Genomic DNA, 71,060 nt, shown 5'->3' with positions numbered 1-71,060 from the left:
ACGTGCCATCGAGATCAGATCCTTACGCCTCTAGTCCCCACAGACGGCGCCAATTGACAAGGTATCAACTTGTCAATGCCTATGGATTGTAGGCTAGGGTTTAGTTGGAAGTAGAGGGCAAGTAGATCTCGAAGGTTTCAGCCGAAAAGTACTCGACGGTTATGAAAACTAGGGTTTGTAGACAATGATTCGATGATCTCTTCGTCCCTCGACTCCCCCTTTATATAGGAGGCGGAGCCGAGGGATTCGTGTTGTACAAGTTACAGAGTCCGGGACGGTTTCTAATTCATCCCGCCAGATTACAAATAACACTTCCTATTACAACTCTAACTTTCCTTAATATATCTTGGGCTCCCGAATCTTCTTATTATTCTTCGGGTAGTGGGCCTTCAATAAACCCCGGGTACTATCTTCGGCAGACCCATTTGGGATGCCTATGTCAATGCCGCCTAGGTATGACATCATTGTACTCATTGTGACTATGGTGTGATAAAAATAAGTTAATACAAAGTATAATAGTTTAGTATAAAATTGGGGATATTGTCATATATTTAATAACTTGTTGGATTGAAAACGATAATGTCCTAGTTGTTAATAGTGTGATTTTGTATCTGGTACAACAATACCCAGATTATGTGCAATGGAAACATGTAATAGGTCGTTTGCAACAGCTAACAAATTTTGAGTTGAGTTGGGAAGCGGCCAGGTATTTGGTGAGATGACTACTGGGTAGGAGGATCAAGAGGCTTGAAAGAGATTATCTGGGAAAGGGAGTGTCGTGTTATAGATAATTGTGTAACCACGTATGGTATGATGTACACCCGGCTGGAGGTAGAACTATTTACGGGTATGAATTGAATACCTAATATTTTGCAAATTTCTAGTATATATAAGCTCCTATATACATGTATATTCATATTAATGTTCTTCTATATGCATTAAACTCGTAAAAATTGAAAAATTGCCTTGTCTAGTGAAACCGGAGATAACTTCGACGCTAGCGCTGATGCAGGTATCTACTCCCTCTGTCCTAGTTCATAGGGCTTGCGCGTATTTGTAGGTCGTAAATTTGAACATGATAATAGACGTCTCACGTCCCATCATCTTCTCCAAAGCAAAAAACCCTCCTTCCTCTCCGCGCTCCCTCTCCTCTGCCGGCGATGGACAAGGAGAATGTGAATCCGTCCTCCGTCCTCGACGCCATCCCCGCTTCGGAGCCGTCCCCTCTACGGTCGTCGCCGCCACTGGTGCATTCGCGGCTGCCGCTGGTGCATCGCAGGCTGCCGCCGGTGGCGGTCAGATCCCGCCGGGATTGGACCACTACGAGGTGGTGTCGTACGACTATCCGCCGAACCCCTACGACACCTGCATGGAAGACCCTTGGAACGAGGTAACTACGGTTTTCTCCCTTGTTGTTCCCCTTCCCTTGCTTTTTCAACCCTATTTTTGCTGGTTCCATGATTACTTGCCGATCTGTCGGTAGGATGAGTATTGGGTTAATATTTGCACCGATTTTATTCCATTTTGTTTCGATCCCTTCTTGATTTACGCAAGTAATCATGGGATCTCGATCAGTTAAGATTTGAGGTTAAGATTTGGGGTTCGGCCGTTTGGTTAATTTATGTAAGTAATCATGTGATCTCAATCAGCTAAGACTTGGGGTTAAGATTTGGGGTTCGGCCGTTCGGTTAATTTATTCAGATCTGGAATTTGTTTCTTTGCTTATGATGAATCGTTGGGCACAAATTTGTACAGAGCGGGTTCAGCGAACCATTGATGTGTACAAATATGTTGTGCATGAGCTTTGGTTCGCTAACACCGTCCCTGTAGATATATAATTGTGTTCAATCTAACTGAGGTTGTCTCTGTTTTTTCTAACTTTGTTATGTTGCAACTCATTCACTCATACTTTCCGTTTAATATGGATCAGGTGTCTGGCAGCGACGTCGGCAGCGACGAGGAGGAACAGCACACCAAGGCTTGGTAGATGCTGCGGAGGCTACAAATCGGCCAGTTCGCCTCCTACTTCGCCAAAGGGGTCTACAAGTGCCCCTTCTGCACTAGGAGACTCGGCGACACCGACTTCAACTGCCTCCTCACGCATGCCGAGGACATCGGAAGGACCTTCCCCAAGGTCGGCTCGACGGTGAACGTCTACTTCTTCCGGGCCAAGCACAAGGCGCTCGGCATTCACCTCTGCAACTTCCAGCGGGTGGAGATCGCCGCCGGGCGCATGCCTCCGCTCAAGCCCAAGGTGCCCAAGATCAAGGGACATGGGAGCAAGAACTGGAGGAGGAGCCAGATGGAGTAGGCGGAGTCCAGGACGTGTACTGCTGCTGCAAAGCAGCTTTTTATTTTTGTTGTTGTTAGAGCATCTCCAACAGCCGCGCTAAATCTTGGCGCTGTAAAAGCGCTTTGCAGCGCGCTCTATCCATGTTTTGCGCGTAAGGACATATTCACCTCCAGCAGAAGCTCTATCTAGCGTTGTATCTTGGAGCTGTAAAAATTTGTAGTTGTTTCTGCGCGCGCGGTAGATATAGCGCACGATATAGCGCTTTTGCCCCAAGCTGTATTTTACAACGCCGGATAGAGCGCCTGTTGGAGCATTATTTTGCGCCCGCGCGCTAAACCAGCCACTTTTTTGGATACAGCGCTGGATAGAGCGCCTGTTGGAGATGCTCTTAATATATTGGTATTGTCAAGAACTTAAGAACCTTATTTTGGTTGTTGTATGTAGCTTATTATCTACCTATTATATATCCCTATTGTACTATACTCGATTGTTGGGCCCCCTTGATTGCTTAGATATTTTAGAGTGGACTGCATTCAAACTAAAAAGAGTGAACCTACACACTAAAACCTAGACTAGATACAAACTAAAATAGATGAATCAAAGAAAAAAATCAAAACATCGGAAATTCAATTCGGCTCCCGGGTGCGTATGCTCCCTCTACCAAAAAAACATATTTCGAAATGTCAAAAAATTTAGATAAAAAATTCTACATGTACATCTCCATAATGTATGTGCATTCGCTAAGTTTCACGAAAAACCAATATTTTCTGTGGTCTATGTAAAAAGGAGAAACTTTATCTTGTGAAAAGCATTATTTTTAGCACTGAATTTTGTCTTTTTTACACACGTCACATGATAAGTCGATTTTTTATGAAACGACTTTGTGAGTGCGTAGCACGGGAAGATGTGCGTACAAATTTTTTGTTTCAATTTTTTTGAAATTTAAAATGTACATAACATGCATTTCAAAATATAGGGAGCATATGCACACATGTTCCAAAACACCACTCCCACACTCAAAACATCTTATATACATGCACAGAGGGGGTACATATGAACCAATTTTGGTGAGGTCATCAATATGAACCAGAGGAAGTACTAGATTTGTTGCCATATTTAACAAAAAACGAGAGCCAAAAGGAACAAATAATTGAAAAAGACAGAAATAGAAGTTTCTCTAGATTTGATAATAGTTGGTGAAAAAAGACAGAGAAAAAGGGGAAAAAGGTGCTCTTAAAAGGGATATGTCAATTTAGACCGAGAGAGACAGAACCCAGCTCCTGCTCACGTACAACCAAATGCGGTCTCGTCCTGTCCCACGCGGTCCCTTTCTACCAGCCCCACGCGACGCGGTCCCACACGACGCGGCTCCACACGTCAGCACGAAACGGTCAACTAAACGGGAATCCTACCGTCCGACCTCCTTCTGCGGGTATTAGATAAAGGTCTAGAGAAAACTGAAAAAAACTAAATAAATGAGGAAAACTAAGTACAACTAAAAACCTGAAGGCACGAGAATAGAAATCCCTAGATTGTACCTCCATCCGTCTAGCCGTTCCACCTGTATGCCCGTCAATGCTATTAAAATGTCAGCATGGTGTGAAGCAGCGACTAGCTAGCTACTGACATCTAGCTCGACGATCGTCCGGTCGCCGTTGTGTTAGAAGGGTTCTTGTCGAACAGTCAGCATAGAGATAGGGTTATCGTCGCCTCAGTGTCTGCACTCTGCAGTAGTGTACCGCGCAACCCCAGGTATAATGACGCACACGCGCGGCCATCACCGGCGCCCACAGCCGCTCCATGCGCGCCGGCCACCATCGCCGATCAAGCTGCGCATCGCGCGCGCCATGCTCCGCGGAGATCTCAGATCGGTGGCCCATATCACCTCCAAACCTAATCGATGAACCAAGAAATTAATCCTCATCAAGCGGACCGAATGACACCGAGATATATCATTGCTCACGCCGTAGCTTGTGGACATGGTCACACGCATATGGACCGCTCGATCACAGCTCCACGCAGCGTATGATGCAGTTGCCCAATGCGCCGACATGTATGCGCAAAACTGCCGTAGAAAGTTGGCCCTATGAGATAGGAGTAGCATTAAGCTTGTTTTTGCGAGGGAAAATAGTGTTAGTTTCTCTTGTAATCATACACTAGGAAGTTAGGCGCAGCGGCACGCCGCACCTACGATGCCGGCAAAGCGACGGCATTTCCCACCACTGCATATCTAAGTGAGGATGGGTTATCTAAACTTTCAATGGCAGAAAGAAAGGTCTGACACTGCATCTCTTTTAGGAGTCACACACAGTGTGTAACTTTATTTGTATATGGGCCTTATATTTTACATAGTACTTTGAATGGACTTGGCAAATTAGTCATACTTATGTGATGTTTGCCTGAAAACAATTATACAAATGTAATATACATTAGCGTTTCATAGTTGCACTAAGGAATTGTGGCTCAATATGGTCTGCCCAAAGATGTATAGCATATAGCGATGCCAATCACTGGTGAAACAATTATATCAGACTTCTGTCTTCAAAGGAGATATAGGTCGGATGAATAGATGAAATGTGTACATCAGTCATAGAAGAATCTAGTCTGTCTCAAAGCTCCAGCTTCAGATTGTCCACCTGGCTGATGACACCAAGGGCCTCAACCTTTTCTGATGCAAATAAGGCCACAACTTTATAGTGAAATGAATAAAGTAGGTAAACATGTATATTTTTGGTTCACTGGCTTCAGATTTGCTATGCTATGATCAAGTCATCAAGGTGACAAAGGAGCAGACAACGGCCGTTTGTGTCATGGTAAAAGAAACATCGAGAACTTAATGTAAATGAAATCCGATGGACCCATAGCGAAATCTGTTAGAGATATAGTATCAATACTTCATGCCCCTATGTTTTTGTATCAAATGTGCGAGCCTCTTTTGATACATCGCCTGAAATCATTACTTTTCAATGAATGTATCAATTTTGTTTTTGTAAAAAGTAGCTTAATTTGTTGGTTTAACATAGTATAGCAAAATTAGAAATGTGATTTTAACTACTGAACTAACAAATGTCTTAACTTGCATTCTGCCATCTTATGGCATTGTTTCTGCACAAATATTGTGAAGCAATCTAAATGAATGACACCCTCAATTTACCATAAGAATTAATTGCAAAAGAGCTACACTTGCAATTCCATTAAGCAAATAAGTGCTGATCTGCTTGCATAGTTTTCAATTGAAATTCTAGGGCATTGCTGAAAATGGTTTGCCAAACCGAACCTAACTACCAGTGTAGCACTTCTTCAAACAGCATAACTTCCTTCGGAAATAAACAAATTACCAAAGAAGAAAAGAAACTTGAAAAATGTAAATGATTGCGAAAGAGAAATCACAGTATGAGTATTGTTTTCTTTCCATGGATATAAGAGATGCAGTGTAGCATACCTGAGGTAATTAATCAGAAATAGTCCGTTCAGAAATTGAGCCATCATCCACCTGAAAATCATAAGCCAGAACTGAAACTCGTACTTCCTTCTCACCGATGATCACTTGACAATATGTTGAGAGGAAATATTTTCCACGAATTCATATTAAAGAAAAGAGAGGTCAAGAACATTTGCTTATCTGAAAACTGGTACAAATCATAGTGTTGAAGAGGAAGTACATATGACTTACAACGAACAGCTTATAACAAAGAACTGCAGAAGAGGTAGGTTAGATTGATGGTTTAACAAATTACTGAAATAAGAATTTAGCAACTAAACTAATAAGTTCTTACTTGTCTTTCTGGAATATACCATTGGTTATGCATATATTTTGCAAACCAATTTAAAGAAACACTGTAGCTTCTTGCCCATAGAAAGGTACATATATAGCTAGTGGAAGTGTCTGCAGCATCTGCTGTTGCAAACCACAGTACTTATATCCTAATTACCCAACCGCAACAGGCCACTAATTTTCCTGAAACTCCCATCGGTACACCACGTCCTCCTCTGCTGCATCAACCATCGAGTGGTGGATTAATACACATGACCTAAAAGATAAATGTTGTTTGCAAGGTATTCAGAACTTGAAGCTAAAGGCATGGTTGGGAATTTTATCAAGCATATACCAGGCGTATACATCTGCAATATACTTATTTATCCAATAGCATGTGTGTAGCGCCGGCAATCCCATAATTGTTCGCAAAATAAGAGAGATTGTAGTAGTGTGAAGATTAAACTGATGATTCTTACATCCGGCCATAGCATGGAGGAACTGTATTGAGGACGAAATATTGACGGAGCGTGGACACCAAACTGCCGGCCAGTCGGCCGGTCGGCCATGCTATCTGTAGTCACATGGGACTCCATCTTGCCATTGCCCCAAACATTGTTGTGAGGCCCTTCCGCTCCTTTTATGAAAGTGATGGCAAATAGCGTGGAAGAAGGTTGCAAGAGCCGGGGCGCGGAGAAGAGGCCGGCCGGGGCATCCACCAGTGCGCCCACTGCCACGCCCACGAGACAGAGGCCTACCCCGCCCTCCACACGTAGCAGAAGGGCAACCTGAATGACCCGCTGAGGTAGCATATATCCTGCAACTGCAATTCATGATGCGGCACGGAGCAAGCGGATGCCACGAAGAAAGAAGCCTGTGGATCCAAGAACGCGTCAACGACTGTCGATATGCTCAACAGATAGAGCAAAGAGAAAGTGAGGCGGGGAAAAAGAGGACAGGTGGAGGAGGGAGCGGCGAGGCGACGCAACTGCGAACCGACGCGCGCAACCGCTCATCACCACCGGACCTGTGGTCGATTCGGGCATCTCCAACTCTATTGCTTCCTGCTCCCCGCCATGCCGCCGCCGCCAGCACCACCAAGCGGGCTGGACGCCCCCTGAGGCGAGAGTCCCACACGGTGAGCCAGACGACCCCACGTTCAGGATGTAAATGGCAGCGGCACTCCGCGTGCCCACATACGCCGCCCGCGATTTTTAGTCTAAATGGCATAAGTGGATTTTCACGAATTTTAAGTGGCATACGTGGACAGATCCATCAAGTCCACGATTTCCAGCGGCTGACCCTCGAAGGAAAAGAGAAAATTCCCCATCCCTGCGCTATCCCGAGTCTCGGCTCGTCGCCCTCCTCCTTTGCGCCGCCACTCGCCGCCTCCTCCTCCGCGCCGCCCCCGACCACCTCCTCCGCGTCTCCTCCGCGCCGCCCCCGACCACCTCCTCCGCGTCGACATGTCCTAGGTCCTCCTCCGCAGCAGCAGATGGATCTGGCGGAGACTACCTTCCCCGTCCCCTCCACTGCGACCGTGGCCGCTCCGGCACCAGCAGGGCCGCACAGCGGCGGGAGCAAGTCCGTGCTCGACGGTGAGGAATCTCTCCTCTTCACTCTCTGGTTCCCCTCCCTCCTCTTGGAAAGCTCTAGCCTAGTAAGAGCATGTCTAACAGGCCCCGTATTTTTTCGCCCCGTAAAACCCGAGTAGAGGGCCCTGTATCCGGTTTTCACCGGCCAAAAACTCGGACGAGCTAGCAGAACCCATATCCCCACCCCGTAAAACAGAACGGGGTGGGGATACGGGTTCTGCTAGCTCGTCCGAGTTTCCCGCCCCTCAAAACAGGGTTTTAGACAGCAATTTGCACAACGATTTCACATCAAACATAGCACATCCAAAATATGTGATGCATAATTCATAGTTTTAACATCACAACACGATCATACGCAATGTTCAAGCCACGGAAGTTCCCAAATGTGATCAACCATCAAGGGATCCATCGCCACCGGCGCCACCGCTCGCCGGAGACTCACCTTGAGCACGAGCTTGACGCGCAGCCTTCTTCCTCGCAATGATGTCCGCCTTGGTCTCGTTCCACCACGCCAGCTGATCCTCGTCCATGCCGTCGGTGCGCATCATCATGATTTCCCTCTCCTCGGCCAAGAGCTCCTTCATGGCCTTGGCTTCTTTGGCTGCGATCAACTTCATGTCAAGCTCGGCCTTCAACTTGGCATCTTCCCTCCTTGCTTGCACCTTGGCAAGCTTCACCTCACTCTTCTTGTCGGTGATGAGGAGCTTGGTCTCCAACGTCTTCATCGTCAATGCCTCCTTGGACTTCATGAGTTGATCCAACTTCTCCCGGAAGCTAGCTGCTTCAAGTTCTACCTTGACCCTCTCCTTGGCCTTCTTGTTGCCCTCGGGCTTGCCGGTGTTTCTCCCAGTCATGTCCTCTGCTTCATCATCCATGGTGAGAAGTGCCTCCTTCTTGCACTTTGGCTCGTTGTCCCGCAACTTCCATTTAGGAAGATGTTGAAGGATGGAAAAGCAATGTTGAAATTGAAATTCCTTGTTCTTTGAGCCGGCCATGTCCTTGTACCGTTGTTGAGCATACTTGGGCTGCACAACAATAGTATGAGGAGATGTTTCCACATCATCAACACATAATATGGATAGCTTGTGATGTTTCCACATCATCAACACAAGGAAAACTTACATAGTCCTCCGGCACGCATCCACTAGGAGGGTTGTCGGCCACTTGATCCATGGCAGCACTCCAACGAGAACAAGCCGGCTTGATGATGTTCCATCGGCCTTCAAGGGAGCGGTAGGATCTGTCCGCCATGCTCTTCGTGCGAGGCTTCAGCTGGTGGTACTGATCCTCAATGCGCTGCCAATAGCGCTTGCCGCCTTGGTCCACTCCGGTGCACGCATCCATCCCCACCTTGCTCCAAGCACGGACCAAGATGGCGTCTTCGATCTCGCTGTAGTTCGCCGTGCGTGGCTTCGGCGTCGACGAAGAACCGGCGGCAGCCGGATCAACCTCAACCACCTCCTCCTCGTCACCCTCATCCTCCTCCTCCTCATCAAAGTCTTCAACGTTGCACTCCCCTTCGAATGCACCGATACCGGCGTCCAAATTCACCGTGGAATCGTTGAGCATGTCCAAGTAGGATGTTGTGGACTCAACATCGAACACCTTGTCTACGTCGATGGTGGGTGGCGGCGGCGCGGGCTGCGCGGGCGGCGCAACGGCCGGAACGGACGGAGGAGGGGTCGTGACCTTGGAGGGCGGTGGAGGCGCGAGGCCGATGCGGCTGATTGCCTTTGTCCGCACCTTGGCCGGCGCGGCGCCCCTCGGCCCTGCCGCCTTGGTCTTCACCCGGCCCGTCTTCTTGGCAGCCGGCGGCGCTTCGCCCGGTGAATCGGCGGCCGCCGCAGGTGCTTCGAAAAATTGCTTCGGTATCCTCTTCCTCTTCGACGGGATGGTGGAGGCGATCATGGCCGACACGACGCCGGCGGCCGGAGGACCTCCGACGGGGACATCAACCACCGCGCCCGAAGGAGGTGTACCGCCGGCGGTAGGCGGCTCTTGCGGACGGTCCATGGCGGCCGGATCCGACCGGGAAGGGCGCGGGGGAGGAGATCGGGCGGCGGCGGCGGCGGTTGGCTTCAGCGAAATGCTTCCCGCGCAGTGGAGTGGGCGATAGTGGTTTCGCCCACTATCCCCGCTCCCACCCCGCACAAGTACGGGGCGAGGACCCGCCCCGTACTCGAAAACAGCAAAAAACGATTCGGGGGCCGTTTTTACGGGGCGTGCTAGACGGCCGGGTAGAGCCGAAACCCTCAAATCGGCGGTTATTATACGGGTTTGCCCCTTTTACGGGGTCTGTTAGACCTGCTCTAAGAAGGATTTTCGAGGTTTGATTGGGAATTGCATTTTTTCCATGTTCCATGTCGCAAATTGGATGCAGATTCACGAGCTGCTCGAATTTCTATGTTGTAGTAGTCAGTGTATGCGTATACAACGATTCTACACTGACCAAATATATTCTATGATGCATCTAATGAACCAGATTCAGTGCTGTAGATATTGATAGATTTTCTCTATAATTGGTCACTGATTGTTGGAAGAGTGCTAGCTCAGTACCCAGCTCGTCCCATCTCTTTTAATATACACCATGTTAACAACGATACTTTGCAAAATGGGTATGATGAATGTCCAACATGACGTTTCTTTATATGGACTGATAAGCTTTTGGAGCATGGTGTTTTAGACTACTCTAGTTGTGTAACCATTTCAGAATCATCTGGTAGAAAGGAACTTTTGGTGTTCTGCATTTAAGTGTTTTAGAGAAAAGGTATTATGCCTTGTTTTTACATCTAAGCAACTCTGCATTGAAGTCTTGAGTGACACTGTGACAGTAACTCGAACCAGTGCTCTCTGCGTGGATGAACATAATAGTACTAAATAGGTAGGCAACTTTCTTGATTTCCCTAATTAGTCTTCAGAACCTTTGCTTCGATCACTCGCATCAGCACAGCCACGTCCTGACACTATCTGAATTTAGCTGATAGTTGGTGCCAACCTTTGAAAGTGGGAATTAGGTTGTTCATGAATACAACAAATGCAGGGATCCAAATTTTGTTTAGCTTCAGACGAAGTTGGTGTAATCTTCACGAGCTGTGGTGGTTACTGGTTACAGGCAGTGTGATCATCCATGTCACCGTGCTTGGTGGATAGCCGTCTCCGTTCCTAACTTTTCCTTTTGCAAAGTATCATGTTGTGGATGATGATGATCTGTGAGGTGGTATGATCTACGAGGAGGTACGACGCTGGATTTTATTCACAAAAGCTCTGTACTGTAATGTCTTTCATAGTCTCTGTTTGCATACTAAAACTCCCGTGTTGTAGGTTTGCATGCTGTTTATAGTCTCTGTACTCTTTCATAGTCTCTGTACTGTAATATTCTTACTTTTTATGCAGCTGTTTTTGCCATGTTTTCATTTAGAGATGGAAGGTGTAGTTGATCTGTTCTCTGCTGCTCAGTTTATCTTTATTTGTGATGCTTCAAGTATATCATTATCTTATTGTGGTGTACTGGTGTGTAATATATAAATTAATTTTACATCCTGATGTTAAACATTTGATCGATGGTTAAGCTGTCTGCCTGAGCGTTTGGTTCAGTCAGGCAATATGTCGATGATAGCCAAACATGTATTACTTTTGGGCATTGCTCGAGTGACTAGCCTAGACATGTATTACTTTTGGGTTCCCTTTTATTCTTATATACTATACAGTCTATCTGATTTACACAAAGAGAAGATATATTTAGCATGACTTAAAATTTCAGGTGCATTTCCCTTTATTTTAATAAGATGTTTGGAAGGCTCCTGTGCTGATGCTGCTCCCTGTTGCACTTGAAGATGTAGATTCATGTCAAGTTGATCTCAGCTGCTAAAAGGGTGGTATATTCATGAACCGTGCTGACCTCTGTGTTTCCTATTTTAGCAAATGTCGGTGATTCCTTGCGGATGTGGATGAGCATGCATCTACTTGTCTATTTTGTTGTGTCATCTCGACCCCAGTGTCTTCATGCCAGATTGATGCATCTTTTGGGAATTATGGCACATCCTAATTTTCTGTTGCTGTTACTTCACACTTGAAGAACTCTGAAATGCTCACAGATTGTTGTTTCTAGAGGTTATCTCTACTGGATGCTCTTTTTTGTTTTGGCTGCAGCAATGCCATGTATCGATATGCCTGCCTCACAGATTGTGCTTAAGTTGTTGGACAAGATTATGTGTACTTGTTCTATTTTTTCTTTGTTAAAGAAGGGTCCGAAATAATCTATTGTATCTTTTATCAGTTCATACCGCTGATGTGTATGTCAGTTGAATGCGTTGGTCATGACCTTGTATCAGCTTCAATGCCATATGTATTTGGTAGACTGAGTTCGACAACAGACAGTGAAGTGGTACTCTTGTTCCTATTAATCTGGCCTCTTTACAGTTCATCTAGACAGTGAAGTGGTACTCTTGTTTCTATTAGTACAGACGTTGGAGTGATTCAGTGAATCCTTTTACCTTTTTTTTGTGTGAAGGAAATCCTCTTAACTTATTAGTATTATTATGCAGCTATTTTAACAACAGGTTGGCACACGCTGTACTTACTCCTGCTAAAGCTAAAGAAGATTAACGCAGTTCAAAAGCACTAGACGATGTGCAATCATCCCAAAATTATCGAATCGTTGGAAACAACTAACGTTGACAGTGCTGCTTAATTCCCTACGGTGGAACTGGACAGATTGCTCGGTCCCATGTGGCATCACATCAGAGAATGAGGCATCAAGCTGGCCGAAGCGGCGCCACTAAGCCGCAGGAAACCGCAAGCAATTATTAGCGGCTCCCACCAAAACAGCTAATCGCGTATGCGGCCGAAGCGGCATCTCCGTTTTGTCCAACGGATGAGCCATTTACATCCTGAGGCCCACGTTCAGAGGCAAAATCATGTGTGGGAGGCGTGCTGCACCAAAAAACGGTGGAGAGCCTCTCAAAATGAAAAAAAAAAGACGGTAGAGAGTTCGCGATGGTCTGGTTTGGTCGGTCAAACCGGGGCGGAGAGTTGCCGATTGCTCTGCCGCGCCTGCGCCTGCCGGTTCCAGAGGCGGAAGGAAAGCGGCGCTCCGGCGACCAGCACAGACGGCATGGCGGCGACATGGTCCCTCAACTCGCTAGACGCAAAGACAGCAATGAAGTCCTCTGGCGCAAAGACATGAACAGAAATCACTCCCTCCAGCACGCCGCGCCACCTTAGCGCCGCCTCCACGTGCGCGGCAGTCACCGCCGGCCTCTTGCCACCCACGGTGACCACCATGGCGAGCTGGAGCCTCCGCTCCAGGTCACACATGGCTGCCGAGCGAAAACCTCTTTTTACATTGAACGGTACCTACAGCAGTGACGTCAGCAATGACGTCAGCCATGTGCTGATCAATTTTGTCACAAAATTGTGAAACAAATTTGAAACATAATTGAAACATAACTGAAACACTAATATTTTTGTGAAACAAACCGTAGTGACGTCAGAAATAATCTCATCAGTTTCACTTTTTATCAGACTATTTCATAATATTTTCCATGTATCACTTTAGTTTCATAAAAATTTCACTTATGTTTCAATTATTAGTTTTATATTAGATAAATGTCAAAAGCCTCACCAATCTCAAAGCAGAGAGTGGATGGTAGATGTAACACCTACACCTACTGGCTTCTTTAAAATCGCTGCTCTCGGCTGCCGAGCGCCTGACCACCGTGGGGGCATTCTCGAGTTAGATGAATTGAAGTACACGTGCTTGTTCTGGCAACCGCACAAACGTATCAGCAGTATCGTGTTTGCTAATCTGAAACTTTGATGATTACCGTATCGATCCGTCCGGTCATTCCGGCGCCGTCGGGGCTGAAGAGACGCGCGCTCTGAACCGGCGGACGGGAGAAGAACCTATGCTCCTCCTCCGCGCACCGTAAGATCGATTGCCGGAGCCCAGGAGCGCGCCAGCGGCGCAGGGGAGCATTGGATCAGGCATTATATGGGCTGGGCTCTCATGCTCGAAATAACGCAGACCGGCAGTGTATGTTGTGGTTGGTAAAAGTGGATGGATTTTTTTTCTCTCAGAAATTAGAAACTACCTGGACGAGACTGGGGGCTCAGGCGGCAGATACTTGATCGATGAATTTTCTATATGGGCACATTCGTTGTGGCCGATTAAAAGGTGTATTTTTAAATACAAAATAAATGGACAAAATCATATATATTTTTCTTAAAAAATGTACTAATTGTCATTCACTACATGTGAATAAGTTTAATATAGAATGAATGTATTGTAAAGTACAAATGTTCGTATGCAACATACTAAATGCCCGCCCACATGTAAAAAGTGGTCAGATGTTACACAAAGGTGTTTCTATATAGGATAAAGATAAAAAATCATATAAACCCACAATGATGTGTTTACGGTAACATGAAAATAAAAGAAATAAAAATAAATAAATAAAATTTGAAACAAGAAATAAACAAAAACTTAAGAAAATCCAAAAAAGGGTCAAGATAAAATAGGAATGAAATAAAAGAAATAAAACGCCTTCATTACGCCCATGTTAGGAGTCAAGGCCTTCATAGGCATCTTCCTTATTTGCTGCTATGAACGACAAATAGGATTTGATGGGGAGCCCCTATGTCATGTTTCTGGTGGGCGCTGCTGGCGCTCCTAGGGCCGAAGCGAATCATGTATCCCGAGGTTCGGATAGTTGACGCTATCGTTAAAAACACATAGTTTGAAGTTCCTGGCCTTTCCAAATTATGATACATAAAGATAATGATATTGTTTGCATACTGTTGAATGGATGACCCATCCTCAAGTAGAGGTGGCACAGATCGAGAAATTTGACCATCCAATTCCGCACTTTCAGTAAATATAGCAATCATATCCACTTTTAATACTAAACCAAATCAGTGAAAGTGGATCGCTTTGACGTATAACTTCTCATTTAACTCTGTAGATACTCCGCATACGGATACATTCGAATACATAGTCATCAATCCACTTAAGCCATATAGGAGAGAATCCTTTCACCCGCAACATCTGTTGTAGAAACGGCCATTTCAGCTTAGTGTATGCTTTTTTCAAAATTAAATTTTAGAATCACGACATCTAGCTTTTAGCTATGCAATTCATGAATTGTTTCATGCAAAATGACTAGTCCATCTAGGATATTTCTTTCCTATGTGTAGGCCGATTGAGATGGGTGCATTGCATTATCAACCACACTATTCAACTGACTGTTTGTAGACTTTGTGAATTTTCTTGCAACTAACCTTCTATAGCCATATAGGGTTGTATTGTTGAATATGACATGCTTCTTTAACCTCCGATAACCGAGTATTATTCCCAATGTTCCATTAAAATAAATCAAGATCACCATTTCAGAAATCGTCATTTAAATAAGTCCTTGACTACATCCCAACGGTGTTGATAGAACACTGCTCAAAACCCCTCTAGGTCTGGTGATTTATTGTATGAAATATTGCCTCATTGACTTCGTCCTCCGTAAATGGAGTTGTAAGGATTGCATTCTCCTCATCTAAAACTTGGGGGATATCACCAATTTGGGATTAATCCAAGGAGAGTGTGCTTTCGTCCCGAGCTTCAAAAATGTTCTTATAATAATTTATGGTCTAATTTTTCAAGGGATTTACACCTTCGTTCGACATTTGTCTTAGTCAAGTGCAACGATACATTTCTTCCGATATCGCCCATTTGCCAGCATATAGAAATACTTCGTACTATTGTCATCATTCGAGTTTTTCTCGGTGTAGAAGTTTAGCTATTGATGTCTACGGGAGCTTCTATTCTTGTAGACAGTGTTGGGCCTCCAAGAGCAGAGGTTTGTAGAACAGCAGCAAGTTTCCCTTAAGTGGATCACCCAAGGTTTATCGATCTCAGGGAGGAAGAGGTCAAAGATATCCCTCTCATGCAACCCTGCAACAACAAAGCAAGAAGTCTCTTGTGTCCCCAACACACCTAATAGGTGCACTAGTTCGGCGAAGAGATTGTGAAATACAGGTGGTATGAATATATATAAGCAGTAGCAACGGCACCAGAAAAGTGCTTTGCCCAGGACAGTAAACAAGCAGTAGTAACGCAGCAGTAGTAACGCAAAGAAAAACGATAAACAAGCAGCGATAGCAGTATTTAGGAACAAGGCCTAGGGATCATACTTTCACTAGTGGACACTCTCAACATTGATCACATAACAGAATAGATAAATGCATACTCTACACTCTCTTGTTGGATGATGAACACCATTGCGTAGGATTACACGAATCCTCAATGCCGGAGTTAACAAGCTCCACAATTCAATGTTCATATTTAAATAACCTTAGAGTGCATGAAAGATCAACACGACTAAACCAAGTACTAACATAGCATGCACACTGTCACCTTCACACTATGTAGGAGGAATAGATCACATCAATACCATCATAGTAATAGTTAACTTCATAATCTACAAGAGATCATGATCATAGCCTACGCCAAGTACTAACACGGATGCACACACTGTCACCATTACACCGTGCAGGAGGAATAAAACTACTTTAATAACATCACTAGAGTAGCACATAGATAAATTGTGATACAAAACACATTGCAATCATAAAGAGATATAAATAAGCACTTCACTATGCCATCCATAACAGTGAATAAGTATTCTGTGAAATATAGCCTAAGAGACCCACACGGTGCACACACTGTCACCTTTACACATGTGGGACAAGGAGTCTCCGGAGATCACATAAGTAAAACCCACTTGACTAGCATAATGACATCTAGATTACAAGCATCATCATATGAATCTCAATCATGTAAGGCAGCTCATGAGATTATTGTATTGAAGTACATAGGAGGAGAGATGAACCACATAGCTACCGGTACAGCCCTTAGCCTCGATGGAGAACTACTCCCTCCTCATGGGAGAAATCAGCGGTGATGAATATGGCGGTGGTGTCGATGGAGAAGCCTTCCGGGGGCACTTCCCCGTCCCGGCGGCGTGCCGGAACAGAGACTCATGTCCCCCAGATCTTGGCTTCGCGATGGCGGCGGCTCTGGATGGTTTCTCGTACCGTGGCTTTTTCGTATCGAGGTTTTAGGTCGAGGGCCCTTAAATAGGCGAAGAGGCGGCGTCAGAAGGTCAACGAGGCGACGACACCATAAGGCGGCGCGGCCAGGGCCTGGGCCGCGCCGGCCTATCATCTGGGGCCCATGTGGCCCCCCTCTGGCGGCTCTTGAAGGAGATATGCCCTAGAGGCAATAATAAAGTGGTTATTATTTATATCTTTATGTTTATGATAAATGTTTATATATCATGCTAGAATTGTATTAACCGAAACATTAGTACATGTGTGATATGTAGACAAACAAGAAGTCTCTAGTATGCCTCTTAAACTAGCTTGTTGATTAATGGATGATTAGTTTCATAATCATGAACATTGGATGTTATTAATAACAAGGTTATGTCATTGTATGAATGATATAATGGACACACCCAATTAAGCGTAGCATAAGATCTCGTCATTAAGTTATTTGCTATAAGCTTTCAATACATAGTTACCTAGTCCTTATGACCATGAGATCATGTAAATCACTTATACCGGAAAGGTACTTTGATTACACCAAACACCACTGCGTAAATGGGTGGCTATAAAGGTGGGATTAAGTATCCGGAAAGTATGAGTTGAGGCATATGGATCAACAGTGGGATTTGTCCATCCCGATGACGGATAGATATACTCTGGGCCCTCTCGGTGGAATGTCGTCTAAATGTCTTGCAAGCATATGAATGAGTTCATAAGAGACCACATATCACGGTACGAGTAAAGAGTACTTGTCAGGAGACGAGGTTGAACAAGGTATAGAGTGATACCGAAGATCAAACCTCGGACAAGTAAAATATCGCGAGACAAAGGGAATTGGTAATGTATGTGAATGGTTCTTCGATCACTAATGTCATCGTTGAATATGTGGGAGCCATTATGGATCTCCAGATCCCGCTATTGGTTATTGGTCGGAGTGAGTACTCAACCATGTCCGCATAGTTCACGAACCGTAGGGTGACACACTTAAAGTTGGATGTTGAAATGGTAGTACTTGAATATGGAATGGAGTTCGAATATTTGTTCGGAGTCCCGGATGAGATCCCGGACATCACGAGGAGTTCCGGAATGGTCCGGAGAATAAGATTCATATATAGGATGTCATTTTATGTGAATTAAAATGTCGCAGAAGGTTCTATGGAAGGTTCTAGAAGGTTCTAGAAAAGTCCGGAAGAAACCACCAAGGAAGGTGGAGTCCACATGGGACTCCACCTCCATGGCCGGCCAACCCTAGTGGGGGAGGAGTCCCAAGTGGACTCCCCCTTAGGGGGCCGGCCACCCCCCCATATGGGAGGTGGAAACCCCACTTTTGGTGGGAGTCCTAGATGGGCTAGTTTTCCCCTCTTATGGAAGGTTTTTGGTTCGGGTCTTATTCGAAGACTTGGACACCAACCCTTGGGGATCCACCTATATAATGAGGGGCCAAGGGAGGGGGCCGGCAACCCCAAAAAGACCACAAGCTGGCCGCCCCATTGAAGTGGCCGGCCACCCCCTCCCAAACCCTAGCCGCCCCCTTCTCCTCCATATCTCCCGCGTAGCTTAGCGAAGCTCCGCCGGACTTCTTCACCGCCACCGACACCACGCCGTCGTGCTGTCGGATTCAAGAGGAGCTACTACTTCCGCTGCCCGCTGGAACGGGGAGGTGGACGTCGTCTTCATCAACAACCGAACGTGTGACCGAGTACGGAGGTGCTGCCCGTTCGTGGCGCCGGAACCGATCGTGATCAAGATCTTCTACGCGCTTTTGCAAGCGGCAAGTGATCGTCTACCGCAGCAACAAGAGCCTCCTCTTGTAGGCTTTGGAATCTCTTCAAGGGTGAGACTCGATACCCCCTCGTTGCTACCGTCTTCTAGATTGCATCTTGGCTTGGATTGCGTGTTCGCGGTAGGAAATTTTTTGTTTTCTATGCAACGTTATCCTACAGTGGTATCAGAGCCGTGTCTATGCATAGATGGTTGCACGAGTAGAACACAATGGTTTGTGGGCGTTGATGCTCTTGTTATCTTTAGTTTGAGTACTTTGCATCTTTGTGGCATAGTGGGATGAAGCGGCTCGGACTAACTTTACATGACCACGTTCATGAGACTTGTTCCTCGTTCGACATGCAACTTGTATTGCATAAGAGGCTTTGCGGGTGTCTGTCTCTCCTACTATAGTGAAGATTCAATTTACTCTTCTATCGAAAACATTAGTATCAACGTTGTGGTTCATGTTCGTAGGTAGATTAGATCTCTCTCGAAAACCCTAAACCACGTAAAATATGCAAACCAAATTAGAGACGTCTAACTTGTTTTTGCAGGGTTTGGTGATGTGATATGGCCATAATATGATGATGAATATGTATGAGATGATCATTATTGTATTGTGGCAACCGGCAGGAGCCTTATGGTTGTCTTTAAATTTCATGTTGAGTAGTATTTCAAAGTAGTTGTAATAGTTGCTACATGGAGGACAATCGTGAAGACGGCGCCATTGACCTTGACGCTACGCCGACGATGATGGAGATCATGCCCAAAGATGATGAAGATCATGTCCGTGCTTTGGAGATGAAGATCAAAGGCGCAAAGACAAAAGGGCCATATCATATCACATATGAACTGCATGTGATGTTAATCCTTTTATGCATCTTATTTTGCTTAGATCGCGACGGTAGCATTATAAGATGATCCCTCACTAAAATCTCAAGATAATAAAGTGTTCATCCTTAGTAGCACCGTTACCAAGTCTTGTCGTTTCGAAGCATCTCGTGATGATCGGGTGTGATAGATTCAATAAGTACATACAACGGGTGCAAGACAGTTTTGCACATGCGGATACTAAGGTGGCCTTGACGAGCCTAGCATGTACAGACATGGTCTCGGAACACGTGATACCGAAAGGTAGAGCATGAATCATATGGTTGATATGATGAACACTTTGAGTGTTCGCCATTGAAATCACACCTTTTCTCGTGATGATCGGGTTTAGGTGCGGTGGATTTGGTTCGTGTGATCACTAAGACAATGCGAGGGATATTGTTTTGAGTGGGAGTTCACTTAGGTTTTTAATTATGTTGAATTAAAATTTGAACTCAATTTGTCATAAACTTAGTCTAAACTATTGCAAATATATGTTGTAGAGATGGCGTCCCCAATCAATTTTAATCAGTTCCTAGAGAAAGAGAAACTTAAGAGCAACGGTAGCAACTTCACCGACTGGTTCCGTCATGTGAGGATCTTCCTCTCTGGCGGAAATCTGCAATTTGTGCTTGATGCACCGCTAGGTGACCCTCCTGCAGAAGATGAAACCGATGAAGTAAAAGCTGTTTACGCAACTCGGAAAACTCGGTACTCTCAAGTTCAGTGTGCCATCCTGTGCAGTCTGAATCCGATCTTCAAAAACGTTTTGAGCACCATGATCCTCATGAGTTGATGAATGAGCTGAAAGCTATATTCGAGACTCATGCGGCCGTGGAATGCTATGAAGCATCGAAACATTTCTTCAGCTGTATGATGGAAGAAGGCAGCTCCGTTAGTGAGCACATGCTCGCCATGACCGGGCATGCGAAGAAACTCGATGACTTGGGAATAGTGATTCCTAACAGATCGGGGATTAATCGTGTCCTTCAATCACTGCCACCAAGTTACAAGAACTTTGTGACGAACTACAATATGCAGAACATGAACAAGGAGTTACCTGAACTCTTTGGCATGCTAAAAGCTGCTGAGATTGAGATCAAGAAAGAGCACCAAGTGTTGATGGTCAACAAGACCACCGATTTCAAGAAACAGGGCAAGTCTAAGGGAAAATTCAAGAAGGGTAGCAAGAAAGCTGCCACGCCTCCTATGAAACCTAAGAACGGCCCTAAGCCCGATGCCGAGTGCTATTACGCAAGGAGAAGGGACACTGGAAGCGTAATTGCTCCAAGTATCTGGCTGATCTGAAGAGCGGCCTTGTCAAGAAGAAGAAAGAAGGTATATCTGATATACATGTTATAGATGTTCATTTCACTGGTTCTCGTTCTAGTACCTGGGTATTTGATCCTGGTTCGGTTGCTCATTTTTGGAACTCGAAACCGGAACTCAAGAGTAAACGACCACTGCTGTAGGATGAAGTGACGATGCGCGTTGGAAACGGATCCAAGGTCAATGTGATCGCAGTCGGCACACTTCCTCTACATCTACCTTCGGGATTAGTTTTAAGCCTAAATAATTGCTATTATGTACCTGCGTTGAGCATGAACATTATATCTGGATCTTGTTTAATGCAAGACGGTTATTCATTCAAGTCTGAGAATAATGGTTGTTCTATTTTTATGAATAATATCTTTTATGGTCGAGCACCACAAAAGAATGGCTTATTTCTGTTAGATCTCGATAGTAGTGATACGCATATACATAACATTGATGCTAAGCGAATTAAATCGAATGATAATTCTACTTATATGTGGCACTGCTTGTCGTCTTGGTCATATTGGAGTGAAACGCATGAAGAAACTCCATACTGATGGATTACTTGAATCACTTGACTTTGAGTCACTTGATAGATGCGAAGCATGTCTAATGGGAAAAATGACAAAGACTCCATTTTCTGGTATGATGGAACGAGCTACTGACTTATTGGAAATCATACATACCGATGTGTGCGGACCAATGAGCGTAGCATCGCGCGGTGGTTATCGTTATGTTCTAACCTTCACAGATGATCTGAGTAGATATGGGTATATCTATTTCATGAAACATAAATCCGAAACTTTCGAGAAGTTTAAGGAATTTCAAAGTGAAGTAGAAAATCAACGTAACAAGAAGATTAAATTTCTACGATCTGATCGTGGAGGTGAATATCTGAGTTATGAGTTTAGCATGCATTTAAAGAAATGCGGAATACTTTCACAATTGACACCGCCGGGAACACCTCAACGTAACGGTGTGTCCGAACGTCGTAATCGAACTCTCTTAGATATGGTTCGTTCTATGATGTCTCTTACTGATTTGCCGTTATCATTTTGGAGTTATGCATTAGAGACAGCCGCATTCACTTTAAATAGAGCACCATCAAAATCCGTAGAAACGACACCGTATGAATTATGGTTTAATAAGAAACCTAAGCTGTCGTTCCTGAAAGTTTGGGGTTGCGAAGCCTATGTAAAGAAGTTACAACCGGACAAGCTAGAACCCAAAGCGGAGAAATACGTCTTCATAGGATACCCTAAGGAAACTATAGGGTACACTTTCTATCACAGATCCGAAGGCAAAATCTTTGTTGCTAAGAACGGAACCTTTCTTGAGAAAGAATTTCTCACTAAAGAAGTGACTGGAAGAAAAGTAGAACTCGATGAGATTGATGAATCTATACTCGTTGATCGAGTAGCGCGATCGGAAGTTGTACCTGTACCGCCTACACCGGCAACAGAGGAAGCTAATGATAATGATCATGAAACTTCGAACGAGGAAACTACTGAACCTCGCAGATCGACAAGGGAACGTGCCACTCCTGATTGGTATGATCCTTATCTAAATGTCATGATTGTGGATAACAATGATGAGGACCCTGCGACGTATGAAGAAGCGATGATGAGCCCAGATTCCAACAAATGGCAAGAAGCCATGAAATCCGAAATGGGATCCATGTATGATAACAAAGTATGGACTTTGGTAGACTTACCTGATAGCCGAAAGGCTGTCGAGAATAAATGGATCTTCAAAAGAAAAACAGATGCTGATGGTAATATTACTGTCTATAAAGCTCGACTTGTCGCAAAGGGTTTCCGACAAATTCAAGGAGTTGACTACGATGAGACTTTCTCACCTGTAGCGAAGCTAAAATCTGTGAGGATTTTGTTAGCAATAGCTGTTTTTTTCGATTATGAGATTTGGCAGATGGATGTCAAAACGGCGTTCCTTAATGGAGACATTGAGGAAGAGTTGTATATGGTACAACCCAAAGGTTTTGTCGATCCTAAAAATGCTGACAAAGTATGCAAACTTCAGCGTTCAATCTATGGACTGAAGCAAGCATCAAGAAGTTGGAACCGACGCTTTGATAAGGTGATCAAAGACTTCGGGTTTATACAAAGGTCATGGAGAGGCCTGTATTTACAAGAAAGTGAGTGGGAGCTCTGTAGCATTCCTGATATTATATGTAGATGACATATTATTGATCGGGAATGATATAGAACTATTAAGCAGTGTTAAAGGTTATTTGAATAATAGTTTTTCAATGAAAGACCTTGGTGAAGCATCGTATATATTAGGCATCAAGATTTATAGAGATAGATCAAGACGACTAATAGGGCTATCACAGAGTACATATCTGGACAAGATTCTAAAGAAGTTTAGAATGGACGAAAGTAAGAAAGGGTTCTTACCTATGTTACCAGACAAGGTATTGAGTAAGACTCAAGGACCGGCTACGGCAGAAGAAAGAGAAAGGATGAATAATATCCCCTATGCCTCGGCAGTAGGATCTATCATGTATGCCATGCTATGTACTAGACCGGATATAGCACATGCTGTTAGTTTGACTAGCAGATATCAAAGTGATCCAGGAATGGAACACTGGATAGCGGTCAAGAATATCCTGAAGTACTTGAAAAGAACTAAGGATATGTTTCTTTGTTATGGAGGTGACCAAGAGCTCGTTGTAAACGGTTACACCGATGCAAGTTGGAACACTGATCCTGATGACTCTAAGTCACATCTGGGTACGTGTTTATATTGAATGGTGCTGCGATGAAGCTGGGCAAGCTCGAAGCGGTGCACGGTGGCGAAGTCTTCAACAGAATCAGAGTACATAAGCGGCATTGGAGGCTTCATCAGAAGCGGTATGGATGAAGAGGTTCATTGTAGAGCTCGGTGTGGTTCCTAGTGCATTGGACCCATTAATCATTTACTGTGATAACATGGGTGCCATCGCCAATGCACAAGAGCCAAGGTCACACAAGAGGCTGAAGCATATCAAGCTGCGTTACCACTCGATTCGCGAGTACATCGAAGATGGAGAAGTAAAGATTTGCAAAGTACACACTGATCTGAATGTAGCAGATCCGTTGACTAAAGCTCTCCCTAGGGCAAAGCATGACCAACACCAGAATGCCATGGGTGTTAGGTATATTACAATGTAATCTAGATTATTGACTCTAGTGCAAGTGGGAGACTGAAGGAGATATGCCCTAGAGGCAATAATAAAGTGGTTATTATTTATATCTTTATGTTTATGATAAATGTTTATATATCATGCTAGAATTGTATTAACCGAAACATTAGTACATGTGTGATATGTAGACAAACAAGAAGTCTCTAGTATGCCTCTTAAACTAGCTTGTTGATTAATGGATGATTAGTTTCATAATCATGAACATTGGATGTTATTAATAACAAGGTTATGTCATTGTATGAATGATATAATGGACACACCCAATTAAGCGTAGCATAAGATCTCGTCATTAAGTTATTTGCTATAAGCTTTCAATACATAGTTACCTAGTCCTTATGACCATGAGATCATGTAAATCACTTATACCGGAAAGGTACTTTGATTACACCAAACACCACTGCGTAAATGGGTGGCTATAAAGGTGGGATTAAGTATCCGGAAAGTATGAGTTGAGGCATATGGATCAACAGTGGGATTTGTCCATCCCGATGACGGATAGATATACTCTGGGCCCTCTCGGTGGAATGTCGTCTAAATGTCTTGCAAGCATATGAATGAGTTCATAAGAGACCACATATCACGGTATGAGTAAAGAGTACTTGTCAGGAGACGAGGTTGAACAAGGTATAGAGTGATACCGAAGATCAAACCTCGGACAAGTAAAATATCGCGAGACAAAGGGAATTGGTAATGTATGTGAATGGTTCATTCGATCACTAATGTCATCGTTGAATATGTGGGAGCCATTATGGATCTCCAGATCCCGCTATTGGTTATTGGTCGGAGTGAGTACTCAACCATGTCCGCATAGTTCACGAACCGTAGGGTGACACACTTAAAGTTGGATGTTGAAATGGTAGTACTTGAATATGGAATGGAGTTCGAATATTTGTTCGGAGCCCCGGATGAGATCCCGGACATCACGAGGAGTTCCGGAATGGTCCGGAGAATAAGATTCATATATAGGATGTCATTTTATGTGAATTAAAATGTCGCGGAAGGTTCTATGGAAGGTTCTAGAAGGTTCTAGAAAAGTCCGGAAGAAACCACCAAGGAAGGTGGAGTCCACATGGGACTCCACCTCCATGGCCGGCCAACCCTAGTGGGGGAGGAGTCCCAAGTGGACTCCCCCTTAGGGGGCCGGCCACCCCCCCATATGGGAGGTGGAAACCCCACTTTTGGTGGGAGTCCTAGATGGGCTAGTTTTCCCCTCTTATGGAAGGTTTTTGGTTCGGGTCTTATTCGAAGACTTGGACACCAACCCTTGGGGATCCACCTATATAATGAGGGGCCAAGGGAGGGGGCCGGCAACCCCAAAAAGACCACAAGCTGGCCGCCCCATTGAAGTGGCCGGCCACCCCCTCCCAAACCCTAGCTGCCCCCTTCTCCTCCATATCTCCCGCGTAGCTTAGCGAAGCTCCGCCGGACTTCTTCACCGCCACCGACAACACGCCGTCGTGCTGTCGGATTCAAGAGGAGCTACTACTTCCGCTGCCCGCTGGAACGGGGAGGTGGACGTCGTCTTCATCAACAACCGAACGTGTGACCGAGTACGGAGGTGCTGCCCGTTCGTGGCGCCGGAACCGATCGTGATCAAGATCTTCTACGCGCTTTTGCAAGCGGCAAGTGATCGTCTACCGCAGCAACAAGAGCCTCCTCTTGTAGGCTTTGGAATCTCTTCAAGGGTGAGACTCGATACCCCCTCGTTGCTACCGTCTTCTAGATTGCATCTTGGCTTGGATTGCGTGTTCGCGGTAGGAAAATTTTTGTTTTCTATGCAACGTTATCCTACAGCTCTCCTACAGCTCTCGGGTGTTCTGGATGCTTCCGGGGATTCTAAGATCTTCGGCGTTGATTTCGTCCGATTCCGAGAATATTTCCTTACTAGGATTTCTGAAACCAAAAACAGCAGAAAACAGCAACTGGCCCTTCGGCATCTCGTCAATAGGTTAGTTCCGGAAAACGCATAAATATGACATAAAGTATGCATAAAACATGTAGATATCATCAATAATGTGGCATGGAACATAAGAAATTATCGATACGTCGGAGACGTATCAGCATCCCCAAGCTTAGTTTCTGCTCGTCCCGAGCAGGTAAACGATAAACAAAGATAATTTCTGGAGTGACATGCCATCATAACCTTGATCATACTATTGTAAACACATGTAATAAATGCAGCGATCCAAACAATGTAAATGACATGAGTAAACAAATGAATCATATAGCAAAGACTTTTCATGAATAGTACTTCAAGACAAGCATCAATAAGTCTTGCATAAGAGTTAACTCATAAAGCAATAATTCAAAGTAGAGGTATTGAAGCAACACAAAGGAAGATTAAGTTTCAGCGGTTGCTTTCAACTTGTAACATGTATATCTCATGGATATTGTCAACATAGAGTAATATAATAAGTGCAATATGCAAGTATGTAGGAATCAATGCACAGTTCACACAAGTGTTTGCTTCTTGAGGTGGAGAGAAATAGGTGAACTGACTCAACAATAAAAGTAAAAGAATGGTCCTTCAAAGAGGAAAGCATCGATTGCTATATTTGTGCTAGAGCTTTGATTTTGAAAACAAGAAACAATTTTGTCAACGGTAGTAATAAAGCATATGTATCATGTAAATTATATCTTAGAAGTTGCAAGCCTCATGCATAGTATACTAATAGTGCCTGCACCTTGTCCTAATTAGCTTGAACTACCGGGATTATCGCAATGCACATGTTTTAACCAAGTATCACAAAGGGGTACCTCTATGCCGCCTGTACAAAGGTCTAAGGAGAAAGCTCGCATTGGATTTCTCGCTATTGATTATTCTCAACTTAGACATCCATACCGGGACAACATAGACAACAGATAATGGACTCCTCTTTTATGCATAAGCATGTAGCAACAATTAATTTTCTCATATGAGATTGAGGATATATGTCCAAAACTGAAACTTCCACCATGGATCATGGCTTTAGTTAGCGGCCCAATGTTCTTCTCTAACAATATGCACGCTCTAACCATAAGGTGGTAGATCTCCCTTACTTCAGACAAGACGAACATGCATAGCAACTCACATGATATTCAACAAAGGGTAGTTGATGGCGTCCCCAGGAACATGGTTATCGCACAACGAGCAACTTAATAAGAGATAAAGTGCATAAGTACATATTCAATACCACAATAGTTTTTAGGCTATTTGTCCTATGAGCTATATATTGTAAAGGTAGAGGATTAGAAATTTAAAGGTAGCACTCAAGCAATTTACTTTGGAATGGCGGGGAAATACCATGTAGTAGGTAGGTATGGTGGACACAAATGGCATAGTGGTTGGCTCAAGTATTTTGGATGCATGAGAAGTATTCCCTCTCGATACAAGGTTTAGGCTAGCAAGGCTATTTGAAACAAACACAAGGATGAAGCGGTGCAGCAAAACTCACATAAAAGACATATTGTAAACATTATAAGACTCTACACCGTCTTCCTTGTTGTTCAAACTCAATACTAGAAATTATCTAGACCTTAGAGAGACCAAATATGCAAACCAAATTTTAGCATGCTCTATGTATTTCCTCATTAATGGGTGCAAAGTATATGATGCAAGAGCTTAAACATGAGCACAACAATTGCCAAGTATCATATTACCCAAGACATTATAGCAATTACTACATGTAGCATTTTCCCGATTCCAACCATACAACAATTAACGAAGCAGTTTCATCCTTCGCCATGAACATTAAAAGCTAAGAACACATGTGTTCATACGAACCAGCGGAGCGTGTCTCTCTCCCACACAAGCATTTATTCAAACAAAAACAAAAACAAGAAACATACAGACGCTCCAAGTAAAGTACATAAGATGTGACCGAATAAAAATATAGTTTCAAAAGAAGGAACCTGATAATTTGTCGATGAAGAAGGGGATGCCTTGGGCATCCCCAAGCTTAGATGCTTGAGTCTTCTTGAAATATGCAGGGATGAACCACCGGGGCATCCCCAAGCTTAGACTTTTCACTCTTCTTGATCACATTGTATCATCCTCCTCTCTTGACCCTTGAAAACTTCCTTCACACTAAACTCAAAACAACTCATTAGAGGGTTAGTGCATAATCAAAAATTCACATGTTCAGAGGTGACACAATCATTCTTAACACTTCTGGACATTGCTCAAAGCTACTGGAAGTCAATGGAACAAACAAATCCATCCCACATAGCAAAAGAAGCAATGCGAAATAAAAGGCAGAATCTGTCAAAACAGAACAGTCCGTAAAGACGAATTTTATTGGGGCACCAGACTTGCTCAAATGAAAATGCTCAAATTGAATGAAAGTTGCGTACATATCTGAGGATCACTCACGTAAATTGGCATAATTTTCTGAGTTACCTACAGAGAATTTTGCCCAGATTCGTGACAGCAAAGAAATCTGTTTCTGCGCAGTAATCCAAATCTAGTATGAACCTTACTATCAACGACTTTACTTGGCACAACAAAACACAAAACTAAGATAAGGAGAGGTTGCTACAGTAGTAAACAACTTCCAAGACACAAATATAAAACAAAGTACTGTAGCAAAATTACACATGGGTTATCTCCCAAGAAGTTCTTTCTTTATGGCCATTAAGATGGGCTCAGCAGTTTTAATGATGCACTCGCTAGAAATAGTATTTGAAGCAAAAAAAAAAGAGCATCAAGAGGCAAATTCAAAACACATTTAAGTCTAACATGCTTCCTATGAAAAGGAATCTTGTACACAAATAAATTCATGAAGAGCAAAGTGACAAGATCAGGAAGATAAAACAAGTGTAGTTTCAAAAATTTCAGCACATAGAGAGGCATTTTAGTAACATGAAAATTTCTACAACCATATTTTCCTCTCTCATAATAACTTTCAGTAGCATCATGAGCAAATTCAACAATATAACTATCACATAAAGCATTCTTATTATGAGTCTCATGCATAAAATTATTACTCTCCACATAAGCATAGTCAATTTTATTAGTAATAGTGGGAGCAAATTCAACAAAGTAGCTATCATCAAATATAGGAGGCATATTGTAATCATAATCAAATTCACTCTCCATAGTAGGTGGCACCAAAAGGCTACTATCATTATAATCATCATAAATAGGAGGTAAAGTATCATCAAAGTAAATTTCCTCCTCAATGCCCGGGGGACTAAAAAGATCATGCTCATCAAAACCAGCTTCCCCAAGCTTAGAATTTTCCATAGCATTAGCAACAATAGTGTTCAAAGCATTCATATTAATAACATTCCCATTAGCATGCATATAAAGTTCCATGGGTTTTTTAATTCTCTCTTCAAACACATCATGTCCTAATTCAAGATAAAGTTCATAAAGATCTCTCATATTTTTGTTGTTTTCCATTATGCCTAACTAGTGTAAACAAGAAACAAAAAGATGCAATTGCAGGATCTAAAGGAAATAGCTTCGAGCACAAACACAATGGCGCCAGAAAAGTACTTAACCTGGAACCGAAGTACGAGTGCCTTTTACCTTTCCTCCCCGGATCGGCGCCAGAAAAGTGGCTAGTTGCCGGGGTCCAGTGTGTGTGTGCCGTTTACCTTTCCTCCCCGGCAACGGCGCCAGAAAAGTGCTTGATGTCTACGGGAGCTTCTATTCTTGTAGACAGTGTTGGGCCTCCAAGAGCAGAGGTTTGTAGAACAGCAGCAAGTTTCCCTTAAGTGGATCACCCAAGGTTTATCGATCTCAGGGAGGAAGAGGTCAAAGATATCCCTCTCAAGCAACCCTGCAACCACAAAGCAAGAAGTCTCTTGTGTCCCCAACACACCTAATAGGTGCACTAGTTCGGCGAAGAGATAGTGAAATACAGGTGGTATGAATATATATAAGCAATAGCAACGGCACCAGAAAAGTGCTTTGCCCAGGACAGTAAACAAGCAGTAGTAACGCAGCAGTAGTAACGCAGTAAAACAGTAAACAAGCAGCGATAGCAGTATTTAGGAACAAGGCCTAGGGATCATACTTTCACTAGTGGACACTCTCAACATTGATCACATAACAGAATAGATAAATGCATACTCTACACTCTCTTGTTGGATGATGAACACCATTGCGTAGGATTACACGAACCCTCAATGCCGGAGTTAACAAGCTCCACAATTCAATGTTCATATTTAAATAACCTTAGAGTGCATGAAAGATCAACACGACTAAACCAAGTACTAACATAGCATGCACACTGTCACCTTCACACTATGTAGGAGGAATAGATCACATCAATACCATCATAGCAATAGTTAACTTCATAATCTACAAGAGATCATGATCATAGCCTACGCCAAGTACTAACACGGATGCACACACTGTCACCATTACACCGTGCAGGAGGAATAAAACTACTTTAATAACATCACTAGAGTAACACATAGATAAATTGTGATACAAAACACATTGCAATCATAAAGAGATATAAATAAGCACTTCACTATGCCATCCATAACAGTGAATAAGTATTCTGTGAAATATAGCCTAAGAAACCCACACGGTGCACACACTGTCACCTTTACACACGTGGGACAAGGAGTCTCCGGAGATCACATAAGTAAAACCCACTTGACTAGCATAATGACATCTAGATTACAAGCATCATCATATGAATCTCAATCATGTAAGGCAGCTCATGAGATTATTGTATTGAAGTACATAGGAGGAGAGATGAACCACATAGCTACCGGTACAACCCTTAGCCTCGATGGAGAACTACTCCCTCCTCATGGGAGACATCAGCGGTGATGAAGATGGCGGTGGTGTCGATGGAGAAGCCTTCCGGGGGCACTTCCCCGTCCCGGCGGCGTGCCGGAACAGAGACTCCTGTCCCCCAGATCTTGGCTTCGCGATGGCGGCGGCTCTGGATGGTTTCTCGTACCGTGGCTTTTTCGTATCGACGTTTTAGGTCGAGGGCCCTTAAATAGGCGAAGAGGCGGCGTCAGAAGGTCAACGAGGCGACGACACCATAAGGCGGCGCGGCCAGGGCCTGGGCCGTGCCGGCCTATCATCTGGGGCCCATGTGGCCCCCCCTCTGGCGGCTCTCGGGTGTTCTGGATGCTTCCGGGGATTCTAAGATCTTCGGCGTTGATTTCGTCCGATTCCGAGAATATTTCCTTACTAGGATTTCTGAAACCAAAAACAGCAGAAAACAGCAACTGGCCCTTCGGCATCTCGTCAATAGGTTAGTTCCGGAAAACGCATAAATATGACATAAAGTATGCATAAAACATGTAGATATCATCAATAATGTGGCATGGAACATAAGAAATTATCGATACGTCGGAGACGTATCACTATCTACTCATTAGATTGGTTTATGACCTCATTCTCATGTTCAATAGCACAGTACTTTCATTTATCTTGTCAAGCTCGTCAATTAAAAGATATTTTTTCTTGGCTTGTATGTGCATTCCATCCACAAGGATCATCCCACATGTCGAATTTTATTTAATCATCGTTGGATCGATGTGTTTCTTGTTAATGTCTTGTCCCAAACTCTACTGACTATGTCCACAAAGCCTTCCCGGTATAAGCAACACAATTCAATTTTGAATTGGCGGAGTTTGCCTCTAAAATCTGCTACAATAGAGTTAAGCATAGCAAGAGAGCATGGTCCGATTGAGATATATATTTTTTAGGGCATGTAGTGAGACTGAGGGAGCCTCAATTCACGTCCGTTAGGTACACGGCCAAGTTTCTTGAAAGTTAGAGTTGATCAATTGTTTTCCCAAGTACATTGTTATCGAGACAACACTGTCTCTTTTAAACCGAAACCATCAATTACATTATTGAAAAGGAAGGCAAATAATTGTTAAACTTGTCAATATTTTTATTTTGCTGATATTAAAATCCCCACGAACCATAGTGGGATACACATTATCTTTACAATAATTGGCCAATTTTTCGTTTAGGAACAAAGCCCTAAGACAATGTTGCGCAGCACCATAAACTGCAACGAGACCCAACTGAAATTGTTAGCATTATTTCACAGATGAAATTTAATACTCCCTCCGATCCATACTAAGTTTCCGGGCATCTGTTGAAATATGATCCCAACACTTATTATAGATCGGGTAGTATGAAAATCACCTTCATGAATGGCTAACAAGACCATTGATGCTGGTATTGACACCAACAAAAATTCCTCCAGGTCTCCTTTTACAATCCAATGTCAACAATAATTTAGACCACCTAGCTAGGAGACCATCAAGATTATCCGTTGGAAAGTCTGCTTCCAACCTATAGTGTTTAGTAAGTTGAAAGCATGTGTAGAAATCGAGTGGGTACTCTCGTATGGGCCATGGGTGCGGCCTCTTGCATGACGATTTATTGCGTGGGCAGCGACCACCAGCCAACTTCTGATCTAGGCGTTTTCTTTGACCTGATCTTTCTGACGCAGTGACGCGCCTCTCCCTGCTGGATACTGCTATACTATGTTCTCTGGTCTACTCTCACTATCTTGGGCAAACAAGGAGGCAAACGCAATGAATTACACCGGCGTGCAGGCACGCACCAAACAACCACACATTCAGAAAGCTGTAATGCACACATGACATGATATACCCACCCATTCCAACCACATGCTGATCATTCCACCCCTCCGAGACACCACAGTCGACATGCACGTATACATGTACGCCACGCACTACGTACACTGCACGTTACACAATTAACTTGATCAATGGCGATCTATGAATCGATGAATCATGGCCGGCGAAGATGAACGCACACGCAGTACGTACTAGGCAGCTAGCTCTAGCGTGGGCTGAGCTCGCCGGCGTAGGGCGTGTCGACGGATCCCACCCAGAGCGTGCCGTTGCGCTCGCCGACCTCGCTCACCGTCGCGAAGCTGAGCCCGTCCAGCGCCTCCTCCACGGCGCCGCCGCGGCCCACCCTGACGGCCATCGTTGGCGCGGCGTCGACGGCGGCGCCGATTGCGTCGTTGGGGCCGTGGCTCAGCGCCGCCCAGTACCCGCCGCGCCCGTCGGAGCGCACGTTATCGGGATACCCTGGCAGCTCCGCGAACGTCTCGTTCTCGCCGGTCCGGGGCCCGCGCACCCAGTACCGGCGCAGCTCCGACAGCGCCGTGTGCGACACCACGACGTGCGACCCGTCGGCGGCCACCGCCAAGCCGTTCGGATAGGAGAGGTTGTCGTGGAGCACGGCAACGCGGCGCGTCCGAGGGTTGTACCGGAGCAGCCGCCCCGTCTCGTCGCCCAGGGCCACCACCAGTAGGTACTCGCTGTGCAATGACCAAAATTCAGTAGATTAAGTTTCCAAACTGACGGTTGGACGGACCTAATGCAGTATCTTGAAATTTAGTTGATTGATTAACTGATACATTGAAATATAGCATCAACTTCCATCCACTTATACCTACTTTCCAAAATTTGCAGTGTCAGTTCAGCTGCTACGTAGTAGTTGTTAGGAGGTTGGATTATACTCCATCCTGCCCATTTTATGTTGTGCATAATTTTCCGTGCAAGTTAAACTTTGACCAAAATATAGATAATAATACAAACATCTACCATGTCAAATGCATATAATATGAAAATATATTTCATAATAATTCTAAAATTATTATTATTTTGCTATGTATATTTGTATTTTTATCAATGTAGATGATCAAACTTTACAAAGTTTGACTTTGAGTAAAACTTATATGTAACATATTTTGGGTAGAAGGGAGTACTGAGCTGTGAATTTAAGAGTTGGATAGACATGTATGGGTGCCGGATGAATGCGCCTGTCAATTGCCTGATGTGTGATGACACAAAGGAATTTCGGTGCAACCATATTTAGGCCAATATTAACTACGCAAATGGACTAGCATTATTGTTGGTACTAGTACGAGGGCCTGTCACACATTTAGTACTCCAACACAAATGGACTGGAGCAGGTGATTGCAAACTACTACTATTAATTTCAGAGATGAGATTAATGATTTTGGAGTACGGAGTACTCTACTTCTTAATAGCATGAATTATGTTACGTCTCACTCTTCTAAATGTGGTATAATATCGACTCCAGTTCACAAGCAAGTGTTGTAAAAAAAACATTCATAGAAGAATGCAATTTTCTTGTTTTAAGCATAAACGATTATAACGGTCTGGTGGGGTAAAAGAGTTATCTTGAATACAATTTCAGTCTCCCTAAGTCCACAAATAAGTATACAAATAAGCGATAAGAAATATATTTAAATGTAAAGTTCATCAAATTTATACTTTTTTGTTTCCCTCAAATGACACGGCTTATTAACCTTGAACTTTACAGAGTAATATGTTGTTGATCTCTGCCTACAGTGTATCATTTCACGGCCGTGAATGTTGAGCCAGAAATAACTAATGGCGAGTTGATTGAGAAATAAAAAAAAGTTGTGACTCACACCATAACACCGACACTCCAATTAACTGTTGATCTTCTTTGTTCATATTAAATCACAACAAAAGAAATCTGTAAAAAGGGGATGAGTGTAGTACAAGATTATACTATATCACACAGAAATTTTCACAGTGAAAACTTATAGCATGTGGCCTACACACAAATAGTAAGCAGCAGTATATCATTTTAACTGTAGATGTATTTTTTCAAAATATTGATACACAAAAAATGTCTAAAATAAGTGAGGGTGTAGATTTACACCTTCTTAGAAAAAAAACCATCTGGAAATGAATTATCACTTGTTTTTTCTCCACTAGAGTACAAGTTAATTATCAAGTCAGAGAATTGTTAAGATACCTTTGGTAATTAGAAAATTTATCAAAATTATAAAAAGAAAACCAGACACGTAGCAGCCCTAGTTTGAAAGACAATAATATGTAGTATTACTAATGAATATATCGATCGAAAGGCAGAACGGTTGTGCCGGTTTCAGTTACCTCCTTGGGTACGAGGTGCTGCTGTCCGTGAAGTAGACGTCGCCGGTGTTCTGGTCGACGTCCAGCCCGTTCAGGAAGTTGAAGGGCACGCCGCCGGCCTCCGTTGCCACCACCTCCGCCAGCCCACCGCGCGCCGGCACCCTCAGCAGCCCCAGGTACGCGTCGGCGACGTACAGGTCGCCGGTCTTGTGGTGGAACTGCAGCCCCAGCGGCCGCCCGCACACGTTCTCCGGCACCATCAGCTTCTTCTTCGCCGCGCACATATCCACGCTCCTGCACACACAAACGAGAACACAGGTGTGGAAAGTTTATGATGGATGTACTATGTAGTGTAGAATGGATGCGCAGTGTGATTTAGAGATGGATCAAGGATGGATGCGCAGTGTGATTTAGAGATGGATCAAGGATGGATGCGCAGTGTGATTTAGAGATGGATCAAGGATGGATGCTTGCTTGTGTCTCGCGTTGTAGGCGAAGACGGTCCAACCAAGGCGGCGGCCGCGCCACCGGAGAACGCGGCCGTCAGAGACGCCGGTGTAGGGCCCGCCGCCGCGGCGGTCGAAGGCAAGGCTCTCTGGGCCGGACAACGGCAGCGGCAGTGGCATCACAGTGAGGCCGCGGTTATCCATGGACTTGCTCTCGATGGCGGGCGCGGGCTCGGGCGCCGCGGCGGATGCCGCTGCCATCAGAGGCAGAGCGAGAAGCGCTACAAGAAAGGAAGCTGAATACGGGGGCCGACACGGGTACGCCATGGCACGAGTCGTGTCGTCGTCTCTGTGCATGCAGGGTCGAGCTAGCTAGCGTGTCTAGCTTGCCCTGCGACCTGCGCAGTGCGTTAATGGCGGCATGGACTGCGTCTCAAATGGTGCATTTATAGAGATTAAGGAGTTCGCCGGTGTAGTACCACCCATAAGAATTGAAAGCTGGTTGAGACTTGAGAGGACTGAATTATCACTTCTCCGTTTTGTCCGGAGCCCGGACGGCTTCATGTGTTTCAACATGGTTGAGACTATGCGGGTCACTATGATTTTTTATTTAAGGCACCGTTGGACGTTTGTATCGGCACACTTTTTTCAATAAGAATCATAATATCGTCAAGATACCAATTACATTTTACATCTGCAACAATGCATGCTCTAGCGGGATTAGAGATGCACATAGCCAAAAAATAAGAAGAATTATACAAAGAAAAGTTCCACTATAGAGAGTTATGCTTTGAAGCAACAGTACTTAAGTCGGACAAGGCGTTTTGAATCATAGGTGTAGATATACCTATTAGGAAAAGTAAAATTATAATTTGTTACAAAATGTTAAAAAAATCGAATAAAATTTCTCATCATGCATCTGAACATTCTATGTTACCTCATAAAAGTTTTACGGAAAAAAAATATATTTTATATGACCTATGTAAAAAAGATAAATAAATGTCTCGTAATTTTTTTTTGGAACATCAGAATTTATTTTTTTGCACAGCCCACGGAAAATAAAAAAAAATTCGCGACACTTTGTGTGCAGGCATAGAATATGTGGAAGTACACCCTGAATTTATTTTCGGAATTTTTAGACATTTTGAAATATGTTTTTTCAGTAATAGGTGCATCTACGCCTATGAGTGAAACTCGATTTCCGCCACAAGTATTACTTCTCCAAAAGCGACACCTTCAAAAATAAAACAACACACAAGCACCATCGTCGTAGATCATAGATCTTAGGTCTTTACCCTAGAGAAAAGTCCTCGCTTCCAAAAAACAATGCTTTCAACAAGCCCATTGCCAGGTACATCCAATTAAGGTTAGATCTTGGATTTTTATCCTGGAAGGTAGGACTTTGAACTTCTCTTGTGTTGTCGGCCCCACTTTCCAAGCCGTTGCTCCAAAACAAAAATCACTAAGCCAATTCATCATCGCCACGAAGAGTCAAATTATCATTGCTAGTCCCTAGATCTCGACTTCCATCACATTCTCCGCTAGATGAATTAACCATGGGCGAGAAAGCATGCCCCATGAAGATAACGGCTACCAGAGCTTCGCAACGTTCCTCTGGAACCAAACAGATAGAAAAATATGGGTACACACGGCCGAGTCCCATCCAACCAAGCAAACTCTATGCGGGCAAACACCCGGTTGGACCGGATGGAAATGTTGTTCGGGGCAGGCATGCTCGGTCATACCGGCGTAAGACCCGGTATGAGTGGCCAATATTGCTGGTTGGGGGCGTGTATGCCCGGCCATACCGGCCGAACACACGTTATGATCGGCCATACAAAAACAGCAGGAACACTCGGTATGAAAAATGCCAAAACTTTTGCATCGGAACTATAATTTTGATGATATTGGGCTCCACTCCAAGAAATATGCTGACCTACGTACGATCCTCCATTTTTGTCAGTAAATCGTCATAATTTTTCATCTATGACGATCCTGTGACAAAAAAATTGATCGCAAAAAATGGAGCGTCGGAAATTAACTACCATGACCTTTTATTGGAAATTGTCAAAAACGAGCTCGTTGAAATCACAACAACGAGATCAACAACTTTATGCATAGAAACATCGTAGTCCAACCACGGAGTAAGAACATCAAGATGAAAGATTTGACCTAACTAAAAATATAAACCGATAAAAATTCTAAACTCGAAAACGTAATAGAAGATGCATCCGAATTTCCACCAAAAAATGGGGTATCCACCTCGATCTCTTGTTTTTCTTGTATTCACCAAACATGAAAAGGAACAATTACCGTGTAGCGCTCATCCGAACTCCATCTTCGAGTCTCTTTCTCTTCTTTTTATTTCTTTTACAAACATGGACCAACACTATAAGAGGGAGAGAGTGTTGAAGGATAGAGAGGGAGAGAGAGATGCAGAATATGTTGGATGTATTATTGGGCCTCATGGGCGAGTATATATATGCGTACAGGGAACATCTTGGAGTGCAAGACAAGACACAAGATCTATCTCTATCCGAGACTACCTAAGCCGTACGTATACTCTAACATTCCCCCGCAGTCGTAGCGGGAGTGTCGTGAACAACATGAACGACGTGTACGGTCAGACTGGAGATAAACCGAAGTGGACCCAGAAGACCGACGGCGGCACGATGCGCGCCATGGCGTGGACGGCGCGCAGATCGGAGTCGATGGCGCTGTTGTCGATGTAGTCCCGGTCGATGGTGACGAAGACGGGCAGGCGATGGAGACCACGCGAGCAGGAACAGCCTGCTGCGATGCACGTAGGGGCGCCCCGTGTGCGGCGCGTGCGGCTGTGCCGTGCGGTTGATGGCCGGTGCAGGTCGATGTCGTTGTCGGAGTAGAGGCGCAAGAGGACGACGGCGATGGGCGACTCAATCCGATCTATGATCGGTAAACCAAAAAGGAAAAAAACGCCGGTCGAGCGACCGGCGACGAAAAAGAAAACCAATCTACGGATTGGAAAAAAAAAAGACTCGAGGGCAGCGAATCAACAGATCGGCGGACGAACCCTCATACGGGTTGCGCGGACCCCGGAGTAGGCCATGGAGATTGACCTCCCCGGGGGCGGCGCGGGCGGAAGCGCGGGCGGCAGCTAGGTCAAGGAGCGTGCCGCTCTGATATCATGTTGAAGGATAGAGAGGGAGAGAGATATGCGAAATATGTTGGATGTATTATTGAGCCTCATGGGCGAGTATATTTAGGCATACAGGGATCATCTTGGAGTGCAAGACAAGACACAAGATCTATCTCTATCCTAGACTACCTAAACCGTACGTATACTCTAACAGAGAGGACCTTTATATGATCTTAAAGAAAATGTTAGTCCTCTCTAACCTTGTATTCACCAAACACCAAAATAATATTAAGAGCATAAATACCCTTACAGTGTCTTGCCGGCCCGCCCCGCCTTCCTCGACCACACGTCGCCACCCGAAACCTCCCACTACCCCCTTCCCTCTTCACCTACCTCGAACCCTCCTGCACCCACAACCCGAAGACCTCATCGCGAGTGACTTCGACCCCACAGGACCCGAAACCGTAAGGTACATTCCTCGCCTCCACCATCTAGCTTCTCATGCTTTTCTTCTCCATGCCTGGCCAGCCTCACCTATGTCTTCTTCAACTCCAACCGCTACTGCTAACAGGTCATACCCAAGTATGGCGCCAGCGAAGAAAGGAGTTGTGGGGAGGTACGATACCACCCTATAGCGAACGCTATGGGGACAAATAGGATTTGCCTAAGTTTCCTTGCCTAATGAACCATTGGCAGAGGTTGAAAAACTAAACATGGACCTCCATTCGGTGTATCCATGTACGTGTATCCTTTACAAGATAGTCTGGCGCATAATCACAGAAAAACTTGGAAGACTCTATTCCCCTCTCTAAGCAGGAGCCACAGTCGCTCCGCTGACAGCGTTTCCTCATGGGCCGCTCCATATGCGGCCCAATAAGAAAGGTATTGTTTCTTTTTATCCTTTCAGTTTAGATTTAAAAAATGTTTCAACTTGAAGAAAGTACAAACTTAAAATATTTAGATTAAATAAATGTTCCATAAAAAATTAAATATGAAAAATTTCATGGGAAATGTTTCAAATGGAAAAGTTTAAATCTGAATAAGTTCAAACTTAAAAAAAAGTTCAAAACTGAAAAAGTTCAGATTCTAAGAAAGTTTAAAAAAACTAACCAACAAAATTGGAAACCAATGGAAAACCTTTAAAAAGCCAATATAAACTGAAGATAAACCGGAGAGAAACCACACTGCCCTCGCTAACGACCAAACCCAGAATTCCTCCGCTGTGTGCGGAGCACCAGAGAGGGCCTGTTATGAGCGGAGAATAGGATTCCTTGAAATACTTGCCTCTTGTTTGTCATGATTGCATCCATGGAATCCGAGCAATGTCCTAGTGGGCTAGGGCCCATGAAGGATTTCATTTCTGCACCAAATTATTAGTACTATGCTGATTATGACAGATTGACAGTACCAATGTCGACATTAATAATACAAGCTCGGCTGTAATTTTGCAGGTATTTGTAGAGAAAAGAGCAAGAGGTTCAGCAGTAAACGAGTACAAAACCCCCCTGCATCTCTACACATATCATGTGGCCTCTGAAAGAGATGGTTCCAGTTCCAAGCTAGTAATTCAGTGCACTTCCTTCTTGGTGCTTGGCCATTGATTTCCCGACCCATATGCATGTGGTGTGTCCCGTGTACTTGTTCTAGCTTTGCAGTGTTTTCGCGAGCAATCAACTGCGGCTGTATGGATGGCCGGCAACTCGCCATGCCCCTTTTTTTTCTGAATGCCCAAAAAAGAGTAATTTACTGGCAGCAACATGGATAATTTGGTGGTGGAAATGAACCAGAAGTGCGTCTGATAGATTATGGGTTTATCATGGACGCGAGGCTGCAGTTTTCTATTGGGCGTCCCGTCCCTTTCGGCTCATGCCACTACCATTCATTCCTCTGCCATTGGCTCTCCCTGGTCATACACACGGATTCATTGTTCTACGAAAATGAAAGTCCGAAAACGACGGCCGATAGCCCATGCGCGACTTGGTCAATTGTTGTGAGTTAAATAGATGGGGCACTAAGAATGTACTCCCTTCGGATCGATTTATTTGATGTCTCGACCCATGTACAATAGCAATTTTGTGAAAACCTCCTGCTGATTTAATTTTTCTCAAACGTGGTCCTCAAATAAAAATCAGATTTGGATATACCCGTCCCGCGCCGGAGCTCTCTTCCCGTCCTGCGCTAGAGTTGGGTTGGCGTGCTCGATGTCGAAGGTGAGCCCACACCCCCGCTGTCCGTCCGCGGCCGCTCCAGGAGCATAGGAGGCAGGTGAACCGACCTCGAAATCAAAAAGCTCAAGGCTCAAGTCGCTTTTTAAAAAAAAAGACCTGAAAAATGGTCATGAAAGAAAATGCAAACTTGAGATGATGTTGAGTGTGCAACAATCCCCCAATGGTAAGATCGGACTTGGATTTATCTGCAACAACAACAAGATGTCGAACGCTTCAAGAACAAGGAGAGCCAAGTACAAGTCAAAGACCTAGCCAAAATTACTTGTTTCAAGTGCAAAATTGAAGGACATCATGTTAGATCTTGCCCATTAAATAAGAAACCTCTTAATAAGAAGCAAGAAGGGAAGCGGCCTCAAGTTCAAGGCCATACCCAACCTCGGTTGAAGAAAGGCCACTTCCTAAGAAGAATCAAGGTAATGCTTTCATTGTGAAGAAATCTAGTGGGAATAAATAGAAGAGAAGAACTTGCTACATATGTCGTGAGAAGGGACACATCATCTCCTTTTGCACTATTGGCACCTCATCCAACCATATGATCATTGATGATGTTTATTCTCTTCGTAAAGATGAGGGTGGCAATGTGTTTACCAAATATGTTGGTGCTCAAAGTGGTATCAAGAAAAGAGCTATTTGGGTTACCAAACCTATTGTGACTAACCTCTTAGGACCCAACTTGGTTGGGGACCAACAAGTTAAAACTTGATCAATAGGTGTTGTTGGAGGGCATTGAAGACTTGGCTATATCATGAAGAAAACAAGGGATCTTCATCAATTATATTGTCTCAAGCCAATTCATTTGGGTTATCTCACTTCTATCATATATCTAGTATTCCTCCTTGCAGTAACATGTGTCCAACTCATTTATATTGAAAGTTACTAGCCTCTTTGTATGTGTTGGCTTTGTACCTTGTATATGCTTGTACGTGTTGTGTTTTCTACTTGCTTTATCTTGAGAAATCAAGTCTATATATATTGGAATACACATGTATTTGTGTTTGTGTTTGAGCCTATTGCATGTTGTTGGTATCTTATATGGCTCTTGTGAAAATAGATGCTTTATCACATTATGGGGGAGTAATATATACTTTTTGCATATTATAATCCTAGAAAATGTGTATATTTGAGGTTGTATCACATAGTATTGATATTGTAATTATCTCGTTCCTATGTGCATGTTAGCTCAAACAAGTTCCAATTTATTTAAATGGCTTAATTGCTAATATCTTTGTGGATATTGTTTATGAGAGTCTTTCTTGGTATGGTTTTCCACAATGTGTTTCTCATTATCCTTTTCGGGAAATCATGTACTTCAAGTTATGCTACTCATTGCTTTGCATGATGGTGTAAATAATTGAAGCTATCAAGAAATTTTCTTTGCATAATGGTCAACTCTTATTGATAAAGGGTTAACCTTGTCAATGCCCATGATGATGGACTTGGGTTTCTAAGAAGGAGGACACTGACGAATCAACAAACCGGTCAACGAAACTAGGTAGCCAACGAATATTGCTATCAAGGACGAATCGCCGAGATTGTATGATGTGAAACTAGGGTTACAAGGGTGTCTTGTATGATTGAATATGTCCCCTCTCGGTGGTCTCAGAGTCTCCTCCCAACCCTTATATAGCGGGCTAGGTCTCAGAGTCCACCCCGAGACCGAGTTACAGTATAGGTATGTTCACCCGATATGGGGTGGGGAGGGACCTACCACCTATCCTCCTCGAACGGCCTAAGGACATGTCAGTTGGCACCGCGGCAGCGAGGCCCTCCTCTTGGCCACGAATGTGATGTAAAAAAAGACTCCTTTTCGAGGTAGGTGAAGTTTCTAGGTTAGAGTAGATGAAAAATAAATGAAAATGACTATTTCTACCAAACGGACGGGCGACCAAAAGACTCGTTTTTATGAAAACCTAGTTTTCTTTTTTGCACAATAGTTGACCCGACCGCTCTAGCATGGCGACAGATTATTTGATACAAAATAATCTAATGATTTTTGCACCACGATTTTTTTAATGGCCACTACGCCCTATTTTGCGAGTTCGTTTGTGTGTGTGTTGGGGTGGGGGTTATTTGCATATCGAAAACAAGTTTTTGGTCCACTACACCATATTTTACAAGTTTGTGTGGTATTTTCACATCCATGACAAGTTCTTGGTGCCCAAAATCCAAACAATATCTCAGTGAATGAGCATCTCCTGTCGAAATTGTCATGTGTGTTTCTCCTTAGCATTCCTACGCGCGCTCGCAGCAAGTGTCAACCTCATTGACGCGGAGTTTACCAACAAATCAAATCGCCGCAAGTAAGAAGATGTTCATTCGTTCATGAACGGAATCATGGGTTTATTTTTCAATTTAGCAAATAAAGCCCCACAAAATCGAAAAAGTGGCCCATGCCTGCTCCGGCGGTCGCCGTCGACATGATCGCGACTCCTGGACACAGAGTGCGACAGGCCGGAAGCATCCGGCCCACTGCGGCCCCACGCCGTCCACCCACTCTCAACGGCCCCCAGCTTCGGACGCCTGGAGATTCGCGCTGCGGCGCAGATCGGACCGCTCACGTCCCGTCGGGTCGACACGAGGACGCGACGGCTGCAGCCAGCACAGCGTCGTCATCCTCATATACGCACACATCCATCCCCCCTTCCTCCGTCCAGAAACTAAACAAGGACGAAAGCAACCGACGAGGACCGGGAGAGGGCGGCGAGGACAAGAAAGTCGCCGCCGCGGCCGTCGTCGCCGGCTTCGGTGATCCCGAGGCAAGCCCTCCTCCTCCGGATCGTAGAGGTAACTCCCGCTGCCCTCCCGTCAATCTCTGTGCCGCCCCGATTCGGTGGGCGGTGGTTCGCTGATTTGATTGACTGACTGCGTCGGTTCGGCCGGTAGGTTTGGTTTCTCCGAGTGCTCGACACCGCGCCGCCCACCTACCTACCATGTGACGTGGGTTCCCTGGGGGGACGTATTGAATTCTCCGGTGGTTCGGGTAGGTTCTGGTGGCAGCCGGCAGGTGGTATGAGCGGTCCCGGGGCGACTTCCTGGAAGCGGCAATGCAGGCTCTTCGTCTTGTGGTGAGTCCTGTTTGCTGGACTTTATCGTTTTCTTGTTTACCTGTACTGAAATTGGCCCCCTGTTTCTTGGATTCAAGAGGTAGGCTGAAGCTGAACACCCTGAGTTGCTGTCCGGGCTGGATCATGGAGGTATGTGAAGAAGCTAATTGGTTTTCCAGATTACTAGCAGGAGTATAGTTTTTCCGTTTCTCGTGCTGACATGTTGTGATTGTTTCATTGAAACGAAATGACCAACCAGGGCCACTCGACTTTGCTCTAGCCGGATCAGCTGTGGTTTCCCGTGAGCATGTCCTCGCCTAGCGAGGCTTTGATGGGAGGGAAAACCAAAGTCCCGTCAAAGAAAATGGGAGGGAAGAAGAAAGCAAGGGCGACGGAGGAGGATGCGCGGCAGCTCTGCAGCGACGCGCTCACCGAGGTATTCCACAGGCTGCCTGCGCGCACGCTCGCCTCCTGCAGGACGGTGTGCAAGTCCTGGATGTCCCTGCTCTCCGACCTGCATTTCGTGCACGAGCACCTGAAGCGTGGCCAGCAGAAGCTGCTGCTCTTCACAAATGACAGGGCGAGCGACCGATCTCTCGCCACGGTGCTCGCCGACGCCAACGGGCACATGTACCAGCTGTCCAGGCCCGCGGCTTCCCGGAGCCTCTTCGTGCACAACTCCTGCAACGGCCTGCTCTGCCTAGGCGACAGTAGAGGTGCGGTGGAGCTGCTCAACCCGACGACCGGTGAGTCTCTTGCGCTGCCGACGCCGGACTACACTGCAGGAAGCAGCCAGTTCTCATCGTGCAATTGGCATAGCTTGGGGTTTTGCCCGTCCACTAGGGAACACAAGGTTGCGCATTTTTATCCGGGAGATCTTGGTTCTGTCAAGGCGTGCTGCGAGGTATTCACAATTGGAGGTAGAGCCTGGAGACAAGTCGGGAGTCTCGACGGGACACCGATAGACAGAGGGATGCATGTGAATGGAACCGTATATTATCTGACGATGTTTCGTTATGTTGCTTCATCACGCATCAACTGCTTGGATCTTGAAAGCGAAAAGTTCGATGTCATGAGGCTACCTCTGCGCAAGACCTATGGAGGGCACTGCTCTTTGTCTGAGCTCGAGGGAAGGCTATGCTTGCTAGTTGTGGATGGTACGCTTGATGGTCTACCTCGTACAATGGACATATTGATGCTCGATAACGATGATAAGAAGAGCTGGACTCACAGATATCACATATCCTTGCCTTTGCTGATGCAATCATGCTACTTCACTCCAAAAAATGCACTCTTCCATGATGGGAAAATTTGGGTACAGTTGTTTGCTAAGAGCCTCTACTGTTATGATCCAAATTCAAATTCGGAAGAGCTGGAGATTGCTTGTCCAGAGTCCGAGTTTCCTTTCAGCACTCATACCTTTGTTGAAAGCATAGTTCCTCTGCGTCATCATTACTTCATCAAATAGATATGGTGATGCTAGTGTTCTCCTCTAAAATCTTCAATAAGGTTTTCAACTTATAGCGTTATTACAACAACATTGTTGTTTTTTCTTTTCTTTTCATGAACTAATCTGTTGAGTGCCTTAATTGGGCCTATTTTATCGATATTTGTAATTAGTTACTCTTCGGTGCATAAGAATTGCAAACCTGAAACATTCCCAATTACTCATGCTTGTCTAGCTTCTAATCTTGTTTCGTAATTTCATAATGTACCTAAGAGCTTATAAGCCAGGTTCAAGGGAGCATTTCGTTCCTTTGTAGTATTTTACCTTGTGGAAGTGGTAGCTTGTTTGGTGATGTATTATTTGATTGTGTTAGCACGAGATTAATAATATTTCTGACCAAGTGGAACTGAAAAGTCATGTACCCATTCAGATGTTTGCTACAATATTGTACCTTGGTCAACCCACAAACTTTATGCTTGTGCCAATTTGTATGCATCTGGGCCGGGCGAGGAGGTGAAGATCAGCAACGTGGAGCCAGAGCCCAGAAGGCAGCCTCGAAAGGGCAGTGCAGGGCCATGTGCCTTGCAGTCTCGACTCCTGACTGCGGCCGGGCATCCGGCGTGCTTAACATCGTCAATTGTCTTCTTCAAAAGTTGGTCATCCGTGTGGACTCTGGCCTGCAGTAGCAGCCAGCCGAAGAAACGGGTGGACGAGGGCGCCTGCCTGTGCCAGATGAAGTCAGCGTGCGGGGAGATGCTGCCGCCTGAAATTGCATAGCTTGTAGAGGTCGGACGCTCGCAGCGCGTTCTTGGAGGTGGAGCATCGGCCGAGATGCAACGAGGCCCTCACGCCAACCATGACCGTCGAGGGGGATCAGCCCCAGTTATCACCATTGAGAACAGAACACCCTTTGCCAAAGGCAGAGACATCGCCCAGCTCGCTCCAGACCCACTTGACACAGGGGGGTTGTCGACGGTGTGGGCAATTTGACGAGGAGACATACATTCTGAATGGCAAGAGCGGGTTATTGTGAATATTAACGGGTGACTAGACATCATTGGGGAGGAGGTAACTTCAAATTTACCATGCTCGCCTATCTGACTGAATCTGGATATGTAGAGCTCTGGAGTTCAGTTAATATGCTCTGTGATTCTAGCCATTTCTAAGTGAAGTATCAACCGTGGGGAAGCCATACGTAAATACGCCGCAGTCCTATTTTCATAACAAGACATGATTCTGAACCTGTTTGATTTAGTTAGCTACTGTTTGACATGCTACTCCCAAGTGGCCAATCATGAGCATGTATCCCTTCATCACATTGTTCGTAGGCTATTGTGCATTAAAATTGCATATAACTCATAGGAAAACCGCCTCTCTTAAGACCAAAAGAACAAAAAATCATGAATTAATTGAAGAGAATTCCAAAATATTTGTGTTCACCTTTTGCATACAAGTACAATCATATTGGGGAAATGATTTGCATGAAGTTTAATGTGTGGTGTGTGCTGTGATAATCCCCAAGTTTCAAACTGCCTAGCATTTGCTTAAGTTCAGCGTATGTAAGTTGACCAAATTTATAAAAACGGTATTACATAAGAAGGGAAAAGTACTAATATATGTAACTTCAGATCAGTATAGTATATTTATATTACGCAAAGTATTTTAATAAAATGGTGGTGAAAATATCACCTTAAAGACCATGCAAAATCCTAAAATGTGAGTACTTTCTTTCTTTGAAGAAATTCCGTTTTGCTTCCTTTGTCCATCTTATACTACTACTATATCTTAAACAGGGATAGAGAGATGGTAGTTCTGTCATCTTAACTCTATTATTTTGCAACATTTTACAAGGTTACTGATAAAAAGTGGTGAATCGGTGAATGGACTACAACTTTTCATGGTTCCAACTTGCCTCCTTCCCACTATTTCGTCCCTGATGGGGAGTGGCATCTCAGCTCATTAGATTTTCTTTCTCCCTGACGAGGAAATGAAAATTCAGGTTGCTAAAAAAAATTCCGCAATTTATTCCACCACGTAAAGCTCATAACTCAATGTCGAGGACATAGTCATATACAGTACAAGCAAAACAGTTCCAACGTAAGGTTCAAATGGATATTCTACTAATTAGAGGTTTAACTGTGCTGGCTGTTTCTTCTTGACTCCACCAAATAGTACTCTCCAGCACAAAGGGCAATACCAAGAACAGCAAAGGCACTGAGTACAACCCTCTCGCGTTTCTTTTCCCTGCAAGTCAAAAGAAATCATAACTAGGATAACCAAAAATATACATGTGTGCGCTGCATACATATGCGGAACAATGAATTGCTTGCTTACGCTAACTCATTCTCTATTTCCTTCTGTAGTATAACTTCAAGTTTTTCACTTGTAGCACGCTGGGTAGGAGAGCACTCAGCTATGTTTGCCTCAATGCTGGTGAGGCTGTTATCAATGCGTTGAGCAAGCGTTTTCTCTATCGTGCAGGAGTGCTGCGGAGATAATGGGAACTATTATTAGACAAGCGATGATATTATTATGCATTGACAAAATAGAGAAAAAGAAATATTATCCTCGTTTCCTATAGATTCTCAGATTTGGTTCATGCTTTGGTAGTATTTTCCATGCCTTTAATGTGATGCGCGAGAGGGAAGACATCGTTGGGACGATTTGAGTGTGCAAGAGTTTCTGATGGTTGTATGTGTAGGAATGAAGGGTACTTACTTAAACACTACCTACCAGGTACTCATTGGTGCACCATTGTTAAGTTCAGAGGGAGATGCTCGCTTAAGAGCACTATATGTGGACAGCTATATCTAAAAGAGTGGTAAATTGAGCACAAGAGTACATTGTTTTAGTGGTTCTTTTGCATACTCATATGTCAGATATAAATATATATCATGTGTTTGTCTTACATGTATGATGTCTGTAATACCGAAAAGAAACAGTTGTCTAGATTTACCTTATTGACGCCATCGGAGCTGTAGAGGCGCGGATTCTCTAGGAACGGCTGCCGCCGAAAGGCCCCCTGCGGGAGAGATCGCCGGAGCACGCGGACGGCGGACCGGCCAAGCAAACAAGCCATCAGACTGAATTGAGCGTGTCTCTGGTAGTCTGGTTGCCCCGGCCAAGGCCGCAAGTCGCAGTTGAATTTATCGAGTACCACCGGCCACGAATCGACGCTATGTGTGAGAGAGACGGTGTGTCTGAATCGGTTGAGGAGAGCTAGAGTTTCCAATTCATGTACCTTAGGAAACCAATCTTCTTTGATCCCATGGAATATAAAAGAAATAAAATAAAATAAAAATAAAATAAAAGATCCACTCAACTACAACATCTCCACGTTCTTGCAGCCCAAAAACAGTGTCAACACATTCAGGAGAAACATAATTTACATAGTGAATAAAGAAAACTGAAAAATAAACTAACTAAAAGGCGCATGTAGCGTCTGCTACCCTAGCCTACTCCTCCTCCTCGTTGTCGAGCACGATGAAATCCGGTATTGCCCACGGCCAGTTGGCAGCTGGCGGGACGTCGCTGATGTTGTCGGTGGTGGAGGTGGAGCATCCCACGGATTGAACGACCGAGGTGGTGGCGGCGGCAGGTGGGGACCGAGTTCTGCAGCGCCCGTGGAGGGCCTCATCCTCCGTGAGGCCTGGCGGTATGATGTCGGTGGCGTACCGGGGCAGCGGCGGACGCACCGATCGGTCCACCTCTGACACGAGGATGCCGAGCCTCTCGATCTCTTCTTCGGCCATCGTCGTCGGCAGCTGGAACTCACGGCCCTCCTCCATGGTCGTCTGCCAGACGTGGAAGACGTAGCCGACGAAGTCGTCACTGCCATCCTTGGCCTCATCGTTGTAGTAGGGCAACGCGTCATCGTCCCAGGGAGATGGTACTGGAGGAGTCGGACGCTGTGTTTGAAGAGGAGGCGCAGGAGGGCGCGCAAGCGCTGGAGGTGGACCAAACGGGTAGTCCTGGTCGCCGAGGAACTCCGCCTTTCTCCTCGGATCCTTCTCGGTCTCATACTTCATCTTCCTATAGGATTTAAATGAGCATAACATCTCAACCATATATTTACATATTCCTATACTTTTTCTATCCTATGAATCAAACGAGCTTTGAATTAGATTGTCATAAGTTTGGCAGGTCGCAATTTTGACTTTCTACGCGTAGTACGTGTCCTGTCCAGTAAAGCGTATACAGTAAGCAAAGGCGGAGAAGCGCAAAGTCATCGTCTGCTGGTGGACCCGTGAGAGCATCGAACCGTCGGAGCGAAGCAACAGCTGACACCCACCCTCGCCATCGCCAGTGGTCGCCGGCGACCAGAACGCGCGCGCGCCCGGGTTCGCCGGCGGCGAGGGAGGATGGGCTGCTCCATATCGGGGCTCAACGCCCTCTACGACGCGGCGACCGGCGGCGGCGACGTGTGGATCAACGAGCGCCGCTTCCGCGTCCTCCGCCAGATCGGCGAGGGCGGCTTCGCCTTCGTCTACCTCGTCAAGGAGCACGAAGCCTCCTCCGCGCGCGGCAGGCACCCCTCCCACGTCTCAGGTCCCTCCCTGATCCCGATCCCGACCCACATGTCTCGCGGCGATCTCTCGCCTCACTGTTTCGTGTGTGTTACATGTTCTGCGCGCTCGGTTTGAATCCGTCGATTCCTTTCCATTTCTCAAGCCGACGAATGCATCTTGTTGTTGTTATTTTTGGAATCACACCGCTTGTTGTACAGTACTGAATTTTTTGTTTTTTAATTCTTGCGCGAAACTGGGAATTTAAGAGGTTTTATTAAGATTCTGATGCTGCCATGCTAATGTTGGCTCAGATGACGGGACATATGCTATGAAGAAGGTGCTGATACAGAGCAAGGAGCAACTGGATCTGGTGAAGGAGGAGATCCGCGTTTCGTCCTTGTTCAACCATCCCAATCTACTGCCGCTTCTTGACCATGCCATAATAGCTGTTAAGGTAACATCTTTGCCACCTGTATTTCATGCCATGTAGTGCCATATGCCAAGCTAGAATCTTAAGTACCCCTCTGTCCCGCCAAAAGTGTATCAACTTTGTCAAAAATTAGATGTATCTTAAATTTTGACAAAGTTGAGACACTTTTGGTGGGACGGAGGGAGTATCATATTTGTGCAAGATTTCAGAAAATTATGTTGAAGCTAGGAAAGTTAGTTGAGCTTGCTAAATACTGTAAAAATTGTGATGTATATATGTCTGACCGTCTGAAGCATATTTGTTTGATGAGTACAATCTAGATATATATATAGCAATTAAAATAAACTGGGTAACGTGTTAGCCTGCCTTTGAATGTATATATCATGTTGAGATAACTTTTATGATACATATAGAGTACACAGGGAGATTGGAGCCATGAAGCGTACTTACTCTTCCCAGTCTATTTGGATGGTACTCTGTTTGACAATGCTCAAGCCATGCAGTCTAGGAAGGAATTCTATTCGGTAGTCGATATTTTGCAAATATTCCAACAGGTTGGTTTTTTTTTCTACTTGACAATTGTATCAGTATACTGTTTCTATACGATGTTAGGGTGATAGATATCAAACAATTTCTTGAGTTTATTTTTATTTTTTTGTGATTCCTTACCGTTTATTAAGTCCATGTACAATATTGGCCAATTTATTATTATATTATTTTTCCATGATTTTTCTGAAGAACAAGCTGTTGCACAACTTAAGTGCTGTTGTATACTAGTCTGCATTAATTTCTCTTGTGTAGTATTACTCAAACTTTGTCGTACATAATTGTATTGCATTCTATGCAAGGAGTAGAATGCAATCACAGGTGACAACACAGTTTCATTTTTCTACCCCTGTCATAGTACTGACTGAAAATTTACATTAAATACTGAGTTAAGTACTAATAATTCTAGACTATCCTCCGCATACCATTGAATAGTTAACCATTGCATTTTGCATCTCCCTTTCTGTACTAATACAATTTCTGCCAACAGCTCTGTGATGGACTGAAGCACATGCACAGTTTTGATCCACCATATGCCCATAATGATGTGAAGCCTGGCAATGTTCTTATAACCCGCCGAAGAGGAAAAGCACCTCTGGCAACATTGATGGATTTTGGAAGTTCAAGACCTGCAAAGAGAGAAATCCGTTCCCGTTCTGAAGCATTACGGTTACAGGTTTGTCTAAGCTCCATGCAGTTTTCAGGAGAAACAGCTCTTTATGATACTATATTGGCTTTTGGTTTCCGTAAATCCTTTGTTAGGAAGTTCGGCCATTGTTCAGTAACAACAGTATTGTATTCACTTTTCGGATGTTTAGAGAATTTATTAGGAATGCTCTTCTGTTTCTAGCATTATCTTTATGTTCCACGATCGTGATTGAGATTTTTGCGCAAACTAAGAAGTTTGACTATTACTTTGTTCTTTCCTTCAGAGCGAGTGATCATCTAAATGACTGACCGTTACCTTTCAATAGGGCACTATTACTTAGAAGAAGTTAGGCAGTCTAAACAGTACTGATGTATACCTCACTTCGCTGCAGGAATGGGCAGCTGAGCATTGCTCTGCTCCTTTTCGCGCACCTGAATTGTGGGACTGCCCAAGTCATGCTGATATTGATGAGAGGACAGACATCTGGTCGCTAGGATGCACTCTTTATGCCATCATGTAAGTTCCCTTATGGCATGTTGCATTATTGAATCACTATGCTTGATAAATTTCATCTCTTGTTGCTTTGTGTGTTAATATGATTGTATTTTTGTGTGGTCCCATCACTCCAAGTCTACTACTGTTTCGGTGCATAACTCATTGATACATTTCAAGTCAATGCCTGTGGAATTCAGTACAATAAATTATGTTCCATCAACTTTTCAAGTCAATGCTAATTAAATTACTCCCTCCATCCCATAATATAAGATGTTATTACAACCAATATATTCCTTTTTTTTTACGGGAATATACTCATATATTGGTGTGTAATACGTCTTAGATTATGTGACGGAGGGATTAATTATTAATTATACTTAAAGATCAAACTCAATTATGTAGAGGCTTTAAGCAAACATATTTTCTAAAGTTACTCGAGATACAATCAAACTGTCTTGGTCTTGGAAAAGTAATGAGCTCAACATGTCCACTGTGGAGGTAGCCTGTAATTACTGAATATAAACGCCTGATGTTCACATTTCATTCTTCATAGGTATGGTGTTTCTCCCTTTGAGTATGCTCTTGGTGAATCTGGAGGAAGCTTGCAACTGGCAATCATGAACGTGCAGTTAAAGTGGCCACGGGTACCGAGCCCTTACCCTGATGCACTTCACAAGTTCATTACCTGGATGCTTCAGCCACAACCTGCAATGCGCCCTCACATCAATGACGTACTTCTCCATGTTAATAAGCTTGTGGAAAAATTCTCAGCTTAAGCCAGATTGCATATTATGTTCAGATTTTCTTCTTTATACAATTGTGAAGGGAATGTTGTTGTTAAGAGTCAATTCATCATGCTGGAGGCCTGTTCTTTGAAGTGGGCTCAGTGTCCATTATGTATGTAGCTATCATACTGTTATCGACATGTTGCCCAACTCTTGGAAGTTATTTTACTGGCTTATCTTGTACAAATGGTTCAGTGAATACCAATATACCTCTGTGGCTCTCTCCATGTCTTCTAGATTTCCTACTCTGACAGGCGGTTAAATTGTTTTTGTAATCAAACTTATTTAAGTTGAACTAAGTCTATGTAAAGATATATCAACATCTACAAGGCCAAAGTTAAAGTCCAACTAATTTGGATCAAAGGGAGCAAGTTGCTTAACAATGTGAACAGTGGTACTGGTACAGTTATGGGGAAGCAAGAGTAAGCAATGTTTTGGATATCTTTGGAACTTCTTGCCGTGAATACCAATTAGAATGCAAGATACACCAAGTGTCAACTGAATTGCCACAACATAGTACAAGACAACGCCAATGCATCATGAATCAACTAATCCTTACTAGATTGAACAAACTTAGTATGTTCATTCTTTTATACAAATGACTAAATGAGGAAAGGATCTAAGGGGGGAAATACAAATCAACTTGTGTATATGATGGCACAAGCAGCTGCAGTACCAACTCGCCAATCACGGCTACCATGTTTGACACTGGAGAATGATCTGTTCTAGTGAAAAAAACAGTGCCTAGGCTGATGTATCTTCCTGTAGGGAACACTGTATATAGTTCTTCAGTTAAGCACCCAACAAACTACAGATTAATCTTCATGATCATCTTCGCCTTCAGAATCTGTTTGATCACAGGTAGATAAGAAATCAATATGCTGCTGCAAAAAGAAACAAAACAGATGGGCAAGAAGAGAATCACTTACCGGATCGAACATCATCACCAACACGTCCTCTGGATTGGATTTGTTTGACTAGCATCCGGTAAATAAGTACCCACCAGTATATGTGAAGGACTAGAAGTGAGAACAGGAGACTGTTGAAAAGATAGTAGTATACCGAGCTGTAAAATTCCTTTTTCTCCTTGGTCAGGATCACAGCTACTTCATAGCTGAAAGACACAAGATCATCAAATCAATGAACAGAGCACTGCAGATTTGAGTGGTATAATGCTGCTTTCTAAATAGGTCGAGTGGCATCAGATACCAGAGCAACCTACAAGCTGAGGTAGATGTTTACCTTGTGCTTCTTAGGATCCAGAAAGGGAATATAATTAGCCGAAGTAGGATCCACGAAGCCACAAAAAGCAGAAATGCCACAACAGCTAGCCCCTCACAGCTACTATACTTGGCCATCTTTCCGATCTCTAGGAATATATCACTTGCATCATGGACAGCTAAAATGACCGAGCCAGCACGAGACAATCTGTTCAACAATAGCAATGACATCAAGACCTGGCCATGCCATGTGTATCTTTATGATAAAAAAGGGCAATTACTCATCTACATACCTGCAAATATATGACATAACAACCAGAACAACTGTTGCCAAATGGTGAGACATCGAGACTCCGAAGTCCTTGCGTCTTGTTTCCCAGAACAGAAGAGCGAAGATGGAATATGTGTAAAATCCGGCAGCATACATGTATACAGCCTTAAGCTTCAGCCTGGGAGAAAGAAAAACACAATGTTGAAGCCTCTTAGGTGAAAGCAGTTTTGCAATGAAGAACAAAGACATTGTTTCTCTCACTTACTTCATCTTTTGATCTGGCCAGAGCTGCTCGCCAGGCCCTACCCAGAAGTATCTGGTATTTGTAAACCATGGCTCATTGTATGTTACAGATAATGAAAGCACTTCTGCAGAAAGAAAATAAACAAATTTCCATGCGGACTCCTTGAATTTATCGATTCTCTTTCTCCTGTCTTCTGTTTCGGCAAGCTTGTCATATCCCTTCCCAAATATAAGTCTCCTTGCTAATCCCTGCAAACAGAGTGAGATGAACGGACTATAATACATGCATGTATGTACTGGAATAGTACAAACAGTACATAGCGATCACTGCAGTCACGATTGCACCATTCTTGCAAATAGTTTGCTCAGCATACAGCTGTACTGTGACATCACAGCAAATTTAACACACCAGCAAGCTTATGTACCAAGACAAGTGATGGCACAAAACTGGTCAGTTCTGGCTTAGTTCAGTTCCTCTCTTTTAAAAGTAGTCTCTAGACAACGAAAATTCAAAATAGTGCTTGGATTTCCCAACACTTACTCATGTGCCTATCATGAATGGAAATTGATGCTGGCTGAAGATATCCATAAATCGTAATGACATTTTGTGTTAGTTTCTTAGTGTAGGATTACCTCTATCAATATAAACTCATAACCATTGGAAGGCTAGTCATCTATAATTACTCTTCAGACATTACACTAATATAAGTGTTCAACATGAGTTACTGCATGTAATACAACAATGGATAGGTATAATACTTAAATGGTACTGCAACCAAGTTAGATTTTTTTTTAAATTGAACTACTATCTCGTAGCAATTGCGATAACCATGTAAATGGATCCAGTCATTAAGGACAGGAAACATCATGAAATCAGTGCCTTTTCAAGATATTATCACTACGTAATAGTATGCCTTTGAGCTTTCATAATAGGAAAACAGCAGTAAATCTAAGTCAAGATAGATTCAAGAGCAGTGCTGTAGCTAAGTTAAATAAGAGAGAGTGTTATTTGCTTCCAGTACAATAGTACATGTTCTATATTTTTCTATATAAACTTGGATAATGTCATATCCTGCCTCACAACAGATTCACTACCCCCTTGTTAAGATGCTTAAAGTACCACCTTGAACAAGAGAGGAAACACGTGGCATCTAAGAACGTTTCTACGATCTGATCATGTTAAAATAGAAGGCAACTTCACAAAACGCAGTCACGATGACCCCAGCTTTTTAGCAAACACAATCAAAAAGCTTATCCAGCAACAAACTGCAGTTAAGATGCTTGAAGTTAAGCATGAAGATGCTTAAAACTACCATCTTGCTAAGGTGGTTAATACTACTACCTTGGACAAGACAGAAAACAAGTGGCATGTAAGAACGTGTCGAAGATATGATTATGTTAAGAAAGAAGGCAACTTCACTAAACAAAGTCACGATCACCACAGCTCTTTACCAAACCCAATCCAGCACAAACTCAATCAAAATGCAGTACACTGTTACAGTGCTGCAGTTTGTAGTTTCTACAAATTTTCGATAACACGTGGCATCTAAAGCGTGTCTACAATTTGATGGTGTTAAAAAGAAGGCAACTTCACAAAACGCAGTCACGTGATCACAGCTTCTATCAAACCCAATTCAGCACAATCTTAATCAAATGCAGTGCATTGTTACCGTGCTATAGTCTGTAGCTGCTACTAGTTTCCATCTATTGAGAATTTGATACATATAGTTGGAACACGCAGAGTTACAGAAAGTCACAGCAGTATAACAAATTGACATGTCAGATTTTGGTTATAACCACATCAATTCTTTTGAAGGGGTAATCTAGTGCAGTCTTAACTGATCCATGAACAAGACCAGGACTACCAATACTACAGCAAGGAACTCAAGGGGAATGTTTATCCAGCAACTAGCTAGCGCTTAACACGGGCATTCCGGATCCAATGAACAACTAAAGTACTAAACTGAAGAGGGAAGCAAGTCAAACAATTAACCTCGAAGACGAATCGGTCAAGGAGGAAGCGCAAGGCGGGGAAGAAGGCGACGAGGATGGGGAGCACGACGTAGTCGCCGTACGCCGGATAGGACTCCGCCTCCCAGTCGACCGATGCCGAGGACGAAAAGGATCCCGTGAAGAGCTCCACGAGCGCCGCCATTGCAGGCAGAGGCGGGAGATCCAAATCCAAGAAGGCCGGGCTGGTTCTTGGATCCAAGACTCCAAGAAAGGCACGGAATTGACGCGTCGCCGATCCAAGTAACCTAGCAGCGCTTCCGAGCTAAGGAGAAGAATGAGCCGACCTGGGGAGGGAGTGGCCGACAAGGAGAGATTTGGGGTGGCTGGAGCCTGGAGCTGAGCAAGAACTATAGTATATCTTCTTTGTTGGTGGGGATTACTAGGAAGGGGCAGCGGATGAACTGGCTCTGGCGCCCTTTTCTGTATGGGAGCAGACGAATTATTAGACAATCCACTGGGTTGGGTAGTAGAAAGATTAGATCTGAACGTCAGCTTATATTTTAGTAGCGGCATCAGTTTCGTAGCAACCAGGCGTGCGACGAGATCTCCCGTGCCGCGGAAGAAAAAAAGAAGGGGGGATAAATCCCCTTTGTCTCCTGCTGGTTTGTGCTTGGCCAGTCTCCACGTGAGCGGGTATGTAGGTATTGTAGGTATTGCACGATTAAGAGCATCTCCACCGGCCCCTAAGACCATCTTCACCTGTAGCTTTCAAATAGTCGCCGGTAGGGGCGCCGACATCTTTGTTTGGGGACGCCGATACAACATCCTCCATTTGGGGAGCTGCTCTCACACTGGTGCCCCCAAACAGGCGGCCCCGATAGATAATTTGAATTTGAAATCTCAAACACATAAATTCGAATAAATCTACGAATATGAAGTTGGGCCAACACACGGCCACCAAATACGAATAGATTTTAGAATAAGAAGTTTGGGCCAACAGACGGCCATCAAATCGCCGTTTCCGGCGCAAAAAAGGGCTTTGAAGCCAGATGGTCGCATGATCACACGAAGGAGTTCACGGGCGGCGCAACCTCGACGGCTTCCTCATCGGTGCCCGGCGGCAGCTCCGTCGCTGCAACAGGATCCACGGTCGCCGGGGGAGGCATGAACGCGGACGGTGTCGGGGTAGACATGGTGGAGACATGAACGCGGACGGTGCCGGGGTAGACATGGACGGTGCTGGGGAGACGTCGACGCAGCTCGCGCCGCCCTCACCTCTTGGCCGATGTGTTCGTGGTACATCTCGTGCCACGCCCGTGCCAAGGGGTCCATCTTCTCCATGTCGGCCATCAAGATTTTCGATTCTTGAGACATTTTGGCCCACGATAGCTGTGTCGCTTCATTGTTGGCCTTCATGGCAGCGGCGTGAGCTTCCATCTTCGCCGCCTGCACCCTCTCCCTCTCCAACTCGATCTTGGCGTCTTGCTTGTCGAGGATGGCCTTCCACACGACGGCGGCTATGTCGGCAGCTTCCTTGTTCTCCATCGAGAACGAGGTGATCATCTTCTCGATGGAGGCGTCCATGGCTGCCAATACCGGCGCCGCATTCCTGTCGGCCTTGGACTTCTTGTTACCAATGGGCGCCCTCGTTCCGGTTCATCTCTATGGTGGTGTAATCACCATAGTTCTTCTTCTCGTTGAAACAATCAAGGATGCGCTTGTAATACTTGCCCCCGGTTTGGTTTGCGCCGGTGATGGGGCAAAAGCTCACTTGCTTCCACGCCTCGATGAGGCATTCATCCTCCAAGGACCTCCACCTCGGACCACGAGTGCCGGCGGAACGCCTGCGCATCCTCCTCGCGGTCGTACCGGTCTCGGCGTCGATCAGCTCCTCCTGGACTTTCTCCTCACCTTCGTCCCCGTCGGCCTCTTCTTCGTAGTCGTTGACCGGGGGTTCGTAGGCATGGCCGTGTATGATGTCGTTCAGGATCTCCTCCTCGCCGGCAATCTACACATAAAGTTGCAATCTTTGAGTCGCCGCAGGTGTCTACGATGCACACACACATAGAAAGAAAGGAAACGCACCTCGTCCTTGCCCATGGACACGTCGGACCCGCTACCGGGGTGTGCCTGCCGTCGCTGTGGAAGAGGTCGCGGGGAAGGTCGGTGTCGTCCGTCACGTGGCCCTGGGTGCGGCGCAGGTCAGGAGAATCGTTCAAGTCGGGGAATCGGAAGGCGCCGCTGCCCCGAGCCATTGAATCCGGCGAGAACAGGGCGTTGTTGTCGACGGTCATGTCGTTGTCGCCGAACTCGGGGGAATAGCGGGCGCAGCCGTCCATCTGCGGCAGCCGCATCTGCGAGATCGACGGCGCGTCCGCGGTGTACCCCGCGTAGTAACCCGGTGACGACGGGGAGCTCGAGATGCTGTTCAGGTCGTCGCCCAAGCTCAACAACGCTTCCGCAGAGGCCACCACGTTCGTTGCGTCGAAGGCGGCGATGCGGCGGCTCCTGCAGTCGGCCGTGACGAAGGCGCGGCGATCCATCTCTGTCTCCCAATCCTCCTGTGACATGGTCGCCGGCTTCTCCTTCGGCGCGACGGTGCGTGTCTTCAGTGTGACGGTGCGCGTCTTCGGCGGCGCCTTCGTCGGCGGCTTCGCTGCCTTCGCCGGAGCCCTTCTCTTCGGTGGCATGGTGCGGCGGTGAGGGTTTTTCGGGTTCGATGCTGGATGGGAGATTGAGCGGCTGGCGGGAGAAATTAGCGATGGAGGGGGCGGGGTTTTGGGGGAGAAGATGTATATTTTGTTGGTGTGTGGCTGACAGGTGGCTCCCACGCCCAAAATTTTCAGCCTCGCGAGGCGCCGGCGCGCCCGATTCGCGCCCTTGGCGAAGGGGCCGGCACGGGGTTGCCGGCGCTTCTATTGGGCTCCAAAAATCGTCGTGTCGTTTGGGGCGCGCTAGTGCGAGCCCATTTTTTTCCCCAGCCCCCAAAAAGCTATCGGGGCCGCCCGTGGAGATGCTATAAGAGCATCTCTAGCAGCCGCATTGGATCACATTTGAAAAATAACCGCCGTTTTCCAGTTTCAGTCGGAAAAAGGGTCAGTCCAAACACCGCATCAGATCCCATCCAGAAAAAAATATTAGGTCTATCCAGTTTCCCTTCGCAGAAACCCCAATTTCCCAGTTTCGAGAGCCCTTCCGAGCTCCAACCCCATCCCTACTCCCGCGTTGGCGCGAAGGACATTTCAGCCCAACAGTCACCGTACGGGCGCCGGAGTCGACCAAAATTCATCGGCGTCGTCAGATTCCGGCCAAAATTGGACGCAAAAATGAAGGGGATGGAGCCGGCCGATGGAGGGGATGGAGCTCGCCAGCGAAATCGGACGCGGATGCTGGGCGGGCAAGAGGCGACCTTGATTCCGGCCTGGATAAAGTGGTACATCTCTGGTCAGCCACATCACATGTGTTTGGTTGCCATTTTGGGCACCCAAACTGTGCTTCTCCTCACCACATTCAAATATGGTGACCTTACCATCACATGTAAGGACACACAAGAGCTCAAACATAGACATAAGCACAACACACAGTTATACACAACGAACAGAGTACTTAGTACCTAATCCTAGCGTCAGAGTGGTATGATGATGTCTACGGGAGCTTCTATTCTTGTAGACAGTGTTGGGCCTCCAAGAGCAGAGGTTTGTAGAACAGCAGCAAGTTTCCCTTAAGTGGATCACCCAAGGTTTATCGATCTCAGGGAGGAAGAGGTCAAAGATATCCCTCTCATGCAACCCTGCAACCACAAAGCAAGAAGTCTCTTGTGTCCCCAACACACCTAATAGGTGCACTAGTTCGGCGAAGAGATAGTGAAATACAGGTGGTATAAATAAGTAGTAGCAACGGCACCAGAAAAGTGCTTTGCCCAGGACAGTAAACAAGCAGTAGTAACGCAGCAGTAGTAACGCAGCAAAACAGTAAACAAGCAGCGATAGCAGTATTTAGGAACAAGGCCTAGGGATTAGACTTTCACTAGTGGACACTCTCAACTTTGATCACATAACAGAATAGATAAATGCATACTCTACACCCTCTTGTTGGATGATGAACACCACTAACTGTGTAGGATTACACGAACCCTCAATGCCGGAGTTAACAAGCTCCACAATATTCGATGTTCATATTTAAATAACCTTAGAGTGCACGACAGATCAACACAACTAAACCAAGTACTAACGTAGCATGCACACTGTCACCTTCACGCTACGAAAGGAGGCATAGATCACATCAATACCATCATAGCAATAGTTAACTTCATAATCTACAAGAGATCACAATCATAGCCTACGCCAAGTACTAACACGGATGCACACACTGTCACCATTACACCGTGCAGGAGGAATAAACTACTTTAATAACATCACTAGAGTAGCACATAGATAAATTGTGATACAAAACACATTGCAATCATAAAGAGATATAAATAAGCACTTCACTATGCCATTCATAACAGTGAATAAGTATTCTGTGAAATATAGCCTAAGAGACCCACACGGTGCACACACTGTCACCTTTACACACGTGGGACAAGGAGTCTCCGGAGATCACATAAGTAAAATTCACTTGACTAGCATAATGACATCTAGATTACAAGCATCATCATATGAATCTCAATCATGTAAGGCAGCTCATGAGATTATTGTATTGAAGTACATAGGAGAGAGATTAACCACATAGCTACCGGTACAGCCCCGAGCCTCGATGGAGAACTACTCCCTCCTCATGGGAGACAGCAGCGTTGATGAAGATGGCGGTGGTGTCGATGGAGAAGCCTTCCGGGGGCACTTCCCCGTCCCGGCGGCGTGCCGGAACAGAGACTCCTGTCCCCCAGATCTTGGCTTCGCGATGGCGGCGGCTCTGGATGGTTTCTCGTACCGTGGCTTTTCTGTCTCGTGGTTTTAGGTCGAGGACCCTTAAATAGGAGAAGAGGCGGAGTCGGAGGGTCGAAGAGGCGGCGAGGAGATAGGGGGGCGCGGGCCAGCCCTAGGCCGCGCCGGCCACCCTCCTGGTGGGCCTGTGGCCCCCCTCTGGTCCTTCCCAGGTGTTCTGGAAGCTTCGTGGAGAAATAGGATGCTGGGCGTTGATTTCGTCCGATTCCGAGAATATTTCTTTACTAGGATTTCTGAAACCAAAAACAGTAGAAAACAGCAACTGGCCCTTCGGCATCTTGTCAATAGGTTAGTTCCAGAAAATGCACAAATATGACATGAAGTGTGCATAAAACATGTAGATATCATCAATAATGTGGCATGGAACATAAGAAATTATCGATACGTCGGAGACGTATCAGCATCCCCAAGCTTAGTTTCTGCTCGTCCCGAGCAGGTAAACGATAAACAAAGATAATTTCTGGAGTGACATGCCATCATAACCTTGATCATACTATTGTAAGCATATGTAATGAATGCAGCGATCCAAAACAATGGTAAATGACATGAGTAAACAAATGAATCATATAGCAAAGACTTTTCATGAATAGTACTTTCAAGACAAGCATCAATAAGTCTTGCATAAGAGTTAACTCATAAAGCAATAATTCAAAGTAAAGGTATTGAAGCAACACAAAGGAAGATGAAGTTTCAGCGGTTGCTTTCAACTTATAACATGTATATCTCATGGATATTGTCAACATAGAGTAATATAATAAGTGCAATATACAAGTATGTAGGAATCAATGCACAGTTCACACAAGTGTTTGCTTCTTGAGGTGGAGAGAAATAGGTGAACTGACTCAACAATAAAAGTAAAAGAAAGACCCTTCGCAGAGGGAAGCATTGATTGCTATATTTGTGCTAGAGCTTTGGTTTTGAAAACATAAAGAGAGCATAAAAGTAAAATTTTGAGAGGTGTTTGTTGTTGTCAACGAATGGTAGTGGGTACTCTAACCCCCTTGCCAGACAAACCTTCAAAGAGCGGCTCCCATTTTATTTTATTTTTGTGTGGCACTCCTTCCAACCTTTCTTTCACAAACCATGGCTAACCGAATCCTTCGGGTGCCTGCCAACAATCTCATACCATGAATGAGTGCCTTTTTATTTTAGTTTTATTATGATGACACTCCTCCCCACCTTTGCTTTCTCAAGCCATGGCTAACCGAATCCTTCGGGTGCCGTCCAACATTCACATACCATGGAGGAGTGTCTATTTTTGTTAATTAATTTGGGACTGGGAATCCCATTGCCAGCTCTTTTTGCAAAATTATTGGATAAGCGGATGAAGCCACTAGTCCATTGGTGAAAGTTGCCCAACAAGATTGAAAGATAAACACCACATACTTCCTCATGAGCTATAAAACATTGACACAAATAAAAGGTAATAACTTTTGAAGTGTTTAAAGATAGCACTCAAGTAATTTACTTTGGAATGGCGGAGAAATACCATGTAGTAGGTAGGTATGGTGGACACAAATGGCATAGTGATTGGCTCAAGGATTTTGGATGCATGAGAAGTATTCCCTCTCGATACAAGGTTTAGGCTAGCAAGGCTATTTGAAACAAACACAAGGATGAAGCAGTGCAGCAAAACTCACATAAAAGACATATTGAAAACATTATAAGACTCTACACCGTCTTCCTTGTTGTTCAAACTCAATACTAGAAATTATCTAGACCTTAGAGAGACCAATTATGCAAACCAAATTTTAGCAAGCTCTATGTATTTCTTCATTAATAGGTGCAAAGTATATGATGCAAGAGCTTAAACATGAGCACAACAATTGCCAAGTATCAAATTATTCAAGACATTCTACCAATTACTACATGTAGCATTTCCCGTTTCCAACCATATAACGATTAACGAAGCAGTTTCAACCTTCGTCATGAAAATTAAAAGCTAAGAACACATGTGTTCATATGAACCAGCGGAGCGTGTCTCTCTCCCACACAAGCATTTATTCAAACAAAAACAAAAACAAAAGCACACAGACGCTCCAAGTAAAGTACATAAGATGTGACCGAATAAAAATATAGTTTCAAGAGAAAGAACCTGATAATTTGTCGATGAAGAAGGGGATGCCTTGGGCATCCCCAAGCTTAGATGCTTGTGTCTTCTTGAAATATGCAGGGATGAACCACCGGGGCATCCCCAAGCTTAGACTTTTCACTCTTCTTGATCGCATTGTATCATCCTCCTCTCTTGACCCTTGAAAACTTCCTTCACACCAAACTCAAAACAACTCATTAGAGGGTTAGTGCATAATCAAAAATTCACATGTTCAGAGGTGACACAATCATTCTTAACACTTCTGGACATTTCTCAAAGCTACTGGAAGTCAATGGAACAAAGAAATCCATCCCACATAGCAAAAGAAGCAATGCGAAATAAAAGGCAGAATCTGTCAAAACAGAACAGTCCGTAAAGACGAATTTTATTGAGGCACCAGACTTGCTCAAATGAAAATGCTCAAATTGAATGAAAGTTGAGTACATATCTGAGGATCACTCACGTAAATTGGCATAATTTTCTGAGTTATCTACAGAGAATTTTGCCCAGATTCGTGATAGCAAAGAAATCTGTTTCTGCGCAGTAATCCAAATCTAGTATGAACCTTGCTACCAACGACTTTACTTGGCACAAAAAAACACAAAACTAAGATAAGGAGAGGTTGCTACAGTAGTAACAACTTCCAAGACACAAATATAAAACAAAGTACTGTAGCAAAATAAACACATGGGTTATCTCCCAAGAAGTTCTTTCTTTATAGCCATTAAGATGGGCTTAGCAGTTTTAATGATGCACTCACAAGAAATAGTATTTGAAGCAAAAGAGAGCATCAAGAAGCAAATTCAAAACACATTTAAGTCTAACATGCTTCCTATGCATAGGAATCTTGTAAATAAACAAGTTCATGAAGCATAATGCAACAAGCATAGAAAGATAAAACAAGTGCAGCTTCAAGATTTTCAGCAAAAAGAGAGGTGTTTTAGTAACATGAAAATTTCTACCACCATATTTTCCTCTCTCATAATAACTTTCAGTAGCAACATGAGCAAACTCAACAATATAACTATCACATAAAGCATTCTTATCATGAGTATCATGCATAAAATTATTACTCTCCACATAAGCATAATTAATTTTATTAGTTGCAGTGGGAGAAAATTCAACAAAGTAGCTATCATTATTATTCTCATCATCAAATATAGGAGGCGTATTGTAATCATAATCAAATTTATCCTCCATAACAGGCGGTACTAAAAAACTACTATCATTATAATCATCATAAATAGGAGGCAAAGTATCATCAAAGTAAATTTTCTCCTCCATGCTCGGGGGACTAAAAAGATCATGCTCATCAAAACCAGCTTCCCCAAGCTTAGAATTTTCCATAGCATTAGCAACAATAGTGTTCAAAGCATTCATATTAATAACATTCCCATTAGCATGCATATAAAGTTCCATGGGTTTTTAATTCTCTCTTCAAACACATCATGTCCTAATTCAAGATAAAGTTCATAAAGATCTCTCATATTTTTGTTGTTTTCCATTATGCCTAACTAGTGTAAACAAGAAACAAAAAGATGCAATTGCAGGATCTAAAGGAAATAGCTTCGAGCACAAACACAATGGCGCCAGAAAAGTACTTTACCTGGAACCGGAGTATGAGTGCCTTTTACCTTTCCTCCCCGGCAACGGCGCCAGAAAAGTGCTTGATGTCTACGGGAGCTTCTATTCTTGTAGACAGTGTTGGGCCTCAAAGAGCAGAGGTTTGTAGAACAGCAGCAAGTTTCCCTTAAGTGGATCACCCAAGGTTTATCGATCTCAGGGAGGAAGAGGTCAAAGATATCCCTCTCATGCAACCCTGCAACCACAAAGTAAGAAGTCTCTTGTGTCCCCAACACACCTAATAGGTGCACTAGTTCGGCGAAGAGATAGTGAAATACAGGTGGTATAAATAAGTAGTAGCAACGGCACCAGAAAAGTGCTTTGCCCAGGACAGTAAACAAGCAGTAGTAACGCAGCAGTAGTAACGCAGCAAAACAGTAAACAAGCAGCGATAGCAGTATTTAGGAACAAGGCCTAGGGATTAGATTTTCACTAGTGGACACTCTCAACTTTGATCACATAACCGAATAGATAAATTCATACTCTACACCCTGTTGTTGGATGATGAACACCACTAACTGTGTAGGATTACACGAACCCTCAATGCCGGAGTTAACAAGCTCCACAATATTCGATGTTCATATTTAAATAACCTTAGAGTGCACGACAGATCAACACAACTAAACCAAGTACTAACGTAGCATGCATACTGTCACCTTCACGCTACGAAAGGAGGCATAGATCACATCAATACCATCATAGCAATAGTTAACTTCCTAATCTACAAGAGATCACAATCATAGCCTACGCCAAGTACTAACACGGATGCACACACTGTCACCATTACACCGTGCAGGAGGAATAAACTACTTTAATAACATCACTAGAGTAGCACATAGATAAATTGTGATACAAAACACATTGCAATCATAAAGAGATATAAATAAGCACTTCACTATGCCATTCATAACAGTGAATAAGTATTCTGTGAAATATAGCCTAAGAGACCCACACGGTGCACACACTGTCACCTTTACACACGTGGGACAAGGAGTCTCCGGAGATCACATAAGTAAAATTCACTTGACTAGCATAATGACATCTAGATTACAAGCATCATCATATGAATCTCAATCATGTAAGGCAGCTCATGAGATTATTGTATTGAAGTACATAGGAGAGAGATTAACCACATAGCTACCGGTACAGCCCCGAGCCTCGATGGAGAACTACTCCCTCCTCATGGGAGACAGCAGCGTTGATGAAGATGGCGGTGGTGTCAATGGAGAAGCCTTCCGGGGGCACTTCCCCGTCCCGGCGGCGTGCCGGAACAGAGACTCCTGTCCCCCAGATCTTGGCTTCGCGATGGCGGCGGCTCTGGATGGTTTCTCGTACCGTGGCTTTTCCGTCTCGTGGTTTTAGGTCGAGGACCCTTAAATAGGCGAAGAGGCGGAGTCGGAGGGTCGAAGAGGCGGCGAGGAGATAGGGGGCGCGGGCCAGCCCTAGGCCGCGCCGGCCACCCTCCTGGTGGGCTTGTGGCCCCCCTCTGGTCCTTCCCGGGTGTTCTGGAAGCTTCGTGGAGAAATAGGATGCTGGGCGTTGATTTCGTCCGATTCCGAGAATATTTCTTTACTAGGATTTCTGAAACCAAAAACAGCAGAAAACAGCAACTGGCCCTTCGGCATCTTGTCAATAGGTTAGTTCCAGAAAATGCACAAATATGACATGAAGTGTGCATAAAACATGTAGATATCATCAATAATGTGGCATGGAACATAAGAAATTATCGATACGTCGGAGACGTATCATATGACGCCTACTTAAACCTGGGGGTAGACTACCCAAGTCCAAAAGCAATATTCAACAGCCTCTACAGGCCAACATTACAGTCACATATTGAAAGGACATGGAGCCCCCAAGTGTGGTTTTGGCAATTGATGGCAATCCCTATGGACTAATTTTTGTATTGAGACTCTCTATTAGGTCGTGTCCATAGGAAATGCTTGAGCCATATGTTGGTATCAAGATTGCAAGATGAAGAAGATCGAGTGCAATGAAGAAGACGGTGTCGAAGAGAGATGAAGACGGTGTAGAAGATGAAGAGGGATGAAGACGGTGGTGTGCGTAGAAGATGGATGAAGACGGTGGCGTGTATGTTGGAAGAAGATGGTGGCATGTACAATGATGAAGAGGGTGAAGACGGAGCTTGCCGATCGAGTGGAACGCATAGGATAGTTGGTCGCATCATCGGAGAGAGCTCAAACCTTGCATGCATTGCATCGTGTTTCTTGGTTGTTGTTGATTCTTATCCATGAGATGTTCTAGAGCTTGTGTTCATTCTCATGACAAGCTCTAGCTCATCGGAAACGGATTCCGGATGCATCTCATGTTGCGTGTTCGAGTTGGATGTTTTCCCGGTTTACCATATTGAGAGATTGCTCCTCTAAATGCAAAGAAAATCATCCTCCACTCTTTCCCATGTTTTCACCTTCTGTGGAGGTATCTCTTGTCATCCTCTTTCCAGCAAAATTGGTTTCACTCGAATCGAAATTGTTTAGCTTGAGTTATTGCATTTTTCGCATCACTCGTTTTTGGAAAAGAAAAGGGAAAATTGAGCCGACTGGTACTTCCGTGTGAGTACCGGTCCAGTACCAGCAACCTCTCTGCAAGCCACTAGATCCGGACCGGTATCGAACCGGTACTGGGCCCGGAACTACCGGTCGGCCCGGCCAAGCCATCCCCTTCCTCAGCCCAGCTCTTTCCACCCACACATGGGCTGCCTCCAGCCAAGCCACCGCCCAGCCCCGCGCGGGCCGCCGCCCAGCTCCCGCGCCAGCCCACCAGCGCCTCGTCCCGCTCGCCCCATGCTGTGGCCCAACTGTTGTTGCTCGCTCCCAGCGTTGCGCTCGATCCCACGCGGGAGCTCGAGCGTTGACCCGCGCCAGCTATGCCGTATGCACCCACGCAGTTGCGTTCACACGCCCTGTTGTGGATATACTTCATAGGTATACCATCGACATGGTCTGATTCCGGCAAGCCCAGGTGGCCCATAGATGATGGTGATGGCATATGGCCCATTGGGCGGCCCAGTTGTTATTGATCAAGATGGAAGATGTCTAACCCAGGAACAAGGAGCCGGATCCAAACCGCCCTACGAAGGTAGCCGGATCCGAACCGCCCTACGAAGGTAGCCGGATCCGAACCGACCTACAGAGGTACCCGGATCCGAACCGCCCTACAGAGGTACCCGGATCCGAAGAGGTCTATGCCAGGAGTCAGATCCGTGAAGGCCCATGAAGGAAGACGGATCCATGACGACAAGTTAGGAAGAGGTGGATCCTTGACGTACACGGCAATGTAATATTCCGTAGTTAGGCAACTTGTATTCCGGGTAGGACTCTCCATAGAAACCCCAGATCCAGACGCCTATATAAGCCGGATCCTGGGAGCCCTTAGGGGAGAGCTCGAGCTAAAAGCGAGACAACCACAACCATTGTAACAACGCGAAAGCGCCCAGATAATTCCAGACAAGCAGCAGTAGGCCCTATCATCGAGCAGGTGTTCCGAAGCTGGGTAAATTGTGTAGCACCGTCCCGAGTGCTCTCCGCCCTATTGCCCCTACATCTTCTCCCCCTTGTGAGGATCCCTCCTCCGAGGCACCGTCGAATAGGCAACGACAGTTGGCTCCCACCGTAGGGCCAGCGACATCTGGAGGCCGGAACCGGGAGGGTTCCACCATGGGAAGTTTCAACTTTTCGATCGTCCTTCTGTCGAATTATGGATCCCGACTAGGACAGACCCCGTCAAGTTCTTCATCATCCCAATCGGCGGGTTACATATCTTGATCGGCGAGACCGTCGATTTCGACGGAAAAGCACTGGTAAGTACTGCAGCTACGATCACCGCTGCGCTGGACGAAGCTACAAAGATTCGATCTGAGTTGCTGGACCTTCCTAAGGAAGACTCCGCCTTAGATCTGAAAATTTCAAATCCTGGTTTTGGTAGTCGGATTCGCACCTATATTTTTGGTTGCCGGATCCGCGCCTACGTTTTTTGTAGTCGGATCCGTACCTATATTTTTGGTTGCCGGATGCGCGCCTACGTTTTTGGTAGTCGGATCCACACCTATATTTTTGGTTGCCGGATGCGCGCCTACGTTTTTGGTAGTCGGATCCACACCTATATTTTTGGTTGCCGGATGCGCGCCTACGTTTTTGGTAGTCGGATCCACACCTAAATTTTTGGTTGCCGGATCCAAGCCTACGTTTTTGGTAGTTGGATCTGCACCTATATTTTTGGTAGCCGGATCCATACCTATTTTTGGTAGTCGGATCCGCACCTATATTTTTTTGTACCCGGATCCGTAACAAAATTTTGGTAGGTGGATCCGCACCTAAATTTTTGGAAGTCGGATCCACACCTAAATTTTGGTAGGTGGATCCGCACCTACAGGACCACCATGACAATCAATCTCGCACCGGCTCGATGGAACGCCGAAGAAAATTCGGCACAGCCGACGTTGACTCCGCTCCAAATAGCTAAGTCCCTATTTATATTTAAAATTTTAAAATTTTATGATCATGAGATTAAGATTGGTTCACTCATATCCTGAGTCTTTTACCGCTTTCACTGTTGGTCATATCTTTCCCACGATTTGCCTCGCGCTCATGAAAAACTTTGTACTGTTTTTGCCGCTTAAGGCTCTAGTACGCTGCAAAAATTCCGCTTTCGCGCGTTAGCTTAAGTTTTCTGGCCTACACGTTTTCTGTTGTTTTATGTGTGGATTCCTTAGTAGTGACATCTCGGTACTTAAAGCCGGCCTCTGTTTCTGATGTTCTTGATTGTTTCGCTATTAAGCGCTATCGCCTCAGCAGATGTTCTGTGTTTAAAGTTTGCCGTCTCGCGAAAAGTCAAGCATATAAACCAGAAGAACGGATAAACCAGCACTTGCTTAAAACATATAAATTGCATTAGCTGTTCAAGATAGTCGAGTTTTTTCCGCCTTGACAGTTTTATGTTGTTCAACTGCTGCATAGTTTCAGCTTTAAAACATTTGTTCAAAGGCCGTTTTTGTTCCGCCTTAGATTTGTTCGTTGAACATGATCAAAGAAACACTTTAATGCAAATGTGTTTTTATGTTTATATATCAGGTACATGACGCTTGGACTTTCAAGAATCCTTGATTTAAGGTGTTTTCAAGCAGGTCTAGCACTCGCGCGAAGCCCAGGGGAAGCTAGCCGGATCCATGTGAGAGAAGGTACAGCTGGAAAAGCAACTTGAGTCTTGATTCTGCTACGCTTAGCCGGAACCAACCTCGGGGGCTGCGATTTGATCTTACGTGAAAAGTGTGCTTCCATTCGAGTATCAGTGTTGGAAATTTCCGCCTAGATGCTTGGGATTTATGCTATTTCTAAGTCACATATAAAGATAAAGCTACTCTAAGAGCTCCAAGCTGGATTTTCAAGTAAATTCACCTTGGCGCTCGGGGGCTACATCGATGAAGTTCTCTTTGGAGCAACAAGCCGAAAAATTTCCACCTTGACGCTTGGGGGCTAAGTTTCTGAGCATCGAGTCTCCTTGAAGCAAGCCAACTCAACGCTCGGGGGCTACATATGGTTATGTCAAGAAAATTTTCAAAGATGGCGAAAATCTGGCTAACTAGTCGGATCCATATCTATATTTGGTAGCCGGATCCGCACCTAATTTTTGGTAGCCGGATCCGCACCTATATATTTGGTAGCCGGATTCGCACCTAATTTTTGGTAGTCGGATCCCTACCTAATTTTTGGTAGTCGGATCCGCACCTCAATTTCGGTAGCCGGATCCGCACCTAATTTTTGGTAGTCGGATCCGCACCTATATATTTTGGTAGCCGGATCCGCACCTATATTTTTTGGTAGTCGGATCCGCACCTATATTTTGGGTAGTCGGATCCACACCTATATTTTGGCTAGTCAGATCCGAACCTACATTTTGCTAGTCGGATCCATACCGAAGATTACGTTGGATGGTATCTCCGAAGAATCTGACCATTGGATCATGAAGTTTCCGACCAATACTTGGTTGGAGATATGAAGTTTGGAGTCCTTCAAGATTCTCTATTATTCGTTCCAGCCAAAGGATGAATATACATGCGCAAGATGAGCTAGATGGAAGAACGGTGAATCTCGGAGAACTCCGGGGGCTACTGTTGTGGATATACTTCATAGATATACCATCGACATGGTCCGATTCCGGCAAGCCCAGGTGGCCCACAGATGATGGTGATGGCATATGGCCCACCGGGCGGCCCAGTTGTTGTTGA

At 44.7% G+C, this 71,060-nt stretch overlaps 5 protein-coding genes and 1 long non-coding RNA gene across 9 annotated transcripts; 2 read left to right on the top strand and 4 right to left on the bottom strand.

Moving 5' to 3' along the window:
- Window positions 1-4,654: 4,654 nt before the first annotated feature.
- LOC127301190 (uncharacterized) lies at window positions 4,655-7,248 on the bottom strand. 3 transcript variants are annotated; one of them, XR_007851903.2, is made up of 4 exons: window positions 6,527-7,248; window positions 6,070-6,286; window positions 5,736-5,989; window positions 4,655-4,961 (listed from the first exon to the last, which is right to left on the bottom strand). It is a non-coding gene; the product is annotated as an uncharacterized lncRNA (long non-coding RNA). The 3 variants fall into 3 exon arrangements; XR_007851901.2 differs by having other exon boundaries at window positions 5,736-6,286; XR_007851902.2 differs by having other exon boundaries at window positions 5,736-6,283.
- A 689-nt stretch (window positions 7,249-7,937) lies between these two features.
- On the bottom strand, window positions 7,938-9,956 carry LOC127301188 (uncharacterized). Its single transcript, XM_051331410.2, has 2 exons — window positions 8,765-9,956; window positions 7,938-8,667 (listed from the first exon to the last, which is right to left on the bottom strand). The coding sequence occupies exons 1-2, from the start codon at window positions 9,653-9,655 to the stop codon at window positions 8,032-8,034; spliced, it is 1,527 nt and encodes a 508-aa protein (XP_051187370.2). The 5' UTR covers window positions 9,656-9,956; the 3' UTR covers window positions 7,938-8,031.
- Window positions 9,957-32,390: 22,434 nt separating this feature from the next.
- Window positions 32,391-35,671, bottom strand: LOC127301187 (protein STRICTOSIDINE SYNTHASE-LIKE 10). Its single transcript, XM_051331409.2, has 3 exons — window positions 35,250-35,671; window positions 34,797-35,069; window positions 32,391-33,160 (listed from the first exon to the last, which is right to left on the bottom strand). The coding sequence occupies exons 1-3, from the start codon at window positions 35,576-35,578 to the stop codon at window positions 32,674-32,676; spliced, it is 1,089 nt and encodes a 362-aa protein (XP_051187369.1). The 5' UTR covers window positions 35,579-35,671; the 3' UTR covers window positions 32,391-32,673.
- Window positions 35,672-43,184: 7,513 nt separating this feature from the next.
- Window positions 43,185-45,276, top strand: LOC127301186 (putative F-box protein At2g02030). The gene is made up of 4 exons (XM_051331408.1): window positions 43,185-43,351; window positions 43,451-43,632; window positions 43,710-43,761; window positions 43,871-45,276. The coding sequence occupies exon 4, from the start codon at window positions 43,919-43,921 to the stop codon at window positions 45,077-45,079; it is 1,161 nt and encodes a 386-aa protein (XP_051187368.1). The 5' UTR covers window positions 43,185-43,351; window positions 43,451-43,632; window positions 43,710-43,761; window positions 43,871-43,918; the 3' UTR covers window positions 45,080-45,276.
- Window positions 45,277-49,287: 4,011 nt separating this feature from the next.
- Window positions 49,288-52,698, top strand: LOC127301184 (uncharacterized). Of its 2 annotated transcripts, none has more exons than XM_051331406.2 (6): window positions 49,288-49,606; window positions 49,878-50,020; window positions 50,419-50,550; window positions 51,033-51,218; window positions 51,583-51,707; window positions 52,240-52,698. In XM_051331406.2, the coding sequence occupies exons 1-6, from the start codon at window positions 49,420-49,422 to the stop codon at window positions 52,460-52,462; spliced, it is 996 nt and encodes a 331-aa protein (XP_051187366.1). In that variant the 5' UTR covers window positions 49,288-49,419; the 3' UTR covers window positions 52,463-52,698. The 2 variants fall into 2 exon arrangements, with proteins under 2 accessions (XP_051187366.1, XP_051187365.1); XM_051331405.2 differs by having other exon boundaries at window positions 49,289-49,606; window positions 50,410-50,550.
- Window positions 52,699-52,903: 205 nt separating this feature from the next.
- LOC127301185 (ASC1-like protein 1) lies at window positions 52,904-56,814 on the bottom strand. The gene is made up of 6 exons (XM_051331407.2): window positions 56,199-56,814; window positions 54,228-54,454; window positions 53,985-54,140; window positions 53,714-53,899; window positions 53,401-53,585; window positions 52,904-53,318 (listed from the first exon to the last, which is right to left on the bottom strand). Exons 1-6 carry the CDS (start codon window positions 56,358-56,360, stop codon window positions 53,287-53,289), a joined length of 948 nt encoding a protein of 315 aa, XP_051187367.1. The 5' UTR covers window positions 56,361-56,814; the 3' UTR covers window positions 52,904-53,286.
- Between the last annotated feature and the right edge of the window lie 14,246 nt (window positions 56,815-71,060).

This window comes from Lolium perenne, chromosome 5, assembly GCF_019359855.2.
Source record: "Lolium perenne isolate Kyuss_39 chromosome 5, Kyuss_2.0, whole genome shotgun sequence".
In the NCBI taxonomy this organism is placed as follows: Eukaryota; Viridiplantae; Streptophyta; class Magnoliopsida; order Poales; family Poaceae; genus Lolium; species Lolium perenne.
This window is presented reverse-complemented; position numbering and strand designations above follow the sequence as displayed.

Coding starts and splice junctions, on each gene's coding strand:
- LOC127301188 (XM_051331410.2), bottom strand. CDS start 9,655: ATGGACCGTCCGCAAGAGCCGCCTACCGCCGGCGGTACACCTCCTTCG. Junction 8,668..8,764: donor GATGCGTGCCGGAGGACTAT/GTAAGTTTTCCT, acceptor ATTGTTGTGCAG/CCCAAGTATGCTCAACAACG.
- LOC127301187 (XM_051331409.2), bottom strand. CDS start 35,578: ATGCACAGAGACGACGACACGACTCGTGCCATGGCGTACCCGTGTCGG. Junction 35,070..35,249: donor GCCTACAACGCGAGACACAA/GCAAGCATCCAT, acceptor TTGTGTGTGCAG/GAGCGTGGATATGTGCGCGG. Junction 33,161..34,796: donor AGCACCTCGTACCCAAGGAG/GTAACTGAAACC, acceptor GTCATTGCACAG/CGAGTACCTACTGGTGGTGG.
- LOC127301186 (XM_051331408.1), top strand. CDS start 43,919: ATGTCCTCGCCTAGCGAGGCTTTGATGGGAGGGAAAACCAAAGTCCCG.
- LOC127301184 (XM_051331405.2), top strand. CDS start 49,420: ATGGGCTGCTCCATATCGGGGCTCAACGCCCTCTACGACGCGGCGACC. Junction 49,607..49,877: donor GCACCCCTCCCACGTCTCAG/GTCCCTCCCTGA, acceptor ATGTTGGCTCAG/ATGACGGGACATATGCTATG. Junction 50,551..51,032: donor TTTTGCAAATATTCCAACAG/GTTGGTTTTTTT, acceptor TTCTGCCAACAG/CTCTGTGATGGACTGAAGCA.
- LOC127301185 (XM_051331407.2), bottom strand. CDS start 56,360: ATGGCGGCGCTCGTGGAGCTCTTCACGGGATCCTTTTCGTCCTCGGCA. Junction 53,900..53,984: donor GTTATGTCATATATTTGCAG/GTATGTAGATGA, acceptor ATTGTTGAACAG/ATTGTCTCGTGCTGGCTCGG. Junction 53,586..53,713: donor TGGATCCTAAGAAGCACAAG/GTAAACATCTAC, acceptor TGTGTCTTTCAG/CTATGAAGTAGCTGTGATCC.